Source organism: Triturus cristatus, chromosome 8 (assembly GCF_964204655.1).
Source record: "Triturus cristatus chromosome 8, aTriCri1.1, whole genome shotgun sequence".
Classification (NCBI taxonomy): Eukaryota; Metazoa; Chordata; class Amphibia; order Caudata; family Salamandridae; genus Triturus; species Triturus cristatus.
The window spans coordinates 420,929,788-421,001,876 of NC_140591.1; positions in this window are offsets into that span (position 1 = coordinate 420,929,788).

Genomic DNA, 72,089 nt, shown 5'->3' on the forward strand with positions numbered 1-72,089 from the left:
GCCAAATTTGACTTACAAGATTTTTACTGCTTCCGCTTGGGCTTTGGGCGGGGGTCCCCATCCGGCAGTAAGCTTGCAGGTTGAGAGTAAAGGTATGCTTGGAGTCCACTGCTGGAGTTATTACTCATGCTGTTGGCGCTACCTTACCCTTGTCCAAAATAGGTGAATACTACCAATTAACTTGACACATAGCAATAATATTGAGTTGCCAATTGTTGCCCACATATAACATGCTGTGTCTCCCATAGGTGTCGGACAGCTATAGGGTAGCAGTCCTAAGAAGTCAATTTGGACTTTCCAGTGCTTTTAGCTTCTCATATTCTTCTTCCCTGTTTCCCAAAATGTCTCATACGTAGTGATTGTTCTGTTGGAATACTCATGGTCATACTCATGGGTTGGCACAGAGTTGGCATCGGCATCCATACTATTAAATCCTGACAGACGCTTGGCATGATCCAACCAACAAAGTGTATGATGCATTTTGGCTAAATTGCCATTACACTCATATAAGGCATAGAACATAGTACGATGGAAACATTAAGAGCAGAGGTTGATTGGACATGAATGTCGCCAGCAATAATTTAGGATCATCAGATATCAGAAAAGGGAATAATTTGATCAGAGATAATTATGATTCAGTCCACGGGCTGTTCCATTATGAAACTCCATGAAAAAATGTTGCACAAAGGATCAGACACAGCAGCAAAAAAGAATAGCAACATGATCTGACTAATTAACAGAAAAGGGTGATATTTTGGTAGTCAACATGTTTAGTTCTTTACATTATATGAATTTAAAGCTCATATTTTTGTTGTCGGTATATTTTTGCAAGCAGCATTTTAACCACAGTATGTTTGTACCATAGTATTTTCATGATTGATATTTTGGCATACAACCACTTATGGAGCCTTAAAGATTAGTAGTAGCAGAGCACAGAGATCCCACAGAGATAAGCTTAGGGCTTACCTTTGCGGGATTCGTGTTTTTAATTCCTGACGTTTTCTAGGGTCTATCTCCTTAACTTTTCTTCTCTGTTAATCCTTTGCTGGTTTTCCCAATCACTGTATGGATGAACACATATATTGCTGCCATCCCAATGGGTTGAGTATCTGTGGGGGCCATAAGGTCCACTGTACTATGATACATGCAATAAGGGAATATAAAGAATTTGGCATTGAAACCCAATGAACATTTAGCTCATTATTATTAAAATTTTTGTCTTGAGGGTTGATAGTACAGAAGACATTTATCGTTATCAGACAGGAAGAAAAAGAAAAGAAAACAAGCCACAGGGTTAAAAAATTACAGAAATGCAATAACCACTGCTTAATTTGTAAACAAATAAGTGCCAGGTCCCTCATCAAGAGGCCAATGCAGCCTGCCCAATTCATTACCCATGCCAGCGCTGCCAGTGATCGACCCAAAACAACTACTAACCATCACACCCTACAAGTGTGACAATTCAGACAATTCCAGGCCCCCAAAGCTATAGGAATGGTTTGGGCTGCAAGTAGTAGTCATTTGAATGTATATTGAATAAATAAACAACTGTTGTTGTGTCAATCTCTAATTTAAACAAACAGTGCTACCATGTGGCAGACTTTCATGGGTACCAGTATGGACAATTAAGTGCCAGTGCCAGGCACCGGAAACCACAGTCTCAAATTAAGCACTGTACACAACCTCAGAAATGAATTTGGAATTATACATAGTGAGACATACTCAAGTGTCTTCCTTCCTTCCTTCCTTCCTTCCTTCCTTCCTTCCTTCCTTCCTTCCTTCCTTCCTTCCTTCCTTCCTTCCTTCCTTCCTTCCTTCCTTCCTTCCTTCCTCCCTCCCTCCCTCCCTCCCTTCCTTCCTTCCTTCCTTCCTGTCTTCCTCAACAAATTATATGTTTCAGTTATAGATTTGCACCAATCTGACACCTTTGGACATGGGCCCTCCCACCAGCATATAGCAACAAGTCTTTTCAGCAATATAATTGTTATGGCTGCCAGCTTACACACTGGGGGCCATATTTATGAGGTTTGTGGCGCAGGGCAGCACAGCAAGTCACCTTGCTGCGTTGCCCTGTTGCCCTGTGTCACAGGGAAAGGGTAGGAATATGCCATATTAATCCTATACAGCACATTCCTGTCCTTTTCCTTTGCGCTAGTGCTTTCTGGTAGCCTAGTGCCAACGCAGGCACCCTTGCACCATAGTGCAAGAGGCCCTATGTTGTAGGCAGTATTGTTTTTGTGTAGGAAGGGGCACCATCCTTCACAAAAACAATCCTAAGAGGCGATTTCCTCTTTCTATGTGCACTGCAAAATGCAAGGAGAAATAAACATATTCACTTCACTGGGAGGTATATCTTTTTGGCACATTCCCAAGTTTACAAGATCTTGTAAATCTAGGAATGCGTCAAAATCCATGGAACGCCTACCCAGGGCAGAGTAACGAAACGCAGTAATGTGCGCTGCGTTGTGTTAAGCCATAATTCTGGAGCCACTCAAAGCAAAGCAAAGTGGCTTTGCGTGGCTTCAGAAATATTACTTAAGGTTTGCGTCGGTCTTGCACCACATTGTTTGGTGCAAGAGCGATGCAAACCAGGTCATAAATACGGCCCTGGGGGGCGTGGATTGCACAACGAGAGTGATACTCTTTAGGCCAATATAAGTTTGTAGGATAAACATGTAAACTTAAGTTGAAATATAAAATGTCATCTGTTCTCATGGCTGCCCATTCAGTCATCAGAAGCCATGCCTTCAGCCATTCCCAAATTAAATACGACACTGAAGCCTCAACCAGCAGGTTCATTAAAGAGGTCTAAGTATGACCCTCCATTCCCAGACAAGAGTACTGCGCTTATATCCATGGAGACTTTTCTTGAAGAAATTTGCACTTTGCATCCATTTGTAGAGGAGAATAATACTAGAATTCAAGCCACTTTGGACCCAAAGTGGTCTGCTATGGACTCTCATCTCAAGGAGCCTGAGCAGCGCATTAGTGATCCTCATGATGATTCCTCAAAAATCCCTTCTAAACAAAAACAAATGTCCGCTCTTCAAAAACATGTTGAAGATTTGTAAAATCGAAATCGCTCTAACAACTTCCGCATTTACGGTCTCCCAGAAGAGGTTGAAGGCAGAGATACTTCTCTTTATTCTTCTTTCTTTATTAACTTTTTACGACAGCTTTTGGATTTACCCAAATCCGGTGCCCTCAATATCCAAAGGGCCCGTAGGCTGGGATGTCTACAACTACCTCTTTAAATAAATCCAGAGACATCATTATCCTATTCATGGAGTACACCAATCTTCTCAAAGTTCTACAAGCCAGCAAATCCAAGAGACAATTATTTAATTCTGGTTCCAAGCTTTTTTTTCACACAAGATGTTAAACCAACAGCAGATAGGCAAAAGGACTTTCTCTCTCTTCGTCTGGCACTTAAATCCACGAATGCTCGCATTGGCCTCCTTCATCCTTGTACATTTAAAGTTACTTATAAGGATCATTCATATACTTTTAAAGGTCCTTCAGACCTGAGTGAATTTCTGAGAGCAAACTCTGCAACTTCCATGGATGTTGCTAGTTCTTCTACTTGAAATGCTATATTTTTGTTGCATTTGCCTTGCTTCCTCCACCTTTCTAACCAAGATTCTGTTTTTTTCTTATTTCAGATATGTTTCACTTCATTATGCCCTATATCATTATCCCTTTACTGATGTTCTTGGCCTTGTATGCGGCGTGGTGCCCCTATCCTGTTATCATCGTGATGTGCTGTACCAATCCCTACCCATGTTTTAATACCCACAGGTAGACCTTTTCAGTCGCCACATCTATGGCTTGTACTGTATTTTGTTTCTATTTCCATTTATTCCTTCCCTTTTCCCCTTACCTTCTTTTACATTATTGACTCCTTCCTTTTCCCCTCTTTTTTTACCTTTTTTCATGTGCTTCTACTTTTCTTTTTGACTATCATTCCTAGTAAACGTGTATTTATTGGTGGTCAGTCTATTATCATATATTGCACAAATGTTTCCATTTAGAGTTGTAATTTGGAATGTTAGAAGTTTAAATCATCCTACTAAGAGACAAATAATTCCTTCATATCTAGTTAAATATAACCTGAATTTAGCACTTCTTCAAGAGACCTATATCATAGATTCAGAGGCATACAAGTTGAAGAGATCTTGGGTTGGTAAAGTCCTTGTTTCTCCCACACAGAACAAGAATAATGATGTTATTCTTTATAATAAGCATCTTGATGTGTCTATTCTCTCAAAGGAAATAGACTTCTGTTGTAGATGGATTGATGCTAAATTATATATCAACAAAATACCTATTACTGTTTTCAATGTCTATGTGCCAACCCAAAATAATTTTATGTTCTGGTCTTATTTAGAGAACACATGTATTCAGGTTACTGATGATTATTTTATTTTAGGTGAAGATCGCAACAAGGTGTGTCATCCAATTCTTAATAGACAATCCACTGTTAAATTTACCAAACATAAAATGCACAAACTTTTTTTTTTATCTCATAGAGCTTTAGTTGACATTGGGAGATTAGCCCACCCAAAAACTAGAGATTACACATTTGTCTCCCCTGCACAAAAGTCCCTCACCAGGCTTGACCACATATTTGGAAGTAAATCTTTGCCTCATACTTTTATTAAAGCGGAAATTTAACCCATCCTACTCTTAGATCATGCACCAGTTCTAGTCAATTTCAACTTATTACCCCCACAACCACCCCCCACCCGATGGAAGTTTAACAACTCCTTACTTTCCGAGACACAATTTTCTTCCTCATTTATATCCTTTACTAACATGTTTTTCTTCAGACATCAAATTTCTCCTCTACACACACAACTCCTGTGGGATTGTTTTAAAGCTACTGCGAGGGGTTTCATCATTGCTTATGTTGCACAGAAAAAGAAAACTTTCCTTACCCAACATACCACTTTGTTAGCTGATATTAAGAGATTGGAACATAAATACTACTCTTCACTCTAAAGATGTTCTCCAAGATTTAATTGCCACCAAGATACATTTTAATAAATTCTCATCTGATAATGCCTCTAATTAGTTATTAAAAATCAGCACCAGATATTATGGACTCCATATCAAAATGGGAACATTTCTATCTAATTGTCTTAAGGTGAGAAAAGAGCATCACAAAATTGATTCTTTACAGTCTTCCTCAGGTATGTCACTTTCTCAAGATTTAGATATTCTAGAGGAATTTGTAAAATTCTATAAATCACGTTCTACCCCAGAAACTATCTCAAATAAACCAGATATTGAGTCCTTCTTTTCCTCCATTCCCAAACAATTTAATCCTAATCTGGATTTCTCTGGTCTCAATCAAGATATTTCATTTTCAGAAATCAACATAGCTTTATCTTCACTAAAAAAGAAAAACACCTGGCCTATCTGGCTTCTCTGCTGAATTTTACTCACATTTCCCCCCTCTTTTACTACCTAAATTACTCAACCTATTCTCAGCCCTCTCTGCCCCTCATTCTACCAAAGTTATTTTCTTAGAAGCTATAATTTGCCTCATTCCTAAACACATCAAATATCTTTCCTAGTGTAAAAACTATAGACCCATCTCCTTGGTTAATGCAGATTATAACATTTTTACTAAACTCCTTGCTCTATGTAACAAATCTTTCTTACCTAAGTTAGTCTGACCAAAACAAGTAAGCTTCATCAAAGGTCGCATGGGCTCAGATAATATAAGATTGTTTTTTGACATCTTAATTAAAGCGTTTACCACAGAAAGCTGCTCCTAGTGAAAAATGACCCTAATACAGTTACAAAAGCATTGTGAGTGAGGGCATCTCACAAAAAGTGACGGACTGGTCTCACACACCAACTGGTGTCATGCTACATCATCGGCCAGTCCTCGCCCTCTAAAACCTTCGTTTGATAGAGGGCGGGCATACACCTGACGACAGGGATGCACTTCTAAGCTAAAGAGTGGGGGCCTGTGAGAAGATATGTGAGGTTAAAAATCATTATAGTTACCAGAAAATCAGTTTTAATGTGGCTAATAACTATATGATACTTACGAGACGGTTAGGGGACACTAAACACCCCACCCACCGTCCAATGCTTTTAATTCATTGTTTTCCAAAACGCCCCCACTCCTATTATACTCTCATCAGGATAGATGCTCCCACGTACCAGTTGGCCATAGCACGCCCCCTTCCGCAGCGGAACAGGAAGAATCCAAGGATGTAGCATGCCACCAAGGGGTAACCCTGGTGGGTGAGGGTTATTTAAAGACCTTCAAGTAGGTCGGTGTCTTTTGTACTAATCTTTTTTCCTCTCAAAAAATATCTGAAGGGCAAGAAGAAAGAACATAAATCTCTTTTGGCAGAGTGACTATCTTTGGTTTTGAGTACAACGTGTTGGAGGACGAGTCCTTGTGTCCCTCTCCTCTACCTCCTCCTTGTTGTTTTCATATATCTGATAAATTACCAGTCACCATAACCAGTGGGTAATGGGGTACCTCATAAGCCAGCGTTTTTTAAAGTTCTTCAGTTACTCCTCTCCAGTAACTGGCTATATCACAGCATTCCTATGCTACATGCATAAATCCTGCATAAGCTCTATTGACCCTTTGACTTGTATGATATCTATCTGGGCTCATCTTGTGCAACTGCCTCGGGGAATAGTTGGAAGACATTTGAGCAGTCTGTGTGCAGTAAAACATCTGGCCATTGTTCACAAACATTCAGAGCCCATTTTACCATGGCCAGAATCCTTACAATATTTAGCTCATTACAACCAGATCATCATGGCACAACTGAATATGAATTGGAATACATCTTGCACTTGGAGGGAAGTATCGAGTTTACATTAGCTATTCTGGGAGATTGGCCAACACTAACCAGGCATGCCAGGACTTACCCCTGGCTTTAGCCTATTAAGAATGCATATTTTATTGAATAGGGTGCCGTTTGCATCTAACTGGATTCAAAGCCAATTAACTGCATGAAGTATTTTAGAAAATATGGCCGATCTCATGGAATCGCCCATTTTGTCAACCCTTGGTATAGTATAGTATGACGACTGGTCCGCCATATCTAAGACAAGTCAAAAGCCCATTAGGCAGGAGTACAAAGCTCCCTGTGAAATGGACTTTCTTGCGAAAAGTGAAAGAGCAAATGTATGATGGTGAGTTCTCATCCTCTGGTGAGAGTCAATTTGCTCTGGCAGGATCAGTTTGCTATCATGCATCCATAACTCAAAGGAACTGGTGTAGAATTAAATTTGTTCAAAATCTTCAGCTGCTGTAAGTTGTAAGATGCTAGGTCAATGTGATGCACCTTTTTATGAAGCAGGTTTTTTATTTAACTTCTCCAAGGGGGAGGGATTGAGGAGTGCCCACCATTTCTCCAAATGTTTGAACAAACGTGTAGGGATCTGATCAACAACCTGAGTGCTACATATTTTAGGGACTCTGTTTTTCTGGTTACATTGTCTAGACTTATGTACTTTAAAACTTGAATTATCCTCCATTATATCTGTAGGGGAAGGTTATGGTAATATTTTACAAAACAACTAGTTGGGTTAGAAAACCTCAGTTTGTCTAATGCATGACAATTCAGAAAATAGTTGTGGTGCCCTTTACAAATAGAATTTCATAATCAAATGGGAATGGATCACTTGTACCTGCAACCAGAATCCAATGTGTTCTATCCATCAGTACTCAATATTGGTACTTAGAGAACCCTCATTCACGTAGGCAGGTCATTTGGCGGTTTATCTTGATTCTCCCCCTTCATTAAATACGTGACAGCATCATCATTGGGTCTCTTTTTTCCGTACACAGTCATTATGTTGCATCATGCGTCATGGAAATTGAGGAGAGACTTACGTGGATCTTTTTTCGGAAAGGAGACTTTTGGGGTGTATAGTTTCCTTTCAATGTGGTAACGCTGAAAAAGGTATATTTTATACACATGTTGGTAACCTCAAGCTACTGGAAAAGTGAGAGTTTATTTTTTAGAAAAAACCGTCAGGTAATATCTCCCGTCCTGTTGAGTTGGTTAAAACAGGGGAAAAGTATATTTCATACACACGTTGGTAATCTAAGGCTACTGAAAAAAATGAGGGGTTATTTTTAAGAGGGGTTTAAAAAAAGGGGGGGGGGTTTGGTAGCATCACCCGTCTTGTCGAGATAAACTAGTATTGTGACAGATGCCTTGGAGAGAGCCCTGGCTCTAAAGAGCTGTTTTCTTATAAGGCTAAACAGACTGTAAGATGTCCGGTGGTAATTTTATGTTGAGCCAAAGAATGTTATCATTGAGGCCCATTGTGTCTGTCTTGAGACGGTGCACCCATGTTTGCTCTTTTTCAAAGAGGATTTTCTCAGCGTTGTGGGTTGTCCCCGTCAATGTCTCAATGATGACCCAGTTGAGGTCGTTAATGGAGTGTTCATGTTCAATGTAATGTGTGCTCATTTTTGTCTTTTCATGTTTGCATTTAATGTTTCTCCTATGTTCACAGATCCTCTGCTTTACCTTATGGCATGTCATCCCAATATATCTGAGGTTGCAGGGACATGTGATCATGTAGACCACATGTGATGTGTTACAATTGGTGTGTTGTTTTATCGTCCATTTCAGTTCCGGTGTTAATTGTATGGTCTTGGTAGGGGTTGTCTGTTTGCATACTGAGCACTGCCCACAGGGATAGTGGCCTGTAACAGGTTGCATATTCTACAGTGTGTTGGTTGTTTTATTTTGTTGGGGTGCCAGGGGTCGTGTGTGCACCAGGATGTCTTTGATATTCCTTGTTCTTTTGTTAGCGAACCTTGGTTTCGGCCAGTTTAGTGTACCTGATATTAATATGCGCCAGTTTTTGTTGATTATCTTTTTTACGGCATTACTCGCGATGCTGTAAGTGGTGACGCAGGTAAGTGTGTCTTGTTCTGGACTTTTTGGTGCAGTTTCGAGTAGGTTTTCTCGTGGTTGGTTCCTAGCCCTCTTTTGGCATCTTGCTACTGTCTTTGCTGGGTAGTCTCTTCTAGACAGTTTAGAACACAGTTCTTTGGCTTGTGTCTTGTACTCTATTAGTTTGCTACAGTTTCTTTTAATGCGCAGGAACTGGCTGTAAGGTAGGTTGTCTCTAAGAGGGCGGGGGTGAAAGCTGTTGTATGAGAGCAGGCTGTTTTTTGCAGTTGGTTTAAAGAATGTCCTAGTCCTGATGGTGTTATCTTCAACATAGATTGTTAAGTCAAGGAAATCCAGTTGTTTCCTGTTTGCAGTGTAGGTGAATCTCAGACATTCATCTTGTTCATTCATCCATTCATGGAAGTGGCACAGACTCGATTGGTCGCCTTCCCAGATTACTATGACGTTGTCTATATATCGCTTCCAGAATCGGATCTTTGACAAGTATGGGTTAGTTACATTGTGTATAAAAGTTTTCTCAAAGTTGCTTACATAAAGTCCAGCCACACTTGGAGCAAATGTGCTTCCCATGGATGTACCATGACATTGTTGGTACATTGTTCCATCGCACTCAAAGTAGTTTTCAGTAAGGGCAAGTTTACAGCATTGTAGGATGAAGTGTCTTGGTGTTTGATGAGACCAGTTCTGTTCAAAAAGTATCTCCACAAATACAAAGAAATCCTAGGGTCTAATCATATACCAATAGTGTATATAAATTAATAATAGTCCTTCAAGAAGAATGTATTAGATAAACATGAGTGTTGTGCTCGTAAGATCATCCAAGGGCAGATCCCTTTCTAGGATGTAATCCCTCACTCACCAAAGGTGACATGCTTCATCATAGGGATTCTCCTCCCAAAGGAAACACCTAGTTCCTTTGAGGGCTACAACCCCCTCACTGTGAGGGAGGAGCTCTGGGATGTTTTATTGGAGTGTAAAGGGTATCCTAAACCCACCTATGATGAGCCAAGCTATGAGTGAGGTCACAGTCCAAAGTAATCAACAATGTGAGAGAGATGTGAAAAAGTGAGTGAAATCTAAAACTGGCTAGTGGGCACAGAACAACAATTTTAATAAAGATATGCCTACTGTCAGTAATAAAAAAGCAGTGCACCAGCGGTATGGATTTGAACCGCTATGGTGTGATGATTATTGGTCAATATGTTTCAGCCATAATGATCCATAATCGGATCGCGCTTTCGTCAAGACCTTAACAATTAACGCTGCTGCTGAGATACAGTGGGTGGAACTAAAAAAGGTTTAAACAAAAAAGGATATCTGACCAAAATATGATCTTTGGTCTGTCAATAACAAGGTGTCATGATACCGCTATTGCTGGGTACAAAACTTCACCTCTACCTGGCAACCGCTCAGGAAGGGAGCACTGTTCTATCCGTCGGTACTGCTTGGCAGGGAGAGCCTGCTGTCGGAGGTGTAAAAAAGTATCTCCTCCAAAGTTTCCATTGTTTTTTGGTGTGGCAGACTGGTGTACAAGCTTTCTACATCAAATCCGACTAGGAGCATGGTGTCGATGGAGAAGGTTTCTTCTTTAAGGAGGTTCAGTAGGTCACGAGTGTCCTTCAAGTAGGTCGGTGTCTTTTGTACTACTGTTCTTAAGTACTAGTCAGCAAATTGTGAGAGCGGTTCAAGGACCGACCCTATGCCTGATACAATAGGGCGGCCCGGTGGTGGTCTTCTCTCTTTGTGTATTTTTGGGAGGGAGTAGAAGTAAGGTACTTTGGGTGAATTTGTCCTTAGGAAATCGGCCTCATTCTTTGATATCCATCTATTGATTTCTGCCTCCTCCATCATGATTCTGATGAGTTTGTTGTAGTCTCGGTGTAGGATCAGTTTTGATGATTCTGTAGAATTTGACGATCATAGCCATCTTTGCTCAGAAGGACGATCCCACTGCCTTTATCGGCTGGTTTAATTATGATGTCTTTGTTTTGTCTTAGTTCTTCCAATGCTTGTTTTTCTGCTCTTGTGTTGTTCATGAAGGTTTTTTTTGTTTGTCTTTTGACCTCTCCAATTTCTTTCATTACTGCCTGTTCAAAGGTTTGGATTTCGATTGGAATTTGATGATTCAGTGGACAGAAGGTGGATTTTGGTTGTAGTGGTGTATCACCCTCAGTGCTGTTATTTTCTTTTCTTTTCCATTGAAGAAGGCTTTCAGTTTCAGCTTCCTGCAGAATTCTGCAACTTCACACAGTATTTTAAAAATGTCCAGTGTGGGCGTAGGTACGAAGCCTAATCTTTTGTTTAGTACATTCTCTTGCTCCTCTGTCAGGGTGATGTCCGTCAGGTTGATTACGAGCGGGTTGTGCTTGTTCCTGGTTTCTCTTTCGACATGCCTGACATACTCCTGGTTAGAACCTGTCTTTCCTGATCTGTCCAGGTGACTCCTTTTCTTCGTCCTCTTTGGTTCATTTGGCCTCTCCCTAAAAAAGGCGGTTGTTGCATATACGGTCCCATGAATGGCCCCATTGGTGGAGGTCCTGCGGTGTATGGGTTCATCCATCCAGTTTGGTGTGTACGGTTCAAAGGGGTAAGGTTGTTTATCTCCATATTGTGGATTGTACCATGTGTTCGGTCTGCGGCGTTGTTGGCGTCTATATGTTCCTCTATTTCTCCTTGGTCGCCTTGTACCTTCATTGCTCCAGTCTGAGTTGTCCGTTGAATTGTCATTGATATCGTCGTCTGATGAGTTCTCTGGTGCTTCATAGTCATCCCTGCTATAAGGGTGCATTTATTCCATGGAGAAGCGTTTGAGATCCTTTCCCAATTCTGTATCTTGTTTTGGGTTATGTATTCCTTTGTCTCATTCATTTCTCGGTTGATCTCTTCCAATCTTTTTTTATAGACGGTTATATGTATCATGTTTTTCAGCTTAGCCTCACTCAGTTGGATTTTAATAGCTTCTGTTAGTCTTGTTGCTGTTTTTATGATTAAAACTAGATAATCTCTAGTGCATTTCCAGGAGATGGCTGACCAGTCTTTCCAGAATGCTAGGTCTTTGAGGAAGATGCGTGGTGCATTGTGTACTCAGAGACCTCTAGGTGCTGCATTTGCGCGGAGATATTCAGTCATGATTACGCCATGAATAGCGGTTCTTACTTGCTCTTTTTTAGTTTCTTACAGATCTTCCCAGTAGGTGTTTTGTGCTATGGTTTGGGTAAGGTCGCTATCTTGTAGTAGCAAGGGTAAGGAAAGAATTGCATTAATCTCGTGTGCTGAGTAACTCAGACCTACATTTTCAGCCATTGTTGATCCTTTGTTGTCGGGTCGGTTTTAGGCTTATTTCTGAGCTGGTTTTAAAAAAAGAAAAAGGTATATCCAAATTCCGATTAGGAAAAGGAGGGTATCTAAATTCCAAAGTAGGACTGGGGACTCCCACAGCTGTGCACTGCTAAATCTGTTTCAATCAGGGAAAGGGGGAACTAGAAGGAGCTGTAATCCATTTGGCTTCCTGTCAGTAATTCATAATCAAATGGGAATGGATCACATGTGCTTGCAACCAGGGTCCAATGTGTTCTATCCGTCAGTACTCAATATTGGTACTTAGAGAACCCTCATTCACGTAGGCAGGTCGTTTGGCAGTTTATCTTGATTCTCTGCCTTCGTTAAATACATGACAGCATCATCATTGGGTCTCTTTTTTATGCTTCCTCCACCTGGAGGGAACCACTGGTTTTCGCAGTAGTGATCAGAGATCGGTGGTAGGTGAAAGGTGCTCAAGTGAGGTGTGGTGTTAAAAAGTGTTTCTCATACTACCTAAGAAATAACATTTTTATTCTTTCTGATGTATGGGAAGACTATTTAAAAGGTGAAGTTTGTGCAGGGATGAACTGGTTATGACAGGTGGAGGAAGCATAAAAAAGAGACCCAATGATGATGCTGTCATGTATTTAATGAAGGCAGAGAATCAAGATAAACCGCCATACGACCTGCCTACGTTAATGAGGGTTCTCTAAGTACCAATATTGAGTACTGACGGATAGAACACATTGGACCCTGGTTGCAGGTACAAGTGATCCATTCCCATTTGATTATGAATTACAGACAGGAAGCCGAATGGATTACATCTCCTTCTAGCTCCCCCCTTCCCTGATTGAAACACACTTTACAAATATTAACCAGAAACCACATGCATCATGCAACTGATTACTTCATCCATCTGTTGTTGCCAGCCTCGAAGAGAACATAGCTGCTTCTCAATTTTTATCAAAAATTTGAGGTCTACCAATTTAGATTTCAGGACTTCAAATGTTCCATTGAAATGGATTTTAAATATATATATATTTATTTTAACTTGTTTTTATTTCGGGACACATATAGCAGCTATATACAGTACAATCACATACAGAATACATACGGTGCATAGATCAAGTTGCAGGCATGGGGCAACTACTTGCAGCGACATGGAATGCAACCGAGATGCTAAAGGCGTTGCATATCCCTATTAAAGTGATCAAATAACAGTGATACAATGATCAAATAAAAACATAACCATTAAAAACTTTGCAGCGATTGACAGAGCAGGCTTCTCATACATCCTCGAACAGCATGGCTTGACATGGTCCTACATCTATGTCCATCCCATCTCCCGTATTTTAAATAACTATGGAGCCACTGATGTTAACTGTGCTTTGCCTTTGCACGGCCAGCATCAAACAAACAGGCTTGAAAAATATTTGTATATGTGTTGCAAATTATACTTATTTTAGAATGCACCTCATTAAAAGATCTTTAAAAGTACCTAAATAGTTACATGGTTGAGTTAACTTTTTCTCAATTCTTGCTATATTTTCCCTAAGTTTACTCTACCCTTTTTGCAAACAGATCCTGACCCTATCATGTCCTCATCCTCTACAAAAATGTTTATTTTTAAATAAATTTGATTAAAATGTATTCTTTCTTTTAGCTCTTGTTTTACCTTACTAGCAAAGGTGCAAGGGTCTAATGCCAAATAAAAAGGATAGTAAAATCCTCAGCACCATTCATTTTTTGAGTTACCACACAACCACCCAGTTAGAATGGTTCTGAAGAACTTTTAGTCCTAGGTTGTTTGGACGCTAGAGAGGAGAATAACTGCCAATTAATAGTGCCATTCCTTTAATTGTGATTATGTGAGGAGAAAGTACTTTTATAAGTTAAATAAAATTGTGAAGGGCGCGTCTTGTCACATCAGTAAAGTGGAATGTGGTGATGAGTTAAAGTTTGTGAAAGAGACCCATACTGTAGTTGCAGGCTCCTTTGAAGTAGAGTCAGATAGCCAAAACAAACAGGTTCACCTTATGGCAGAGTGAAATAGCACCTCCCATGAAGGGCCTGGCCTGCCTGTAAACTGAATGGAAATTTGCAACATAGAACATTGATGTATTTTGCTGTTTCCACCATTTTAGTGGTGCTTTTAGAGAGTAAAAATACATATTAATTTAAAAAACTTAGGGCCTCATGTAGGTAGCCCAATACCGGTCGGTAACGGCCGATTTTCGGTAAATATACCGTTACCGACCGGTATTTAGGCTTTTGATATGTAGGGGGATCATTTCTGTATTCGGTAATTTACCGAATCGGTAAAATTACCGAATCGGTAATTTTACCGATTCGGTAAATACCGAATACAGAAATGAGATGTAGGGGGAGTGTGTGGTGGGTGTGGGGATTCGTTATTTACCACCAACTAAAAGTTGGTGGTAAATGACGAATGTCTCAGTTAAGGCATTATTTGGCCCTTAGATGTGTGCAATGTGGCAGACACACATGCCCTCAGGGCATGTATGTGTGCCACATGTGCACACATGCAGGAATCAGGAGTGCAACAGGGTGTCAATGTGACACCCTGCCACCCTTGATTGAGCTCCCCCCATTACCGATTCGGTATTTACCGATTCGGTAATGGTAACTGGATTCCCATTGATTCCTATGGGCCTCCTGGCCCATAGGAATCAATGAGATACAGGTTACCATTACCGAATCGGTAAATACCGATTCTAAAATACCGACACTTACCGAATCGGTATTTTTTTACCTACATTACATTTACCGATTCATTAATACCGAATCGGTAAAATTCGGTATTTAAGAATCGGTAAATGTAATTTACCTACATATGGCCCAAAATGTGTTATATTTATTCTAACATATTTACATAAAATTTGAACCTACATTATAGATATTGTCTTCACTAGGCCTAGTGGTCATTTTAATTGCACTGGAGTAACCAGAGTGATTTTGGTAATTCCACATTAACCTTTGCTATGGAATTGCCCATAGTTAGTCTATTACGCCTGTTCACATAAGAGTAATTTGGGGGTAAAAGAAGCACAGAAACAACAAATGTAACAAGTGCTGCTATTCGTGTTGCTTTGCATTAGCATTATTTGTTAGAGTAAAATGCATCCTCTGGACCATTTTGGGCATGAGGGGGCATTTTGCCGTTAAGAAAATAGCACTGAATTCCGAATTGCTCTTCTTGTGTATTCACACAGAATCTTGCATAATTTTGCAGTAATTCTGGGTAATTAAAATAAAGCAAATTACATGAGTTATGCCCACCCCAAGTTTTTATTTCCTTATTAGTTGTAGATTTAAGCTCCGCAGGCCTATTTGGTTTTGTTTTGCCACAGTTTTCATTTGTTGCAGTCTATTGAGAAGAGATTTGTTAGTTCTTTATTTCATAATTTAAAATTTAGTTAGGATTTTGTTTGTTTTAGTTCATTTTTAAATATGTAAAAGCAACTTTTTTCCTATAAGTTTAGTTTTGTGGTTTAGTTACAATACTTACTTCGTATGTGGTGTTTTTCTGTATTTTGAGTAATTTCATGTTTTTGCCTTTGTTTCTTGTTCCTTCCAGTGTTTTATCTTTTTGCAGAGAAACTTGAATGATGGAGAAATAGATATACAGCATAGTTTACATTATTTATTATTTTAATATAGTTTTTGTTTTTCTATTACCTGTCATTTTTGTTAAACGTACTTTGGGCCTCATTTATGAAAAGTGTTGCATGACTGAGATGTGACACTTTTCACTGCACCCTCCTTGCAACACCATGGGTGCACCATTTTTCCTTTCGCCACTCAATGTCGCAAGGATTGACAGATGCGTCAGGAATCCTGATGTATCTGTCGGTGCAAAACTCATGAAGTGCTGGAGTTGTGTCCTAAGCATCACGCAACTCCAGCAATTCATGGGGGAGGCCCATACCTATTGCAATGCATGACCCTAACGCCTGCTATGAGGCTTAAGGTTTTGATGCACTGGCATCCTAGATCTAATAAGCCGCTTTGCTTGTAGTATTTATTGGTTCTTTGATGTGTTGAAATCTTCTTCTGTTCAGTTGCAGTCCGGCAGAGTGACACTGTCCTGCTGTGATTGTTTTTCAGAAAGCATTTTGTTGTACATTTTTGTGCTCCTTTTATTCTGTTTTTAATTTTAAAAGTGTTTTTGTATGTTAATTTTTTGATGTTTAATTTAATAGGTTGGCTGGAGACTAGTTTGATGTTTTAATTAGTGTTTTGTTGTATATTTAATACATTTATATTTTATTTTCACCGATTTTATATTTGTACAAATGTATTGCAATGTTGTTTGTTTAATTAAGAATGATGTTAATTTTCCACTGTTTTCTCAATATGTAAGTGATGTTTAGTATTTCTTTGTTTGTTTTCAGTATTGTTGTATTTGAGACATTTTCTTTTGTGAAGTTTTGTCAGTGATATTTGTGTCTTTATTGTTTAAGTTGTAATATTTAGTTTTCAATATTTTGGGGTGATATTTGTGTATATTGACATTGATTTTCTCGATGTAGTGTCATACAACCAGTTTGGTCCACATTTCACTTGTGTATTGAGCCATTCTTTGAAGGCCACCTTCACCCACTGCCATGCCCAGCAGCACTCTTTTCCCCTTTTCAGTGACTGTTTTCCTCTTGATAGCGATGCTTAGCAGTGGATCAAGGAAAGGATGGAGCTCTGTGACTGAGGTTAGACAATTATTATGCGATCCAGATTTTTGCATGCAGTAGCAAATAATTTCAATAAGTGCTAGGTCATGCCAGTGTTTAGAGATGCAGTGGCATACCTTATAGGAGCTTACCATATTTTGGTGTATTCACAATACATATAGGTGCCGATTACGATCCGGTAAAAACCGGGTACGAACCGTCGGTCGGAGAGTTTTCTCCGTCCGACTCGTACCCGGTCGGAAAACTTTACAAACATGGAATTACGATTCGCACGGAAACACCATTTCCGTACGAATCGTAAAAAAACACCGACCGACGAAAATATACGTACGAATGTGATCCGGGAATGCTGCGACGTGACGTCGGGACGCTTTCAGGCAGCGTTTCACGACCCAGGAAGTACGATACGAACCGACAGCAGTCCGGACAGCGATATTTTCACAGCACCCAAAAAGTGCCGGAAAAGCGAAGTACGGCGCGAAACGACCAGAGTAGGTGGCCCGGTAAGCGCCCCCCAGCCCCCGTACGTACGCGCCGACCCCCCCAGCCCCCGTACGTACGTGTCGAACCCCCCGTGTATGTATACACCCGTGTACGTGTCGTACCCCCGTGTATGTACACCCATGTACGTGTCGTACCCCCCGTGTATGTACACCGATGTACATGTCGTACCCCTGTGTATGTACACCCGTGTACGTTAGAGTCGTACCCCCACCCGTGTATGTACGGTGCGTACCCCCAGCTGGGGGGGTCGGCGCGTACATATGGGGGCTGGGGGGGGTCGGCGCATATGCGGGCACATGTCTCCATGGTTGCTATGGGTGTTCGGTGCGGACGGTGTTTTTTCCACACGGTTGTAACATCGGACGCACGGGATGGATCGTGATTCCGCGGTCAGACTTCACTTTTCACATTTGTACGGTAAATCGTCCGAGGACGTGTCGGACACATTTTCCGACCCGAGGACGTGTGGGGAATAATTCCCAATGCGGTTCGTATGGACTTTTTACCATGCGAATCGTGATTGCCAGTTTGTACGGCACTTGTACGATTCGTACGGTAAAAAGACCGGATACGAGTCGTACGGGGAATTTTTTTGCCGGATCGTAATCGGCACCTAACTGTCCACACCATAATGCTCGCAAACTTTAAGCTTGTCTTTGTCAATGTACAGTGCTCTGCTGCATTTAGGCTCATTTTGCACCATACAAATAGCATATAACTACATACAGACTTTTCTGTAGAAATTACAAAAGACTTTGGGGCATATTTACAAAGAAGTGACAGAGCGCAGCGTTAGCCTTCTTGGCTTAACGTTGTGCTCCGCCACTTCTGAAACGCAGAGCTGCACCGTATTTACAACAATACGGTGCAGCCCTGCGTTACCCCCTTGGTTGGCGCTAATTTCAGCTGCCTGGCACCAACGCAGTCACCCTTGCACAATAGTGCAAGGGTGCCTGAGTTGGGGGGAATGAATGTTTATATGCAGGAAGGGACACCTTAAATGCTTAATTGGCGATTTGCAACTTCTATGTGTGCTGCTTTGTGCAGCACACATACATGTTGCAACTCGTCATTTTTAAAATGATTGTTTATGTGCATGAAGGGACACCTTTGTGCACATAAACAATCATGCATGGCGTTTTGCTTTTTTAATGTGTGCTGCACATTGCAGCGCACATAAAAACAGCAGAAACGAGGAAAAATAAAGCATTTCTCCTTGTTGCGCTATGTTAAGACCAGGTTTTTATTGGTCTTAATTTTGGTGCTACCCCATATTTACGCCACTCTTGTAAACATGGGGCAGCGTAAAAGTCATTGGGTGTTGCGGCGGAATGTCCACGGCAACACCCACTGTCCACCACTTTCACACTCAGTATAGCTTGAAAGGTGCCTTATTTACAAGGAAGCATTAAGCCACGTTAAGTGGCTTAACACTGCCTTGTAAATAAGGCGAAACCTGTATCGCCAACACAATGTCACAATGTCTAAAAAGTGACGTTCTGGTGGAGATAGGGGCTTGTAAATATGCCCATTTGTCCCTTTCTAGCTCAGCCTGTATGGCAGAGTGCTAATCCTATGCTTAAAAACGTTGCTAGAAAAACAAACACTTGAAGTGAACAGACTCAGAGTGCCACTGGTGTTGCAGGGTGCTCTATACAGGAGCTGCTCTCGACCTAAACTTGGGGACTTCCCAGAGTTCTCTGCTTCGTTTTTGCATAACTAAATACATATGCACATACATATGAGCATTATTGTAAAGAATGATGGCATAATATATACAGTGAGTATCAGCAGGGAGGGTAAAAAGTGAAATAGTGAAACGGTGAAAAGCATAGTAATTGTGATTAAAAACTCTTAATTCGCAACAGCGAAAACCAACAATAGAAGCATTGGAATACTAACACTGAATCATTGTTTTTGCAATCTGTTGAGTGTAAATATGTAGATGTTTTAACCGTTTGGTCTGTAAATGGGCAACGATCAAACAGAAGATGATGGGTGGAAGGCTTGCAAATATTCTAACCACTGGCAACCGCTCGGGTATGATTCCAACCCATCATTTGTTGCTCATTGTGCCACTATATGCAAGGCTTGTCTTATGCAAATCAGTACTGACCCTGCTGCGCAAGTAAGGGAACACAAGCAACTCAAGACCTAATTCGACCACTTCAGTCATGTTCAGTTAAGTTCTGGTGGCACAGTGAGGAAGGGACTCATGACTGGGCATATCCTTCACCACTAAGAGCATTACATTAAACACACAAATGGTGATGGGAGTTATACTTGTAATTTATATACCCACTTACAATCAGGGAGCGTTCCAACCCAATGTTCTTTTACCTACCTCACCACCTCAGATTAGACCCAACCATATGCAAATTAGTCTTGGTCCTGCTCCAGTTGGAAGTCTTTTTCTTCCAGCAGGGCAAAGCAGCAGGCTGTATCCCATGAGGGGTCCATGAGGTCAGATACCTTCTCACCATGTGGAGAAGCTCCAGGTGGGACAAACCTGTTTCTGCAGCCCAGTGAGGTCACACTTTCACACCTTATTTTAAGGGAGTAACTGGCAAGCCAGCTCTCCCGACTAATGCTAATTTGCCTACTGGGGACCAGGTAGGAAACATTACTTTCTAACAGTTACTTTTCCTACATACTCAATAAAAATCTGACTTCAAGGAATTATAATGTTAATAAATATGAAAAATGATCTTTGAATAACCATTCTAGCTGTTTCCTGTCACACATTACAGATGAAAGTTTAGAACTTATACTTTAACTTTTTCCAGGATCCAGCTACAGCCCTGTAAGTGAAAATTACTTCTAGGGATTAGTCATTGGAAGAACATGTCAACAATTTCACACATATTTCACTTTCAAATATCAGGCACTCTACCTTTTGGGCAACATAGTGTACTTGGGAATTACTCATTAAACTTTAAAAACAGGATTCTCCATTTGTCAAAATTATTTTTTTGACCGTTTTGACAACAGGTTCTTAGGCGGCTGCAATCAGGCTACACATGGTAGGCCTCAAGCCATGTTTTATAAGCCAACTCTGTGCCTGGCACAATAGGTTCTGCAGCCAACAGATGGCCTTCCAGCACCTGGATGCATTTTCTTCACTAAATATGTCAACCTGGGGTAAGCAAATTTAACCATGTTTAAAGGGGGAGTACAGGTACTATGCTCCCATTTAGGAGGGGTAACGAGCATTGAGTTCTAAGTCCAGCAAAACAGAGAGAGGGAAATCATGTCAAATATGGTAATTACCAACAGAGTGCATGTTTACATGCTCTCTCCACAAGATATCACAGATAGATTCTTTGAAAATGTTTTTTTGCGCAAGGTGTCAGTATAAGAAAATGCCTTCATTAAAGGTTTTGAAGGTAGTCCATCCAGCATTGTTTATGAGGGTGAGTCTAGATGGGCAGGTGAGTGAGAACTTAAGGGAAGGGGAAAAGATAGCACTGGGAGAGAGAGTATGCTGCTCCAAAGTCCTCTGCAGGTCGGTCTTCATATTTTTCGTCTTCTCAAAAAAGGAGGCAAATTCGTCCCAACTAGGGGGCATATTATCAACGGCCAGCGATAATTATCGCTGGCCGTTCTGTGCGTGAGAATTGTCATCGGCCGCTATCGCAGATAATTATCGCCATGCTAGCGCTGTATTAAGAATACATAGCGCAATGGCGATAATTATTCCTGCGATAGCGTTGTTTTCCATGGAACATCGCTGGAAAACCAGCGATGTTCCATGGAAAATGGCAATAACCTTGCTCATACGACCCTGTGGTCGTATCAGCATAATCCTCCTCCAATATAAAGTATAGGTAAGTCAGCATTTTTGCAGACATTAGTTTTTGGCGAAAACCGCGGTTTTCGCCAAAAACTAACGTCTGCAAAAATGCCTGGGCCTCCTTGTAAATATCGCAATCTGCACATCAGCAATATTTACAAGGTTGTTCTGCCCAGCGACGCCCACTTTGCATCTCATTAGAGATGCAAAGGAAGGCGTCGGGTAAAAGGGTGCTAACATGCGCTAATGCATGTTATCACACTCTTGTTAATAGGGTGAAAATATTATCTCCACTTTTTTGGCTTTTAAAGCCAAAAAAGCGGAGATAAGGCCCTTGATAATATGCCCCTAGGTGACGAACTGGAAACATCTTGTGGGGAGTTGAGAAGGCCATTAGATTGTGACTTCTCAAGTTAAAATAGTTTTTTAGGTCGGTTTTTAGCTAGGTCTAGTTGGTTTCAAAAGAAATTAGCTTTCGACCTTCTGATATTTTTGTAGTAAGAATTCCTAGTTGTTCTTAAAAGCTTGTGGTGATCGAGGGATGCAGAGGATCTCCACTGACGTTCCACTAGTCTTAGTGTACGTCTTTCAGTATTAAGCCTCTCATTGAGCCATGGCTTGGAGTCTTTGCTGGAGGGTCTTTTTAGTTGTAACGGTACAATGGAATCTAGAATAGTCGTCATGGAGCTGAGGTAGTGGTGTGTGAGAACCTGTGCATCTGATGTGTCTTCAGGGGAAGGCCTGAGGTTGCCGCTCAGATATGTCAGCTGATCAATGTTGATATTTCTCAAACTCCTTTTCCAGGTTTTGGGTTTCATTGGTTGTGCTGTATTAACTCTTTCAGCTTCATTGATTAGGAATGTAATGTAGAAGTAGTCAGACCAATCACAAGGGAGGATCGATTCGAGTTGGATGGAGTTGGTCTTGGCAATACCAAGATCTAAGGTTGATCCCTTGTCATGTGTAGGGCTACTGTAGATTTAAATCAAGTCGAGGTTCAAAAGGAATGTTTTGAGGTTGCTTACTGCAGTGTCATTTAGATCATTCCAGTGTAGTTTGAGGTCCTCCGGGGAAGATGTGGATGCCATGTTGACTTGTGATAGTTGTGAGGATATCCATAAACTATTCAATGAAAGAAAGGTTGTCCCCTGGAGGGTGATAGACCGTGTGCAGTTTGTAAACTGGACTGTTATTGCATGAGATATCAAAGCATAGGTATTCACATGAGGATAACACCGGCGAGTGAGATTGTTTCACATAAAGGCTATTACGGTATATGCAGGCAATGCCTCCACCAGGTCTGTCGGATCTATCTAATCTAGTGATATCGTGGTTAGGGGAGACCAGTATGTCAAGAATAGGTGCAGATGAGTCATTTAGCCAAGTTTCAGTCAGGATTAGAAGGTCTGGATCGTGAGAGAGGATAAGATCAGTAATATCCGCTCTGTGTCTTGTGGCCGATCTACAATTGAGTAGTATGCATTTGAGATGGGGACTAGAAGTAACTGGGGTGTTCTGTGTGAGGGCAACTCACTTAAGGTTATGTTTATTTAATCCTCTGGGATTGGGTCTTAATTCCCTATGTGGAATCGGGGGGATAGATTGGATTAGGGCATGGTTGTGTTTGTTATCGGGGAAGGAATCGTTACCAGGATGTGGTAGATCATAGGAGCGGAGGAGAAGGTCAACAATTCTGAATGGCCTAATGGGCGCATTGGGGTAAGGTAAAGTTCTCCATCTCGGTAACATAGGCTTCGGTGAAGTTGAGGTCCCATTGTGTGGGAGGTGTGTGGATTGCAAGGTGGGGGGGAAGGGAGAATGATCATGGGTAAGGCTGCAAATATGCCAATCCCTATTAGGCCAGTTAGTCTTAGGTGACTGTAGGGAAAAAAACAAGCAGGCGTTGGAGGTCACACTGCTAAAACTGAACTGGGTGTGAGATGCAAGGTAATGTGTCACTGCATAGCAGGGGGCTCTGGTAATGGTGTTGAATTAGGTTGAGCTCTCCAAGAACTCTCCACATGAGATCTTAGGTTAGTAAAATCTCTTTCCTCTTTGGAGTGCATCTCTGCAGTTTCTACTTCTTCTGCGGAAACTTGCAATCAATGTGCTAAGTTTTTCTCTGAAAAAATAGAGAAGATCTATATTTCTTTTCTGAAAGAAGTTAGAGCGGCTTTGCCTTATGTCCAGTGGTCTCCTTCATTTGACTCTTTGGACAATCTCTCTCATATAAATGTTCTCTCATTTCCAGAACTCCAAACTCTTATTCTCAAAATCAAATCAGGTTCTCCTTTGGATCAGAATGGATTCAGGTATGGAGGACATCCGACCTGTTCTGTGTAAATTGCTTAATCAATCCTTTACAACTGGCCAGTTTCCCTCTCAGTGGAAACATGCAGAGGTGGTACCCCTCCTTAAAAAACCTTTCTTAGATCCAGCTAAACCCAAAAGTTTTAGACCACTATCTTTGCTTCTGTCTTTTGCTAAAATAGCCAAGAAGTGTGTTAATCAGCAATTGATGGATTATATGGGGAGGAAAAAGCTTTTGCACAAGAACCAATCTGATGTTTTACCCAATTACAGCACTGAATCCGCACTGCTGCTTGCTTCTAAGTCTATAAGACAGGATCGCTGGCTTGGTCTTGTTGCAATTGAGTGAAGCCTTGGACACCGTGTCTCACAGCCTTCTTCTTGATTGCTGGGGGGTTCTAGTGTAGGAGGTTTGGCCTTAAGCTGGATGGCCAGTTTTCTCCAGAATGGCACCTTTTTAGGGGATCCAACAGCCTTTTGCCTCAGAGATCTTCTCCTTAGAACAGGGGGTGCCATAGGGTTTTAGTCTGACCATGCAGTTCAATCTCTACATGCGCCCTCATGCGAATGCGGTGGAGTGTTTTGGTGTCAGAATAGTGTCTTATACTGATGACACCCAGTTAATCATCTCCCTAGCTCAGAATGAATGCCTCTCTGCAGCCAATTTTAGGAACTGTTTGGTAAGCTTAGCTGACTGGATGGACTGCAGCTGCCTTAAACTTAATGCTGTAAAAACAGAGGTGCTGATTGTGGGGAAACAGCCCTCCATCTGGTCCACCACATGGTGGCCGGATGTGCTGCGACCTATTCAAACTCTGAAATCTAAGATCAAAAACATAGGAATATGGTTTGACAATACTCTCACTTTTGATCATCAGATTGTCAACCTTGCAGGGGTCTGTTTTAGCATCTTAAAGATGCTCTGTAAGATCCTGGGGTCACCTCCAGAGGTGGCCAAAAAGATACCAGTCAGTGCTCTATTGTTCAGATTGGACTACTGCAACGTACTCTACCTGGGGGTTACCCAAGGTAGAATGAGAACTCTTCAACATGTTCAGAATGCTACAGCCAAAATGCTGCTTAACATCCCTAGATTGTCCTCTATGCATTTTGCCCTTAGACATCTACACTGGCTCCTGATGAGGGAAAGAATCTCTTTTAAAGCATAATGTTTTTGCCACAGAATTATGAACTCGAGAAGTCCTTGCTATCTATAGCCTCTGATCAAACCATACCATCCTAATCGTTGTCTGAAGACTTCTGGTGCTGCACTGGCCGCAGTCCCCAGCATAACTAGAGCACGTATGGGAGGTCGCTCCTTCAGTTATTGAGCCACAAAATTGTGGAACTCTCTCTCTGTCGATCTGAGGCAGGAACAGTCCGAAAAAACCTTCCAGAAGAAACTAAAACTTGTTTTTTTAGACAATCTTAATACCTTCTTTTCTTGAGGTAGCGCAGCTTAGGTTACTGTTGAAGTGTGGAATTTCAGTGTGGGGACACTCCATTTGGAGAAACCATTGCGCTCTTAAATGAGATAACATAACATAACAATGTATGCACTGTTACCATAAAAGTGCAACTTACAATGAAATGCTACCACATTTAAAACAAGAAACTAACTCACACCAATCATGGCCACAGAAACCAACCCAAGTATCACATTCTGTGGTGAGATATTTATGACAGCACCATGTCTCAAGAGGCAAGCAATGCAGTTAAAGGATGAACATAAAATTTGAAAAACACAAATAAATGCTCCAGAAAAACCAAACAATCAAGGAAAAAGTAAAAAAGTTAAATAAAAAAAATAAAAAATGGTTACAAAATAACTAACTTTCTATACTTGAAGAAACATATATTGCTTTCAGGTTAAAAATTAAGTTTGATGTCTGAATATAATAACCTGTAAAGGAAAAAGGCTAACTGCCCATTCAAATAACGCTTATAACACTTACTGCTGATAAAATTAACAGCTATCTGGCCTGCTTTCTGAGATACCAGAGATTTCTTACCTCTTTGTATTCCTTTTTGCTTCACGGTCTAGTACCTTGCATTGATTTCTCTCCTAGTCAACAGTCATCTTTTCTCCACGAATTTGTTCTCCTTTCATCTCTTTGGGTCCTTCACAGACCGCACTAATTCGGTCCTACCTAGAAGAGAATTGGGATGGCTGCTTCCTCTTTTGCTGCTTTCCCTCTCCCTTTGCTAGAGTTTATTTCCTCTTATTGACCCTTTTGGTTTCAAACTGTTTTCAACTGTAAAAGGTCGTATGGGCCTCCGTGCATAAAACTAGTTTCGCCTGCCATGAAGTGGGTCTTAACATTCCTCCATAAATATCTCGTAGAAATGCCACTTGATCAAATCACCATTACTATGGTTTTTATTGTTCTGGCGGTCGCCTTAAAAAAATCTCTATCAAAAAGTCTGAGTTCCTGCCCATTGGTCACTTTTTCATCCACAATAAATATCTAGCCTCTCTTTGACATTTTTTCATAGTGTTAACCTATGTCTTGTTGCTCATCTTGCTATGCTTGGAACTATTTTCCAGGCCAGTCCGTGGATATTCCCAGCTAGCTATCCTGCAGGTCTCTGCTATTGTCATGCCTTGTACACCCGCTATGCACTCTTGGAAGTTGTGCAATGGCACACAAAAGATCACATTTTACAGATTAGACTTGTAAGCCCGCTTGTGTTGGCTTCACAAGCTTCCCATATGCGGAGGGGGGATGTGGGAGGGCTGATAACTGATTCATCATAAAACCTAAGGGAGATATGAAGAGCAGTGAGAAGAGAGATACAAGCAACCATCTAGTGTAGAGAAGATGATACCAGAGCTGAGAAACGAGGGTGGCCTTCTGATTAACACGAGGGAGATAACTGCAGATAACAAGGAATGAATTCAGATACTGGAAAAGTAGGCTGCATTTAGGGAACTGACTGCTTTTCCTTTCCATACATCAATATGATATCTCCGAGGATGAGATTTCTGCAGCTTGTCCAGGTGTGGGTGAACATAATAAAAGGAGCATATATGGTTTTGAAATTGTAAAATCGAATAGCAATGCTAGTGGCATGAACACTCACTGTAGAGGTCTGTATGCAGCCTATTACTCACCTAAACAGATTATAACAATGAAAACTCTGCCTTCTGTTTAATTAATTTTATCCCATCTCATCCTTTGGACTACAGATTTTTATGTAAAATAGGGATATGGTTCTGAATAAACATACCGATTAACATAAATACATGAGGCCCAATTCACAGAGCAGCTTGTAGACATATGTTAGGTATGCAAGTAGATTGCTTTTATTATTCCCAATTCACATTGTGCATTCATAGAGCACACATTTAAATTCATAAAGGGAATGTCTTACAAGTACTATTACAACATTATGACGTAATACTATGTTTGAGTAAATAATAATACTGATATTTGTAAAGCGCGAACAGCTACCTCACGAGGAGGTGTCCCGGCGCTATAGACCGCTGGGGAACCCGTCCTGGCTATCCTTGTGAGATGGTCCCTTTCTGGGTATATCCAAGGTGAAACCAGGCATCCCCAGCATCTGTGGGGGGCCGTTGTAGAGATGAGGCAAGCTTAATGCCCAGAGTTGCCGAGTGTGTTCCTGGTTAGAGTAGGTACCGAGGCGAGAATTATCGAGTCCGTTTTGACCCTGGTCCGCAACCCTGCCGCGTCAGGAATTGAACCCTGGTCCCTGGCCAATTCTCTGCTTACGGGTCTGCCGCCTCTAACCAGTGAGCCACACCTCTCTACTGGTAAATCTGCTCTCCTACATGGGTAGGGTGCCTTGCAAATATGTAGATGTGCACCGACTGTCCCAGTTTGTGGACATTTAAAAGATTGTGCATGATACAGGTCCATCATGTCTACCGGCAGATACTTAATATTGTGCGGGAGTAAATTTGTATCCAGGGTGGGAATGCAGGGAGGACACCCCCATGATTCGGCGAAGAGTGTGGAGGGAGAGGTTTCTCCGTCCTGCAAAATATTTTCCCAGTGGAGGAGAAAAAAAGATATCACATGAATATGCACTTTGCTTGGGCACTAAAACGTGCACGACTGTACACCACGAGCATGTGTTGTCACTGTGACTGTTAATTATCGCTTGTATAGATCACAATCCGTCATTAGTAAGACATTTCCGCAATGTGAGCAGTCCTGGAAAGCCTCGGCGGCCACTGTTCGCCAGCATTAGTCACAGACCTTTTTATGAACTAATCAAGATGTGTAAATGCACTTCAAACACAGACGGGAACCTACAGGAGTGAATTAAAGTGCGAGTTCTAATTCTGGCTGCTAGCAGTGCAGAGTTTCTGCGACAAAGGACAGTACACTGTCTACTGCACGCCCCTTATATGACCACATCACATCTATCCCTAGACAAACCCAGTCATTCTGAAGTCGCTGTCTCTGGAGAGATCACATTTTGTTCACACCCCTCCATCTGAGTTGGGAAAATATTACAATTCACTAACATTATTCATATCAATAAAACCTTGCTCACTTCTTTCCTGTTTCAACTGGTGTTTGCAACCAGCGTGTTATTAATAATTAAAGAAATATTGAACTTCAGTTAATTCGCTTGGGTGAATAGTGAAAGGCGCCAGCTGTCTACCTAGGCAACATAGGGAGTGTGTACAGAGCTAATTTATAATAGAAAGGAAGCTAAAACATCAAAAATGCAGGTGATTTGCTCAGCTTTATTGTTTTATGGTTCTCTAGTAAGTTGAAACAAACAGAGCAAGTCCGATGCAAAGTCCTGACATATTTGTTGACTAACCTACCAGGCGAAGCATGTGCCAGGGGATAAAGAACAGTCAACAATGACTGAGCTAATATAATAATGACCGTACAGACAGAAATGTTGCAAGTGAGATACTGGGGAACATGATGGAGAGAATCAAAACAACTTGTGTTGCAACGAATGTTTCGTGCGTGAGTGACCTTTTTGTGAACAGACAGGGTATAATTATCCAACTGACTGCAGCGAGGGTGTGTGCAGTGGGCGTTGGACGAGTAATAAACTTATCTCTTCCTCCTGGCATTTATTTTTATGTCACTCTAAAAATATTTGGGCCAAGATATTGCCAATCTGCTACAGAAATTGCCTCAACCATCTAATGAACCATTAGCCACCTCATGTGCTTCGGCTATCCTCAGCTGCGTTACTAAATCCGTTGCAACCTTTTTTGTGCAGCTATTTCTTTCTGTGAGAAACAGTTCTATTGTTGAGAACAGTTGGGAAAATATAATGAAGATGTGTGTTACCTGACTTCCTTCGGGTGGTGTTCCCCCAAACGTTTAGCCTCTCCCGCTGAACCTATTTTTGTTGGCCTTCTAACAAGGGCTGAAGAGCTTTTGCTTCCTACCCTAAAACATTGCTAAATTGGCTTACACCTAATTGGAATATTTAATTTACAAGTCCCTCTTAGAGTGGCATATCATATACCCCGGACCTGTAAATGAAATGCTACCAGTGGCCTGCAGCACCTATTGGGGGATATGTACAATGAAGTGGCAGAGCGTGTTGTTAGCCTCCTAGAGTGCAAGGGTGTCTGCGTGCACGGGTGGATTGGTTATGTGTAGGAAGGTATCCCTTCCTGCACATAAACAATCCTACAATGCCATTTTGTAACTTTTATGTGTGCTGCTTCATGTAGCACACATGAAAGTTACAAAATGGAATTTTTAAAAAAGGTTTCTTCATGTACAGGAAGGGTCACCTTCCTGTACATAAACAAACAGTGGCATTTTGCTTTTTCCATGTGTGTGCATAAGGCAGCACACATGGAAAAAGCAATAACGAGGAGAAATAATGCGTTTCTCCTCATTTCGCCAACTTCTGGTCTTAATTTTGGTGCTGCCTCCTATGTACTCCACCCTTGTACATTGGGGGCAGCGTCAAATACAATGGGTGTTGCGGTGCAACGCCCACCGCAATACCCACTGCACGCCCCTTTCACGCTAAACAGAGCGTGAAAGGGTGCCTTAAGTACAAGGCAGCGTCTAACAACAGTAAGTGGCTTAACGCTGCCTTATACATAAGGCAAGGACCCTATCGCCACGGGAATGTCACAAAAAGTGACGTTCATGTGGCGATAGGGGCTTGTACATATGCCCCATTGTGTCACTCACTTATGCAGCACTGTCAAGCATTTCCCAGGCCTGCCATTGCATCCCTGAATCCGGCCATTTCCACCTCGCAAGGTAAACATTTGTCAGGCCCAAACCTTCCTCTTTACGTGTAAGTCACCCCTAGGAAGGCCCTGGACAGCCCAGAGGGCAGGGTGCAATGTATTTAAAAAGCAGGACATATACTGTACATATACATGTTCTGGTAGTGAAAAACTCTTAAATCCATTTTCAATACAGTAAGGCCTATCTCTTCAATATGTTAACACCGAGTTGCCTTCTTACATTTTATAAGTGTAATTTTCAAATGGGAAGAGATAACCAGGTCATTACCTTCAAACAAAGGGCCTAACAACCCTGCATTGTAACCTTAGCCAGCTTGGAGTCAGGGCAGGGGAGGCTAGAAATTCCATTCATGAAATTCAATCAATCATGAAATTTGTATTGCGCACTACTCACCCGGGAGGGTCTCAAGGCGCATGAGGGAGGGGGTCTGCTACTGCTCGAACAGCCAGGTCTTGAGCTGTCTCCTGAAGGCGAGGTGGTCCGGGGTCAGTCACAGGTGGACGGGCAGGGAGTTCCATGTCTTAGCCGCCAGGTAGGAGAAGGATCTTCCTCCGGCGGTGGTTCTCTGGATGCGAGGGACGACGGCGAGGGCGAGGTTTGCGGATCGTAGCTGGCGGGTGGGCGTGTAGAAGGTCAGGCGGTCGTTGAGGTATCTTGGGCCAAGGTCGTGGAGGGATTTGTGTGCGTGGGTGAGGAGTCTGAACGTGATCCTCTTGTTGACGGGGAGCCAGTGCAGGTCTCTCAGATGGCTCGAGATGTGGCTGCGTCGGGGGACGTCCAGGATGAGTCGGGCGGAGGCGTTCTGGATACGTTGAAGTCTTTTCTGAAGCTTGGCTGTTGTACCGGCGTAGAGGGTGTTCCGTAGTCTAGTCTGCTGGTGACGAGGGCCTGGGTGACCGTCTTCCTGGTCTCGGTCGGGATCCAGCGGAAGATCTTACGGAGCATGCAAAGGTTGTGGAAGCAGGCTGAGGATACGGCGTTGACTTGTCTGGTCATAGATAGGGAGGAGTCCAGGATGACGCCCAAGTTGCGTGCGTGGTCCGTAGGCTTGGGTGCAGTGCCTAGGGCCGGGGGCCACCAGGAGTCGTCCCATGCGGAGGGCGATGGTCCCAGGATGAGGACTTCTGTCTTGTCCGTGTTCAATTTCAGGCGGCTGATGTCCATCCATTTGGCGACTTCTTTCATCCCTTCATGTAGGCTGGTTTTGGCGGTGTCTGGGTCGCTGGTGAGGGAGAGAATCAGCTGGGTGTCATCGGCGTAGGAGATGATGTTGAGGTTGTGTTGGCGTGCGATGGCAGCGAGGGGTTTCATGTAGATGTTGAAGAGAGTGGGGCTGAGCGATGATCCTTGCGGGACGCCGCAGATGACTCCGGTGGCCTCAGAGAGGAAAGGAGGGAGGCGTACTCTCTGTGTTCTGCCGGAGAGGTATGAGATGATCCATTCCAGGGCCGTCCCTTGGATGCCGGTGTCGTTGAGGCGTTGGACTAGGGTGCGGTGGCAGACAGTGTCAAATGCTGCGGAGAGGTCTAGGAGGATGAGTGCCGCTGTTTCACCGTTGTCAAGCAGGGCTCGGATGTCGTCGGTGGCTGCGATGAGGGCGGTCTCGGTGCAGTGGTTGGTTCTGAATCCGGACTGTGATGGATCGAGGGATCCGTTCGACTCGAGGAAGGCGGCCAGTTGCTTGTTGACGACCTTCTCGATGACTTTGGTGGGGAAGGGAAGGAGCGAGATGGGGCGGAAGTTCTTGAGGTTGGTCGGGTCCGCTGTTGGTTTCTTCAGCAGAGCGCTGAGCTCGGCGTGCTTCCAGCTTTCCGGGAAGGTGGCTGTGTCGAAGGAGGTGTTGATGATGTCTCGGAGGTGGGGTGCGATGGTAGAGGCGGCCTTGTTGAAGACATGGTGGGGGCACGGGTCTGTCGGCCATCCGGAGTGGATGGTGTTCATCATGCGTGTTGTGTCTTCGGGGGTCACCTTGGTCCATGTCTGGAGGATGGCGGCGGGGTGCGTAGGTTCGACCGATGGGTGCGGGGGTGAAACGCCGAAGCTGTTGTGGATGTTGGCGATCTTGCAGTGGAAGTACGAGGCGAGGGAGTCGCAGAGCTCCTGTGAGGGAGTGATGTCGTTGTTGCCGGTGCTGGGGTTAGAGAACTCCTTGACGATGTTGAAGAACTCCTTGCTGTCATGGGCGTTCTTGTCCAGTCGTTCCTTCAGAGCTTTCTTCTTGGTGGTGCGGATGAGCTGGTGGTGTCTGCGGGTAGCGAGTTTGAGGGCGGTCATGTTGTCGGCGGTCTTGTCGAGGAGCCAGGCCTTCTCGAGGGTGCGGCAGGCCTTCTTGGAGTTCTTGAGTTCGTCGGTGAACCAGGGGGCCTTCTTGCTTCTGTGCCTGGTGAGTGGGTTCTTCAGTGGGGCGAGGTCGTCGGCACAGGAGGTCAGCCACTGAGTGAGGTTGAGGGCTGCTGTGTTAGGGTCCGTTGTCCTGACAGGTGGGTTCTGGCTGAGGGAGGTGGCGAGCTGGTCGACGGTGATCTTGCTCCAGTTCCTGTGGGGAACCTGCTTCGGGTGGTGGTGGACCGTGTTCTTTTTGAAGCTGAAGTGGACGCAGCTGTGGTCAGTCCAGTGAAGTCCGGTGGAGTGGCTGAAGGTGACGTGCTTGCTGGATGAGAAGACGGGGTCGAGCGTGTGGCCGGCGTAGTGGGTGGGGGTGTTGACCAGTTGCTTCAGCCCGAGGTTGGCCAGGTTGTCCAGCAGGGTGGTGGTGTTGCGGTCGTTGTTGTTCTCCAGGTGGAAGTTGAGGTCCTCGAAGAGAATGTAGTCGGCGGAGGGGCGGGCGTGCGGGCTGATGAAGTCGGCGATGTCTTCGCTGAATTGTGTGCGTGGTCCCGGGGGTCTGTAGATGAGGGTGCCTCTGAGGGTGGTCTTGGGGTTGAGGTGGATCTGGAAATGCAGGTATTCGGCGGCGTTGAGAGCGTCGGTGGAGTCAGTCGAGATGCGAATGGTGCTTTTGTGGACGATGGCGATGCCTCCTCCGGTCTGGTTGATGCGATCTTTCCTGATGATCTTGTAGCCGTCCGGGATGGCGATGGCGATGTCGGGGGCTGAGGAGGCGTTCATCCAGGTTTCCGTGAGGAAGGCAACGTCAGGAGATGCGGTGTCGAGGAGGTCCCAGAGTTCCACGGCGTGTCTGTGGACGGAGCGGGTGTTGAGCAGGATGCACTTCAGGTAGTTGCTGTTGTCCGTCTTGGTGGGTGCGGTGCCGGTGCGGAGGCAGGAGAATTTGCAGGATCGGCAGGCGAAGGGTCCATGGGTGTGTCGCGGGGATGCTTGGTGGCACCCGGGGGTTCGGGCGGTGTTGAGTGCGATGAGTGTGGCGGCATCGTAGGTCCTGTGGGGGGGTGGCGGACGTGGGAGCCAGGGGGTCTGGCGCTGGGCGCGGGCCAGGCGCGGACGTGCGCAGACGGGCTTACCTTTGGCGCACCTTCGGCGCTCAATCGGCGCTCCCGCTGCGCGCGTCTGCTGCGAGGTCGCTGAGGGGGCGTCATAAGTAGTGAGCCGGGAGGGAGGGTCAGCTGGGAGGCGGGAGGCTGGGTGGCCAATGGGAAGGAAGGGGAGGCAGGACTGCGGGGTCAGTGGCGGGAAACCGGAACTGGGAAGCGGGAGAAGTAAGGCGAGTGACCGGGGCAGCGGTGGCGGTGAGCTGGCGCGAAGATGGGCAGCAGAGCAGGCAGCGAGCGGAGGGCAGTACCTGGAAGTGGCGGGGCAGAGGTCAGCGGCGGCGGATGAGGTAAGTGGCGTCAGGGGTGTCAGCGGTGACAGCAGGCAGGCAGGCAGGCGTCAGGTAGCAGCAGTGGAAGGGGAGCGACCGCCTGTGAGGTACAGGGGGTCACAGTGACCAGCGTGGAGTGGACCCCTTAAGTAGTGAGCCGGGAGGGAGGGTCAGCTGGGAGGCGGGAGGCTGGGTGGCCAATGGGAAGGAAGGGGAGGCATTCACTTCAAAGCTACTGTCTAGAAGCTTCTCCCACCTTCCAGAACCAGGGTATAAAAGAAGGACTTAAGTTACCAACTCTTCTGGACCTTCTGATACCCTGCCAGGAAGAATGACTTCTGGGCTGCTACAAGGACTGCCACTCTGCTGGAGTGCTGCTCTAGAGGAGCTGCTGCCATGCTGTCCTGCTGCCCTCTTGCATGGGGAATAACTGGACCTATAACTTCATCTTGAACCCAGGACCCCATAGTGACTCCAAGGGCTAGTCTGCTGGCCTCCTGATCAGAGCCTCAGGGACGTAAAAGGCTCCCCAACCAGCTCTTGGACCCAGCTACAGTGTGTTATGGACCTCAAAGTGATGCCTCTCAGGTCTGGAACCCTTGGTGTGGCTCTCAGGCTCCTATATTAAGCTTTGGGCTCTTCAGTCTGGGGAGGACCTGGCTTGGCAGTTAGGGCTCGACTGTTACCATGAGGAACAGGGTCAAGACTGATTTGCATATGGCTGGGTCTAAACTGGGGTGACATGGAGAGCAAATGAACAATGACTTTAACCCAGATCCCTTGACTGGGGATGAATGTTTTGATTTGTTCTGCATTCCGTCCATCATTTGTGTGTCTTCTGGTCACTTTGCACAGCAGCATCGACAGCCTGCAGGGGACAGCCAGCACAAAGCTACAGCTCGCCAGGCGCAACACCGGGCCTGCTCTTCGTGCCAGTCATACAACCGCCTGCCAGTGGCGGCTCCTCTTTTATGGCGGAGGAGCATCTCCCCCCACTGCTGAGAGACAGCTGAGGGAAACGGGGAAAATAAAATGATAATAAATTGGCTTTATTGTCATTTTATTTTTCCAGTTTCCCTTTAGAGCCAGCCAAGTCTGGGCGGGGCGGGGTTTGGCTGTCGTCACAGCCAGTAGGGGAGGAGTAGTGAACAACCTAAGTGCGAATGACGATTTGACCTGCAGTCTTAGGCCGGGCAAATTGTCATGAGCGTTTAGGTTTCTCCAACCCAGATGTATTGCTCAGCTGGTTTGGAGAAACAGCACAGATTCTAAAGCACTGTCCGAGCGTCAAAACAAATCGCTCCGACTAATCTTGGTGCTGCTGTCATGCTATAGAGTGCAGCACCAGGATTGGGTGGGGATCCTATGCTGGTGTCCCAGGGACTGCTGGGACACCATCAGGAGAGAAGAGGAGCACAGAGGCGGCCTGCAGCGTCGGAACAAGAAAGGTTTGTTTAATTTTATTATAATTATTCCCTTTGTCTAGCTCTCCTTCCCCAGCCCCCCCGCCTGAATTGGGTGGCAGCGGCCACTGCTGCCCAGGATGCCCTCTTTGCTCCTTGCGACCTTTCCAATGCGAATGGGACTCTCGGCACAAAAAGTGAGTAGGTAAACTCTAGTAAGACTCATATGGGACTGTATCCGACCTGCGCTCCATTGTGGTGAGCCTGAACTTCGCGGGCAGCCTGAAGTTTTGACTTTGATTCACTCCAGCGTGACCAGATAGATTCGGTTTTTGTTGTTTTGGTCTTGTTTTATTTATTAAGTTCAGATCTATTTTTCTAACCTGGTGTGGGATCTTTTGGTGTGGTGTTGTCATTGTTTTACTGTCTCAAGTTTTGTTCAAATACTTACATATTGCCTCTGAATTAAGCCTGATTGCTCTATGCCAAACTACCAGGGGGTTTTCTTGTCCTTTACCCTGACAAGGATTGTGGTTGCTGCTTGACCAGGGCTACCACCTCAGTCAACCAGTAACCAAATCTCTCCTAATGTGACTATATGAAAACAAGCCTTCCAAGTTCTGTTTGAGCAATGCTATTCTTAAAATAACAAGTGCCATGAACAGCACAATGTCATCATAATAGTAATTATTCAGGTTATAAAATCACATCACACGTTATAATAAGGTAAGAGCGCTAAACTATGCTATGTCAACATTTCAAGATTTCACAATCCATCAGTGGATCGATATACACATTTTTGCTTCATTTCCAAGTGTTACAAAACAGTAGGCCAGATTTAAAAAATATTTTCCACACCAAAGATCAACATAGGTGCAGTAAAAATGTTGGGACAATGTCATGATCTGTTTGATAGAATCATTTATCTCGAAAATGTGATTAGTCCATCCAGAAGTCCAATCACTCTCTTGAAATTTGAGCGTTCACCAATCCAGTGTTGGGGGAAATTTGCGGGCCCTTCGAGAGGGTAACCCAGCAAAAACAGGTGACTATCCAAAAATGTGTAGACTTGTAAGTATTCACCTACAATTTTCATGTACTTTCCCATCCTGGAAACGCACACTGATTTATTACCAACAAAGGCAGGAGTAAGCGCGTTACCAGAATAGGAATATGGGTGGAATTGCACATTCAATGGCCATTTTGCATGTGGAACTATACAGTTGGGTGCTGCAGGAGATCTAACAAAATCATCGATTCAACAAGGTCACTTTCAGGATTATTTGCAAATAACCCCCCTACGCCCCCGCCCCCCCAAAAAAAATCAGTAGTCCTGCAGGAGCAAGTTTATAACTTTTCCCTGGGGCCCTCAGACTTGGTGAAGGGTTCTCCACCAAGAGACTAATTAAAAAAAAGTGTGCAAATTGGTGCACGTAGCAGTCCAATTTGCCAAAAAAAATCTAAAAAGCCAATTGTTTTTGCAGTAAGTTCGAAAGTGGAGTTTTTGAAAAACTCCAAAAATTCCATATGAAATTGTCTTAAGTCATACTCTTTACATGTAGTTCAAATGATTCAGACATGTCATTTTAGTGCATCCATCCCTATTGTTTTGAGGGAGCATAAATCATATGTCTGGATTAAACTTCCAATCATTTTATGATCCTTCCTCTTTAAGGTTAATTAGTCATATGATATAACTGAAAATATACTTGGCAGGAAAAACGGGGAGATACAATGTCACACAGATCTTACAACCTTAAGCTATTGATAGAAGGAAGATCTAGATAGGACAGTTTGTGGGGGGGTTAAACATTTTAAGGGCTCAGACAGAAAAAAATTGTCATAATGAAATCATGACATGCTTTACGTGTAGGTTGTGGTGGCCTCCATGAGCTAGAAATTTCCATTTCCCACAAAGGAAATAATGTCATTAGATCATCAATAACAGTCCTAAAATCGGAATGAATTCTCTTTCAAACATCATTTTGAAATATTTTGCAAATACACTCGATTTCCATCAAAATCATGTCAGTTTCAAATAAGTACACTCAATCAGTTTTTTCCTGAACAAAGCCTTGTCTTTTTCCAACAAAAAACAGACTGTAATTGAAGTAAACTCACTTAATTTGCCCCAAATCTGATTTTCCACTTTCAGAACATGAAATATCTGCGTGCCATTGATGGAGCATGATTTTGCTTGATCAAATCCTGCTCGTTATTGTGTGAAATTACTAACGTACTTAAAAAAAAACATGACTGACATTGTATCTCATTGAACACAGAGTTCTAAAACTGTATCGTAAAAGCATGCAGAACGGCCACAAACTGGTGAAGCTGAGAGATTACGAGAGGGAAAGAAAAACTACACATTATTGAAAACAATGTGAAAAATAATAATGCAATGATTGATTACTAGTAAAATATGACTTGAAAAGATTTCTCTTTTGAAGTGTCACTTGGCATGTTTCTTTCAGACTGTAAAACTAAAACTTCAATGAAAAACTGTTGGAAAATTAATGGAATATGATGAGACTATGCATGAAAATAGTGTAAAGGTAGTTATATTAGATTTCTTATGCATTTATGTTTTCTTCAAGTCTTTTACGATAATGCTCTTTTGATTTTCTATGTAGGCCTAAAAAATGTATTATGTCTTCCTACTGCAGGCCTTTGTGAGATGTATTTTGTCCTTCATTATTTCCTTCGAAACAGGGTAAAATGTTGATTTAGCTTGCTTTAGCTACAAATATAATCACTAAAGTTCCTTCTTACAGTCTGAATATTATCTCTTTATGAGTAAATGTGATAAAATTTGTTGCAAGTCAGTTCGGGAGCGAGAACATGAACATGTTGAGTTCCAGATGTATTTCCTACTTCCGAGGTGAAATAAATATTGTATTTTCTTAGAAACAGGAGAGACAGTGAATGAGTGTATTATATGTAAGTCCCGGATGATTTGGGCTGGAAAATTATCATTCCACGATCACACCATGGATCCCAACTGATAGAATATTGAAAACTGTGCAAATGGCTACATTTGTGCCCTGGAGTTATGAAAATTTCGAGGTATAAAAACGTTGTGGTAAAAAGTATGTGCAGCGGCTACATCTTTCCAAACCTTGGGCGAAACATGCTGTCGGTCCAAACACTGACTATCCTGAACTAAACTCTCCTGATTCCCCCTGCACTTCATTGGTTGGTGAAGTTGAGCAGGATTAACCTTTCAGCGGAAGGGTTAATTATTCCGGACTTTTGCACACTGTGCATTAGTCCAATTTGGGTCTCGGTTCTGATCATCCACATCTGAACTTCACTTTGTTTTATTCCTGAAATTGCATACTGTTTTGCAATCAATGTTTATTTTTATTTTTATCCCCTCATGCCAGGTATTTGATTTGATGTATTTTGCTCTGTACTGTGATTACATTGTGTAATTACCTGTATCTCAATGAAACCTATGTACTAAAAGTTCTAATGTATTGTTGTGTTTTCACCATTCATATTTCAGGTTTAGATAAAAGTGCCATGATAAATCTACTGAGTGTGCTTGCTTATTGATGAATATTATCGACAAGTATTGATTATTGATTTATTGTTGTTAGATAGGCATTTCTTCATTACAGGTCCTCAAGAAGGAAAGGCTTCTGTCTCTATTATCTGAGTCCCTATTAGCTCTTATAAAGATCTATAGGAGGACCTCAGGTTTGTAAGCGGTTGTAGAGTTTCTATGGGCCCGAACTCTATTGTTGTTGTGTATTATATTTCTGAGGTTGGAGTTTATGGTCTGGTGGGTAATCTGTGTCTGTGTCAATAAAATTTACAACGCTTCCACTGGATCACCATTGTCATGGTACAGCATTTGCCAGCCATTGTTTTCATGTCCTCAGGTACCCCATCACGTTTCAGCCAAGTGTCATGCGCATGCATGTGCCGTCTTGTTATGTAATGTTATCTACGTTTAACTAAATAGTCATTTGCTCATAGTGCTCTTGCATCAGAGAACACATGAGAGTGTAATCATGGAATAATTATTGAGTTTTGGACGACAAACTAGATAGTTTTTTCCTAAATTAGTCTTTGACTCAAATATTTCTTAAGTGAAATGGTACAAAGTTCTGCGTGCATCATAAACGAGATCGTATCCTGGATAACTTCTTGGAAATAGTCTAAGATCAGATGACTGATCTGCTGAGCTCTCTGTGAGCCCTGCTTAACAGTAGGTGAGGTGGTCCTTCCTTGTGCTTTTAATAGCAATGGATCAAGAGAAGCCCCATCGAAGTGGTCAATGCGACATAGAAATGTAGACTCTTTTGCGACCCTAAGATGAAAGGACAATTATTGAATGATGTGCTTTAGGAAGAGGAAAAAAAGAACTTTAGCCAAGGGATCCAACTAGTATTCCTCAGCTAGATCTTGTATTTTTATTTTATTGGGGCTGTTTATTGACCAAATCAACATGTTATATATCCAGCATGTGAGGACATATAAGTATGTTTGCAATGAAAACCAAGGAAAATAAGTGTGTACAAGTGGAGCAGAGATCAATACGACTGCAGCACAGTGGGTTGACGAGATGTAGCGAGATAAGTGATAACGCCTGGGATTGTAAAAGATTTGGAAAATATGGGTTTTGAGGAATTTCCTGAATTGCACAAATGAAACAGCAACTCTGAGGTGGACAGGGAGGTCGTTCCAGGCAAACGGTCCATATGGAAAGAACCATTACTGGTGAGTGCTTTCTTTGTAAGCCTGGGCCCTAGATCAGAGGTTTATAGGAGGCAGTTTGGCTTAGTTTACGCAACAACATGAGCTGAAACCATACTGTCTGCACTTGAAATACACAGAGGTGTCAAGCCAAGGGATTAGCACAGATAATGAAAGCAGTTGCCTGCTCCTCTGAATCACTACACAAGCTCTCTGGTCTGTAGTGTGATATTTCCTGGCCTTCATGGGTGCCTCCTCCAAACAAGTTGACAGCATGTTTCATGCCTGGATCTGATAATACATCATGATGACCCCTGCTCCATCTACATGTCAGATGTTTAGAGGATCTATGGATACTTATGGCTCACTGAGAGAGTTGTTGCAAAAGATGTATTGTTCTATTACAAAACATATTGCTTTTTCCCAATAGACACTGGTAAATCTTTTAAACTGCTTTCTCCAGCAGCCTTCTTCTCTCACTCTGTGAGGAGTACTGTAGGAGAATCGCAATTTAATATGAAACATGCAATTTTAAGATCTGGCCTGTACTAAGGTGGAATGTTCAGCTTACTTTAGTTTTTTCCAAAAAGGCAGAGAATGAAAGTTTATTGGCTGAACTTTGTGACATTTGTAGCTTGCTCCAGAGATACAAGGGGGTTATTTATTTTATTTTTTTAAATAATTCGCGTGAATTTGATGTAGACCGTATTCCAAAGTCCTGTGCATAGTTGTTGTTTCTGAACCAACCAGTGTAATTTCTTATTACAAAGAACAATCACAATCTATGTCTATCACAGACATTCTTAAAGATGCATCATTTTACTATGTTCCTCTATTATGGTTGGTCACAAGGATTGGCTCTGTCTCCACCATCCATGGGCCAATCCCCACTATGTAATGGTCAGGCACAGGCCCAGTTCCTCGGTAAGGCATGTCAGTCCTGGATTGGAAAAAAATCAGCAAAGTCCATCACACACTGGGTAATTGTTTTTGAAAAACAAATAAAAATGCTGCCATTATATGGTGGACCAGTAAGCCTTGGGTTTATTTTGCCAAATATGCTTACGCCATGTTGGAGGCTGAATTTTGGTGAGAAATCCCCATGTACCAGTATGACAGTGCCTCTGCTGCCTTAGCGCCTTTCCTGCGTAGTGTCCAACTCTATCTCAGAGTCCATCTGGCTCTGATCTGGGATTAGCAGAAGAGATGGAAGTACAGGAGAAGAGTAAGAGAAAAGATTATGACATTGAGGCAGTAGCCAAGTAATGGACACAAAGGAATATGAAAAACCAAACAACACATCATGCAGAAAGTGATACCCCAATACACAATTTCCTTCATATAATATTGAAGGACTTTCAGGAAATGAGATGATCACAGAATGTTGCATTCATATATTTAAATCAGAAAGGGGATCGGTCAAATTAGACATTTGCTTAATTGTATATGTGGTCATTTGAAGAAACAGCCAATGCACTGAAGAGATCCACTGCCTTTAACCCCTTCAGCGCTGCGGGAATTCCCCCGCGGTGCTGAAGGGTTCGAGCGCGGGCGGGCCCATGACGGAACGGTTCCGTCATGAGCACAGCGCAACCGATGCTCATGACGGAACCGTTCCGTCATGGGCATGGAAGGGGTTAAAGCTTAAAACAGAAATTTGGCAATGCATACAAACAACAAGAATCTATAAAACAGATCTAGTTACTGATATTTGTAAACTGAGGTCAAAGCAGGGTCCAAAGAGTCACTTTGTAAGGATGTATTTTCAAAGAGAGAGAAGACTCCAACTCCTCCATTGAACAAGCTGATCATATTCCACGGAATTCCATGAAGCCTTAATGGAGGCAACAAACAACTTTAACCATTTTCCATTTCTTTCGGAAGATTAAGTTAATTACATTTAAGAAATGAAAAAAAACTTGAAAATAAAGAAGTGGGAGGGAAAGAGGAGCAGACAATGGGCAAAACACTGCAGGAGGAGATGAAAGAAGAAGGAGTGGAAAGAAAAGAGAATACTGAAGGTGGGTGAGGAGGGTTGAGTTGCAAAGCAAGAGGAGTAAACAAGAAAAAGGAAAGTAAAGTCATACATTTTTTTAAAAGGCCATGTCTTCAGCCCTGCAGCAACTGCTTCCGAAGCTCCAATGATAGTAGGGAGTATTTTTCCCATCCCATTATTTTTGATTCAAGCTGTGTGGTTTTTAATTCCAAAACTTAAACTCATAACTATTTAATATCAAGTCTTCTTCCAAATACATTTCAACCTCTGATCATGTTTTCTACACCTTTTAATACATCTGGAAATTCTGCATTTCGTCCTTCATTTTAAGTATCTTTGGGTCTCTGCATTCATCATGATAATCAAACTTGCAAATTTGATTCATAACATAGGCTGAAAGTTTGGAACTTTTAATCTGAAATATATTCAGTTCAAAAGAATAGCGAAAAGCCTGCATTTCAAAACACACTGGTATGAATGAAAAAGAGATTTAGCTCGAAAGCAATTACGTGTGAAATGTTTTGGGTTTAAATACGAATAGGAACCTGTTTTGATTAAAGAGGGCAGTCACATATTCATGTTAAAACCTTTATAAAAATATCATAACAAATTTAAGAAAAAAACTTTAAAAAATGCCTTGTTACAACCTTGATATGACATAACTTTGACCATTATCTGGATTTGCTATTCATTCAAAAGGGTGGATCTGCTACTATGATTTCATTCTTTGCCAACTTGGGTGCTAGATGAAAATTGTTATAATGGTAAGTTGTGGTAATGGTTAAAGTTTGGATTTCAAACTTTTTACCAAAGGAAGTGTTTATTTAACTAAGTTTCAAACTCTATAGTTTTAAAGCTATCTGCCTTGATCCAAATGCTGAATACTGTTGTCGCCTTCACAGATAGATGTCATAGTGGCATAAAAAAACATTTATTCATTTGTAGTTTGTGTTTCATTTCCTAGAATTACAAATATTCCTTCCAAATACCATTACATTTTGGAATGTGTGACAATGGTGTGCCTGAATTCTCCCTTCTCTGAACATTTAAACATCTAACAACTTCTTTAACTGGAAATGTAGGTATTGTATGTGGGATCTGTTACAACTACTCATAATAGAAAACTTTATTAGTTGTTCATTAGCAGCTATCAATATTCCTTAGAGTAGGATGAATAAACAAGGGAATTGCTAAGTATCAATATTCATATAAAAAAATTCTTCAGTCCATTTAGGCACCTCTTATGCTAAAAAAACAGTAACTGGGCAACTGTTACCATAATTGTACAGAGTCATTGCTATAGTGGAAAATATATCCTGCCACTCTAAATATATGACTCTCCCATACCAATATATAAAAAGTGATTGCTGCTGTTTGACATTTCCTGACTGTTTAGCTGCCAAAATTCAGTTTCTTGAGAAATAGCTTCAGTAATGACAGTATCCTATATATTTTTGATCTTCAGTCTCATTTCCCTAAAGCTTTTGTAAGGGAAGAGTTATTCCAAAGGAGTGCAACATAGCTTCTTTCAGGACATTTAAATACATGTAATTGTAGGCAAAGTTATACCTTAAATTCATTTTTAATCTTAAAATAATCTAGACCTAGAGAGTCTAGAGATTGATTTCAGCATTTGTTTGAAAATCGCATGACTTCTGACACTGGTGTCAATTCACCTAAATGCCACAGGATGAGGAAGTGACATCACATACCCTTTGCTCTGATGACATTACAGTTTGTGACATCATATGACTGTTGACTCTGGTGACTCGACCCCAATCCCATTATAGGAAATGTTCTCTCAGCTAGAGTGTATGGTTAGCAAAATAGCAAAATATTACTAAAGCAAGTAAAAACAAGCATTATTAACTACAGTATGGCCATGATATAGGCAGTTGCACAAGTATCAAATGGTCACAGCAATAATAAGCAGCCATGGTAACGCAGAGGTGCAACCTTAACAGACCCAATTGCAATCCTCAAATGGCTACGCTCAACATTAATTAACCCAGAATCAACCATCATTTGACCATACTCAGCCATAATTTGCTCAGGATTGCACCTCTTTTGTCCATGCTTATCCGGCATTAGGTCTAGTTAAACCATTGTTAAATCGGACTAAACCATCAGAAGCCCAAGCTCAACCATTTTACAACAAATGCAAACTCATTTGTAGAGGTCTAGTCCCACGTTCTTCATTTGGCAGTAGGTCTGCTACCATTTTGAGACAATTAAGCATGCCCACAGGAGAGGGAATAACTGCCTGACCATCTGGACACAGATGAACATTATCTCTAATAAAGGTTATCTTGTGCATGCTTTGGGCACAAAAGGAGGTCAGACCCAAACAAATTGCCAAATTATTTTTGCATTCAAATTCAAATTTATGTTTTCATTGTTTCAAATTAAGATCATGTAAACGTAATTTGAAAACATTGATCAAGATGGGGAAAAAAAGAAACATGAGCCAAATCTACACATAATTAAACCCAAATAAAGCATCCTTAAAATCATAGAATATAGTGGTAATTTATTGTAACTTTTTTATGTGAATTTACCTGTCCTATGTTCGTTCATTGCAGCCTCGTTGCTGGAAAACTCTTGAGAAGGGAGTGTGTCTAAGCCCTACATTCCACTTGATATTTTGCAAACAGTTTGAATCATATTATAACAATTACATCATTATTCCTAAGCCCTGTCTCCCCAGGCACACACATGTATGCACTGTAGGAAATTGAGTTACTGGTTGAATAGTTGAAACTTTACTCAAGCAGCAACCTCAATTCTTGTCATGGTGAAATACAAGCCAGACGCAAATTAACCTGTGCTCAATCCTCTTGTAGCTTGGCACAAAAGCAGTCATGCTTAACATAGAGGCATTGTGTAAAGAATATATGCAGCACACAAACAGTAATAAAGTGAAAACACAGCACAAGAAAAATCCCACACAATTTAGAAAAATAGATTAAAATTAATAAACTATTTGACACAAATACAACAAAAATTCAATTAGTAGAACTGAAGATATGGAATTCTAAAGATTTAGGTGTGTTTCACCCTGACAAGAATTAGGGTTACTGCTTGAGTAGGGCTTCACCCCTTCAACCAGTAAGCCAATTTGCTATACCCAGTGTCCTTCAAAGCAGTGACAGGGATCCCATTCACCTTCACTCGGTGGAAGGGATGACTTCCACCCTCAAGGATAACAAGCTCACCCTCTGAATCTATATCACAGCATGGAAGATCAATGCATGGCCTATGACCTGCCCCTGGGGGCAACTTCCTCCTAAGGCACACATTGGCCACTCCAGTAGAATTCCCACCACTGTTTTCTTAGGACAGACAGAGTAACCCTACTTGTGCACTAATTGGGATTTCTTAAAGCAGCAGGGTTGGAAATGTGGCACCCTCGCACACCACTTACCAGAATCTCACCCCTGCTTCTCAGAAGGGGGTGGGGAACCCTTTCTCCCCACCTTACTCTAGGACCTGTCTGGGTCACCTTTGACGTCCCGGTCACTCTGTTGAGGGAACCTGGTCAACCCTTCTTGGAGTCACTCCCAGGTACCTTTTATGGACCCTGGTGCTGAACCAGAGGTCCGTCTCCTTAGTAAGCTCCCTGTGGTCAGAGAGCTTCCTATCAACCAGGTGTTGGCGCAGCTCTGTAAAATAAATACTGAACATGTGTTCACTTGCAAACAAATTGTACAGCCCCTTGTAATCATTCACATCACTGTCCTTCACCTAACCATCTAGTCCCTTGCAAAGGGAATCCACAAAGTCCACCTAGGACTGCTGGGGCAGCTTCTGGCTATCCCTAAACTTCTTTCTGTACTTTCTGGGGTAAGGCCATACTTTCTAATAAGAGCATCCTTCACAGGTGGGGGTACCTCACACTGTCCTCCTTTCCAAGGACCATCATGGCATCCCTCACCTCACTAGGCATGTACCTTCAGAGACTGGATGCCCCCAATCCTCCTCAAGGACCTCATACATCTCCAGGGGAGCCTCATAGGCTCCAAACCACTTCTTGATGTCATCTAACACACCAAAGTTAGACATCAGATCCATGGGAATGTGGACCCCCTTATCTCCAGAAGGCACTGCGGGTATGCTGCCACCATTGCTGATGGACTGTCTGGCTCTGATATCCATCTCTTTGAGGCTCCTCTCATGAGCCAGTTGCTCTAGGGCCAGTTTCTCCTCCATGGCTAGTTTGTTTCCCTCCATCTTAGGGTTGACCATTTCACATTAAACTTGCTTTCACCTTCCTGTCCGCCAGCTCCTGTGGGGAGAGGCATTGGAAGTCACTCTGCTTTCTGCTCTGGAAAGGAGCTCCAATTCAGGGGATAAGTTTCCCCCTCCCCTGTGTGCTGCACTCCAAGACCTACACCCAGGTCTCCCTTTTGCTCCTCCACATCATCCTCCCCATCCTGGTCCACTGCTATTGCCAGTGATTGATGAACTCCCACCTAGGCCCTTTGAGTCTTCAGGAGCTCCAGCCACCTGGTGTTCCTCTTGGGTGGAAGTCCCTTCTCCTTGCAGAACTCTTTGAGCTCAACCACAGCGTAGTAATTGAGGTTGGTAAGCTCAGACTCCATCCTTGCAAGTGTACCCACAGGCACAGAGAGTAAGATAGAATGAGGGTGACTTTGGAAAAAGCAAAAGAGGCAATCAAGGAGAATTTAAAAGAAAATTGAAATGGTATCAAATTATTTATCTGGGATTTTAGTGTTACACAAAATCACTGTATGGCACTGCACAAACACAAGTACTAAATCGCACAGCCGAACACCAATGTAGGAAACTAAGTTACTGGTTGAGTGGGTTGAAAACCTACTCAAGCAGCAAACACAATTCTTGTCAGAGTGAAATGCAAGCAAACTCCAAATAAACCTGTGCTCAACTCTCTGGTAGCTTGGCACAAGAGCAGTAGAGCTTAACTTGGAGGCAATGTGTAAAGTATTTATGGAGCGCACAAACAGTAATAAAGTGAACACACAACACAATAAAAATCCCACAACAATTTACTAAAATATAGTAAAATGTATTCAATTATTTGACACCAAAATGACAAAATTTCAATTAGTAGAATTAGAGATATGCAATTTTAAAGATTTAGGTAAAAATAGTGCTTAAAGCACAAAGCCCCAACTGTGGTAATCTGGTCCTACTGGACCGGTACAAACTCACAAGTTCAGGCCGACCACAATGAAGCGCAGGTCAGATACAGGGACCAAATTGGGTCAAATATTAATTAGTACCTTAAATCCTGGCTGCGAAGTGTTGCGCGGTCCCACGTTGAGGATGTATCACACAGGGGCAGGTCTGAGAAGCTGGGGGGCAGCAATGTGAGGTCCTGCATTGAGGATGCAATGCATTGCAAATCGGCGGTTTCCAAGGAGCTTGCAAGGTCCTGCAGCGAGGATGAGTTGCTCAGCAGTGTTCCCAATGAGTTGTGAGGTGATGTGTCATGGTGCATCAGTTCTGCTAGGACCATAGTTGGGCTGTCAGAGCACCTTCAGGCCCACTCCCAAGGGCCCAAGACTGAGGTGGCAACAATTGGGGAGCAGGATTCACAGCAGGCAGAGTACAAGTGTAGGGTTCAGGGTGGTGGGAGCCTTTTCTGTCCCCAAGGCTTGGATCAGGGGGCAGCCAACTAGCCCTTGGAGTCACCCTGATGGTCCTAGGTTCAAGATGCAGTTCCAGTCCTTCTCACTCAGGCAGCAGAGCATTAGAGCAGTGGAGTGGCAGTTCTTCATGCAGCACAACAGTCCTTCTTCTGAGTCTTCCACAGGTCCAGATATGTCCTGCTGAGTTGGGTCTGAGGGTCCACTATTTATACCTGGTTCCCACTTTGAAGTGGGAGAAGCTTCTAGAGTCCTTCCCCTAAAGAGGTGTCTGGAATTTCCTTCCTCCCTGCCCTGGCCCAAGATAGTCTGGGAGCACAAAAAACTAGTGTGAAACCCTTTGTGAGTGTGCTGAGGCAGAGTCTTTGTGATGTGCAAGTGTGGTAGGTGACTGCTCCGTCCCCATCATGTCAGAGATGGCCTATCCTGCCAACACTGATTGCCCCTTTGTCTCACTGTTTGGAAGTAAATCACAAAAACCAACTGGCAGCTACTCCTTGTCAGGTAACCGAGGAACAAGCTGCAAGCTCCAAATTGTTGGAGCAAGAAAATGTAAACTTTCTAAAAGCGACATCTTTGAGAATTGGAGCTTAAAATCCGACTTTTAAATTACAATTCTTTAGACACCAAACATGTCTTTCTTACAAACTCCCAATCAAAATGTATCACTTATTAAATTTAATAAAGTAACCCAATGTTATCCTATGGGAGAGGTAGGCCTTGCAGTAGTGACAAACTAATTTAAAAATAATTTTACTACCGGGACATGCCAAAGTTAAAAGTGCATGTTGGACTGTTAAAATAAACTGCACCCTGCTCAATGGGATGTTCCGGGCCTACTCTAGGAATGACTTATATGTATTGAAAATGAAGAAATGAAGGTTTAGGCCTGGCAAACGATTATTTTGCCAGGCTCAAAATGCCAGTTGAAAACTGCACACACTGGCAGGCCTGAGGTTGCAATGGCAGGCCTGAGACATGTGTAAAAGGCTACTTAAGTGCATGGCACAATGAGTGCTACAGGCACACTAGTAGCAATTAATTTATAGACCCTCTGAGTACCATTCAACTAGTGCCTTACAAGTAAAATAAATGTGGCATTTGGGTGTAAGCCAATTTCAGCATGTTTAAGGGAGAGAGCACTAGTACTTTAGCATTGACTTGTGGTGGTGAAGTGCACAGAGACCTAAATCCCAACAAAAATGGGTTCATAAAACAGGAGGCTGAAGGAAAACAGTTTGAGGATGACACTGCAGAAAGGCCAAGACCAACACATACCATTGTTGTAGTTACTAGAAGAGGCCCTATGACAAAATGAACCTACTAAAACCAACTTCACATTCTGTACATATTGCTATCCTTATAATAGTCCTCTATGATTTAAGATGTACGCTTATATGAGACAGACTTTCGGACAATATGCAATGTTTGCTGGTATTCAAGTAACAAACTACAACCTGCCCCAGTCAGAATAAACTGCTTGTGTTTTATGTCTTTAGTTCATGAAATACCTTAAGGAAAGAGTGTTTGTTTTGGTCTGTAGTGTGATTTCGATTATTTCTAGGGTTGGGCGGTAACCTCCTCTCCACAGGTGGAGTTCGGCAAAAACTCCACCTAGTGGCGGTCCGTCCATTGGGGGCATTGGGGCGTTGCCCCACTAAGCACAGTCACTAGTCTCACAGTCATCATCATGCTTAAATAAATATTTTGGAAATCGATCGCACGCACTGTGCCACTGACTCGCGCACTCCGGGAATCCGGGATAAGCCCGACTCAATGTGGACGGCACTGGGGGCGGGGCTGCTGCAGTGAGTGACTGACACAGCGCGAATAGTGCAGCAGGCAGCAGCAGCAGTGTGCGCATGTCAATTTTTGGGCTAGTCATGACTGGCCCGAACATGCGCACATGCACACAATACCTGACCTTCCCTCCTCCCCTAGCGACTCATTCTCAGACAGTGTGTGGGTGTGGCGAGGCGAGGGACCCTTCATACCGCAGCCCCCGGGTCTCATTATGGGCAGGGAGTAACCCTGCTCTTGGCCCAATCCTGTTGCAGTGCGCTGCTAATGCAGCGCCATGATTGGCTAAGACACCGCGCAGCCTGCATGGTGCCGCGCGTGGGTGGTGGCTGCACTTGTATGGCCAATCACAGTGTGGGTGGCTTATGTGAAGCCAAGCCATGCAGTAGTGATTGGCCATTGATTTCCCGACGCGTACGCTGATACGCTCGCTGACTCGGCAGTCGGCACGTGTCGCTCGTCCCCGCGCCAGTGCTGCCACATGACTCGAGTCACTCACGGACACGGAGTCAGTCACGAGTCGCATTGTCGCAGTCGTCGTTACGTTATTCACCTGGCCTGGCAGAAAGGTATTTTGTTTGCTTTTGAGTTTTGAAACATGCACAATTGCCTCCATTGCCTCATGTAACGTAACGTTTAGCGAGTATCTTTGCACAGATATCTTTCCAACCTAAAAGTTGACTTTTAATGAAATGTATGTTGCCCTTTTAAAAACTTTGCCTAGAGGAACTACAGGACGAGTAAGGCTCTAGACGAGGAATATTTTCTGCAAGACGAATTAATTTCAGCTACCTGAGTGTTACGTTTGTTAGTGTCTGCCAAACGGCCCAAACCTACGTAGTACGCGGCCGCGGCCTAGTTAATCTCTCCCTCACTCCCACGGTTTTTTTCATCTCTCACAACCGGTTATTTCTTCCCCTTTGACCTTTCTCGACGCTCCCCACACCAGACATAGGGCCAGATAACAACTATGATCACAGCAGATATATATATTTATTTGTGAAATCTGCCTGATATTAAAAAGTTCAGGGTTCAAATCCCATTAGGCCTTTCATTCTTCTAATGTCAGAATACTAACATTGCCTCGTGTTTGGTACAAGTATCTCAATTAGCCTCTGCATTATGGAACTTGTAGTTGTGTTCTTCTATTTACAAATATACGTGACAGCATACAAAGATGCACCAAAAACTCCTAACATGTATGTATGTGAAAAAAGTTCTGAGATAGGTAATTGTAAATCGTGTTACTGTTATTTATGGTGAGATAACTCTGTGATAGTAAGTGATGTACACATAGAGGTGGGCGGATTTTTAACCCCTTCCATGCTCATGACGGAACGATTCCGTCATGAGCATCGGTTGAGCTGTGCTCATGACGGAACCGTTCCGTCATGGCCCCGCCCGCGCTCGAACCCTTCAGCACCGCGGGGGAATCCGCGCAGCGCTGAAGGGGTTAAAGAAAGCTGCCCCACCAACATCATGTTTTTTAAATGCTCGACCAGCTTTGCAAGGCAGACGAAATATTTAAAAATGGGCCTACTATTGGGGTATTAGCCCCAATTGTTTCTAATTCTTCCCGCGCAGCAGACACTTTCCCACTGCTGCACAGGGCTGTCAGAAGCAGCCGCTTACCGTCGTTGTCAGAAGCACCGGGCAGGACTTCTGGACAGAGGAAAAGATCATGCCACTGTGTTTGCTCCTAACCCAAGGTTGCAATATATTCAAACACATCTCCGCAGCCTGGTGTTTAGCCCATGTTGAGCAGGGCATCTGGCCGCAGAGATTTGTGAAGTTAAAATTACGTCACCTTCGAGGAACTTCGTACTTATTGCGCAGTTCAAAAATGCCTAAATTCATCCAACTAATTAAAAACGAAACCTAATCCTAGCGAACGCAGTTACGTACTTAATAATGTCATTGTTATTATAATCTGTACCAAATGTGTAATTTTGCTCCATGTTGGCCCAACACCACGTTTCGAGTCACGGACATTTCATTTAACAAATCAAAGCATTGTGAGAGTTGTAGTCTTAGTTTGTTTCTATTGAATAAATTGTACCAATACACCAATGATTTGTTGTTAATGAAAAACATAATACTAAGAAAACGGGCGGCAAAAAAGGAGAGGTCTTTGAAAGTTATGCTGTTTGGGACGGTGGGACCTGATAAGATAGGTGCATCGCTCATTCCCTACACAGGGCTCTGCTGTCGGACGCACTCAGGTTATAGATTCATGAATGCAGCGCTGTCATATTTTTTCCAATGCTTGACAAACGAGCGAGTCACATATTGTGCTTGTTCTGCTTAAAATCAACACTTGCTGCGCCCGCCATCTTGAAGAATGAGGACCACCTGTCAGGGTCCGTGACTCACCACCCACACGTCCCCCTCGCGCCTCAGTCCTTTGTGCCCCCCTCCCCCGGCCCTTTCCATCACCTTAGTACGTTCACGGCCTGTCACAACAGTTTTCTGAGCGGTGTCAGCGCTCGAGGCCCTGCTCGCATTATAAAGTTTCAGGACAGCCGTCTTGCGAGGCCGAAGTGAGCTGGAAGGTGGTACCTTTTCAGTCTGTTTATTCCCCCCTCGGCCCTCGCATTATCGCATACCCTTTCCTCAAAAAAAACCTACAAAATATGTGGTTTTGTGCTGCTGAGTTACGCGTTGTAGTGTCATAGATTTGTGTCCAGCGCCTAGAATTTATGCCATTTAGTGCAGTATACCTTCTACTTGTACTTTGTACTCTTTTGTAACATGCACACGTCACCTTTCCTTTTGTAACGTATCGTTTGCTACCTCTTGTATTTTGTTTGCTTTTGAAACTTGCACAATTGCCTCCATTGCCTCATGTAACGTAACGTTTGTTTTAGTGTTTTGAGTGTCTGCCAATTATTGCAATATTTTACCTCTACTCTACTTGTACTTTGTATGCTTTTGTAACATGCACACATATCACTTTTTCCTTTCGTAACGTATCGTTTGCTCCCTCTTGTATTTTGTTTCCTCTTGATACTTGCACAATTGTCACTATTGCCTTTGCAACATGCTCACTTGTACTTTTCTCCTCATGCATCATGTTCCTATTGTGAAGCGCGCTGCTGACACCTTCAGGTAAAGTCCGGGCTATATAAAAACGCATTAAATAAAATACAATAAAGGGGGAGCTTCGGCGCCTATCAAAGGACTGACACTAGGCTTTGTTTTTCGTAGGATTTTGGTTATTTTGGTGTCCATTGTAATTGTGAGTCTTCTCTGAGTAGACCCTTGAGCTTATTGTGCGACATTACACATGTACGCTTGTGTTATGTCGTAGAAAATGGTTAAAAGGATGCTACTACTGATAACGAGACTTATGACTTCCAAAGATGTGACAGACGGTCACTACAGGGCAATGACGTCACACAATCCCATGTCGACGAGTACCGATTACCTCTGCCAATATAACCCACAATACCTTTTCTCTTACACAAGGACCTATTTGGAGATGGGAATTGATAACAGTAAAAGAGTTAATCTAGTTTGGGGCTTCTCACACCTATGAGCCGTTAACAGACGGAGACTAGAATGGAGAATTTCCATGGTTTTATAATCTGACAACAAGGCACAATGCCATAACACGTGTACTTCAAGCAGAACGCGCTGTGTTTGCTTTGGGAGCTGCTCTTGTTCTCAATCTCAACTGCGGTCCAAGCCAAGGTCCCCAAATGGCCAAAGTGTTCCGACCCTACTACTCGACTCTCTATAGTGCTGCAGCTGCTGGCTGCTAGTGGTAAGTGAGGGTGTGAGAGTCACGAGTCGCACTGTCGCAGTCGTCGTTATTCACCTGGCCTGGCAGAAAGGTAAGGCGGCACTGTGACTGATGTTCTATGCATTGATTTTTGAACCTGGATCACCATAGATGGCGGCGCGCCCGCAAGGTCTGATTAACGGTTAATCAGACCTTGCGGGCGCGCCGCCATCTATGGTGATTCAGGTTCAAAAAACGAGAGACTCACCACTAAACTGGATCTTGCCCTGACTTAACCTACGTAGTACGCGGCCGCGGCCTACCCCTCTATATACTGGCCCATCATCACTGACCTTTTCAGTCTGTTTATTCCCCTCTGAGCTGGAAACCCCCAGTGTTAGCATTAGGCTTCAGGAGAGTTCATGTACCTGATGCAGGTCACAAAATGCACATGAGGTCAGTGAGTCACTGCATTTGTCAGAGAGATCATTTTGTTAATTGAAGTTTGTAAGTAAAAATCCTAACATACAACAGTGAGCTATGAACTGTCATCTAAGAGCTGCATGCAAACTGCAAGGTAAAAATTGTAGCGTTATGTTTTTTTCCCCCAGTCTTTGTTTGATTACCCTAATCTTTCAAAAATAAATTGTTATATTTTTATTTTCAGCACCTGGTAAAGCCTGACCAGTTGCAACTGGAACCTTTACCTAATTTTTGGGCAATTTTTGGACAAAGAACAAGAGGCCCCAACCTCCTTTGCTGCTCTTTCATCCCAGCTACGACCCAGCAAACACCAGCGTTAAAGGTAAGGAAACTGATGATATTTTTATTCAGATTGGAGTTAGGGCTATGTTTCTGGTCACTCTACATGGTGGTTGGGGTGGGTGCACATTCTGTACATTGTACCCTCCCTCAGTGGATGGAATTTACTAATACTGAGCCTTAGCCCTGTGGTTTGGGCAATAACGGTTGTGAAAGGCACTATCTATTCCTTGCCTTCTTCAAGGCCCTCAAACAGTGTCTGTTTCAGTGCCTTCAGCAACCACTATGGCACACAGAGGCAGCGAGCAGCGGTAAGGCTGTATTTTTAGCAGTCCTGTTGCGCAAAGGGGAGCTGTTGGATTGGAGATATATTGCGAAAATGCACAAGATAGATGTATTTATACTGAAATTTGCTATTATTGCACCAAATCTTATACGTTGTACTTTGACTATTGACAGGCTTCTTTCATATTGGTAAGGACAACATCGACATGATGAATACGGTAGAACAATTAATTACACGGTCATTCCATGCACGGCAACTAGAAGAGAAACTACAGATAAAGAGATTAGGACCTGATCGGCCAGACCTACAACACAACAAGTTACCCAGGACAGAGGAAAATCTTACACACGTACATTCTCAAACACCTGGTACACAAAAGCTGAATGGCTTACAGGGTGTCCGACAAGAAACAAACTGTTCTGCTTCCCCTGCTTGCTGTTTAATGGTGATTTTCCTTGGACAAGAGAAGGAGTGATAGACTTGAAGCATCTGTCTGAAAAAATCAAGAAGCATGCACACACAAAAAAGCATATGGAAAACGTAACAAGACTGGGAATGTTGGGAGACACACCGATTGAGCAGCACATAAGCAGTGCATACCGCCAAACAATACAGAAACACAATGAAACAGTTGATAGGAATAGGCACATACTATCAAAATTAATTGATTGCATTCGTTTCTGTGGTGCTTTCGAACTGGCATTGCGAGGCCATGATGAATCAGAAGATTCCACAAATCCAGGAATATTCAAAGGCCTTGTGGATTTAATAGCAAGCATAGACAAAGAAATGGAAGTACATTTAGCAACTGCTACAGTCTTTAAGGGCACCTCTAAAACTATCCAAAATGAACTCCTTGAGTGTATGCTCGAAATTCTGAGAAGCCATATTGTCCAAGAGTTGCAAAACACAGACTTTGTGGCTATTCAGGCTGATGACACCACTGATGTGCCACACAAACACAGTCCGTATTAGTCTTTCGGTACCTGGACAATGACAATAATGTTGTGGAGAGGTTCTATGGTTTCACTCATTTAAGAGACTCAACTGCAGAAACCATTACTGCAGCTATACTGCGTCAACTGAACTTCATTTTTCCAGAGGTGCACCAAAAAAAAAAACTTATTGCACAAAACAAAGCTATGATGGTGCGTCCGTAATGAGTGGAAGCCTTGGTGGAGTACAGAAAAGAATTAGAGATGTGTACCCTTATGCTCATTACGTGCACTGTTACGCCCACCAACTTAATCTTATTATGCAGCAGGCAGTATCAAAGATCTCCGAGACACAAATTTTCTTTCTGGATGTAGGAGGCATGGCAGCATTCTTCTCACGTTCCCCAAAAAGAACGGAAGCACTTCAGGAGATTGTGGACAAAAGGGTTCCAAGGGGATCCTCAACTCGTTGGAACTTTAACATACGTACAGTCCAACTAATATATCAATATAGGGAGGACCTTGTGAAATGTTTTCATAATATAGAAGTCAATGACACCTTTGATTTCAAAACTCAAAGTGAAGCCCGTGGCTTTGCTAGAACACTAGAAGATAGAGAGTTTCAGTTCTTTCTGTTTTTATTTCAAGACATAATGTCAGCTGTCGAAAATTTATACAATCAGTTACAAGCACGAGAGATCGATACTGTCTCTGTGAAAAGAAATACCGCTATGTTTGTCGAGCGCATAAGCATAGTGAGAAATGAGGTTGACAATTTAGACAGCAAACTGCCAGAGGCTTCAATTTTTGGAAACCACAGGAAAAACATCACCACTCTGGTCCGAAATGCAAAGGAGATATGTGACATTGTAATTGTGCATGCACAAGAACGGTTTGCTTTCACAAAACATTTGGTGAGTGCCGCATTATTGGAAAGTCAAAACTTTGCAAAATATGGTGAATCCTTCCCTCAGCATGCTCTGCATGAGGCTGTGGAAGCTTATCCCATGCTCAACCAAGAGGACCTCAAAAGTGAGCTGACTGTACTGTACTCAATGCCTGTGTACCGAAATGCCAGAGATGCCAGGGCTTTGCTGACTTTAATTCATAAACTTAATATGGAAAAGACATTTACAGAGACAGTGACTTTACTTAAAATTGTCATAACCACTCCTTTGACAACAGCAGAGGCAGAACGATCTTTTTCCGCCTTAAAGAGGATTAAGACATTCCTAAGAAACACCATGCTTCAGGAAAGACTGAATGCTTTGGCAATGCTTTCTATAGAGAGCAAGTTAGTTCAAAATATCTCTGATTTTAACGTTCAAGTAATTGAAAAGTTTGCTGCTCTTAAAGACAGACGTGCTGAGTTTAGATACAAAAAGTAAACATATGTATGTTCAATGCTGCTAGTTTCCGACCACCTGTTTAGTTGTTTGTTAAATAAAAAACACCTGTGAGGTACTCAGAAATGCATTATATCTCAAAGTCTGTTATGAAGCTCTGTGGTTATACTGAATAAGCAGCTACCTATGTTATATGACATGATCTCTTTATTACTGTAATAACTGCACTTTCTTCATTGCTTTATTAACCTTTCTGCTTTCTCAAATTTGCTTGCAAATGCACCATTTTTCCACTCTTTTTTCAAAATTTTCTCGGGGGGAGAACACCCCCGAACCCCCCTTAGGTTGTTCGGGCACGCTCGCTACGCTCGCTCGCTATGCTGAAGTATGCCAAACATTTTACGCCCCACCACTTTCAAATGTCACCGTCCGCCACTGACTCCACCCACTGCCACAAAGAGTTTACCGGAGCCCACCCCTCAAGCACGCGTGTACCACGGTCATCAGGGCACAAGTCCTAAAAAAAGAAGTGGGGGGACGCTCCAAGTTAGGTGGTGTCACCGGAAGTGACCTCACAGCCGGAAGTGACGTCACGAGATGGAGTCCCCACTAATTAACAAAGGTTAGAAGGCGATGGGGGCAGGTTCAAAGGGCAAAGGAGAATGTTTACGTTGGAATTAGTCACCGTATTGACACTCAAAGGAGCGGGGAAATTAAAGATGCGCTTGTTCGGTGCGTATTTATTGCCCACAGTAAATTTGCCGGTCTCCGTCTGAAATGCATAAACACATACTGACCTTTTCTAATATACGGCCACGAGCGCCCGTCTGTCATACTGAACGGCTCCATCAACGTGAAACAACTTAAAGAGCTCTTTTCGCCCTCTCTCGACAATAGAAGGTGGGGTTTGGTGAGTGCTGAGCGCGCGCGCAGGTGCAGGCTCGGGTACCGGCTCCATCTTTTGGGCAGGGTGGACGGCGTCCACCCGGTAAAAACCCGGTAAAATAAGTGGGGGGACGCCGTCCACCCGCGTGGTCCCCCGACTCGAGCCCTGACGGTCATGATGGAAATGGAATGCGATCTGTCTGGACAGTCCCAGCACAGAGCATGCGTAGTACATCTTTGTGCAGTGAGATTTAGCGATCAAGGAATGTGTGTGTTCGGATCAAAGCCAACGTACACAGCTTTGCAGAGCATAACCGGATATTACACAACAACGAGACTCTACACCGCCTGAGAGACTTGGTGTAATTTGAGCCTTTTGAGCATGTCCTGGTGAGTAGTGCATGGCTTCAGCGCAAGCCCGTCACACCAGACAGTTACCTTTGCTGCTTTAAGAGAAACCCGAGGTGCTGCTTAAGCTATGTCCACGCCTTATATACAAAATGAGTTCACTGACGTAACATTTACCTCATACCTGAAAAGTATACTACCAGGCTACAGAGGAATATCTGGGTGGGATTCAGATAAGGTGATTGAGACCCTACCTGGAGCGAGCAGTTGTCGTTATTCTGCACCTTGTCTGGTTCACGCAGCAGCACTCATTGCACAAAGTAGCTTTTTAAAGGCACATACCCTCTTTCATTGAATAACAGAGCTGCAACATAATTTCAAGTTAATTTGAGTTAAATGCTGAACACCGCAGAAAATACAAAGCGTGCTTGCTTACTTATATTGATAGTTTTCAAAATCCACCCCACAGACCCACCATGACCGGGGAGACAGTCTGAAGAAGATTTTTCCACATTTTACTTAGTCTTACAATTCAGTTCCTAAAACAAAGCTGGTGAGGCAAGAGCTTTGGATCAAGTGCACCCCAGAGGTCCTGGTCCCTGTCCTAATCAGCCTGGCAGAGCCCATTGTTTAACAGCTGGAATACAGAGCGTGCACACTCCTTTTCACAATCGCAGGAATCCAGGCTGCTTTCCCCCCTTCAAGCAGTGGCGTAACGAAACTTGAGGGGGCCCCCCTGCAAAGTACATGGAGGGGGCCCCCATGCTCTGGACCCAGTCAAGGCTCTCAGGCCAGGGCCGGACGGGGAACCCAAAGCAGCCCTGGCATATTTTGTAAGACCAGTCCCTCTATGGTACGTAGCGAGCCAGCATGACTCTTGCAAGTGGACTTTTAAAACATAGTAAATGATGACCTTACAGTGCACAGGGATACCCAGTCATACCCATGTTCTTACAGAGAACATAGAAAATAGACCAGAGAAGCACCACTAAATCTGTATCTCTTTCTTTTGCATGTTTTCCATCAAAGGTCACTGCTTTGTCTGTAATGTTTGGTATCTGAGGGTGGAGCTTGGGTGGCAGACAGAAGCCACATGGTCTGAACGGAGGGTCTGATATAGCTGCTGTGCCGGAGCTGGTCAAGGGCCAACACCCCTCTGGAAGCAGGATACCAGGAGAGAGGAAAAATGCCAGGCGGAGCCTAGCTCCCATCAAGCCTCATTTGGAAAGCGGCCTGCGCAACTGGGGTCTGCCAGACACTGAAAACATCCCAATAGAAGCAACGCTTTCCCACCACCTCTCACTGAGAAGATAAATACAGGACCCCCAAAGAGGAAGAATGCAAAGAGGTTCTAGGTCCACTTCCTGCTCAAGTGGAAATATGCCTCACAGGTGCGGGCACTGCCCACAAAGACTGAGGCGATGCAGCTGGAAAACTGCCGGATGGTGCCCTTCACCCACGCAAGGGAGCTGGCTGTATAAACCTTCTTGTGCCCACCCCCTTCCCTCGTGTGTCTTAGCACACTTAAGTAGACCTCTATCTGCCTACAGCACTCTTTAAATCAGCAATGGTATGTAGTATCACAGCCCGGTTACATAACACAATATAAAAGCATAACAACGTAACGCATAGAAAAACTTGGCACACCATACTATTGAACAACGTAACATATCATGCAATTTCATTATACCATAACCCAACATACATGACATAGCAGCTCTTATAAGGTGGTCCGATTCTTACAGTGTTGCTCTCATAGTTTTATGTTTAATATAACCTTTCATTTAAAGCAGCAGGATCACAGAATTTTTACATTTTCAAAATAATCTTTAGAGTCGCACTTTCATCAAACAATCTACTACACTCTGTCTCGGGTTAAAAACAACAATGGTGCAACCTCAAACAGGGCTGGTCTGAGGCATGCACTCAAAATATTGAGTCCTGCCCCTTATAGGGTCATTCAAGAAATCAGGCATCCGAAAGCCATGCCAAGCTAACTGACACATAAGGTAGCCTCACCCATGCACCCCAGGGCCTTACAGTCAGGATTTTGAAAAAACAGCTTTTCTGAAAACATTTTTTTTTTTTTTTAAATCTAATCTGATGTCAATAAAATTCACCTTACTAATATGCTTCTTACTATTATGACCACATTATCAATACTTTCAGCCACTGTAAAACTATATCATAAATATGCCCACCCACACTTCCTGTCAATGGCATGGGCTGCACTGGCAATGTGGTGTCAAGAACACACACATGCTGGAGAAAGTATCTCTTTGTAATAAATATTACAGTCAATGGTGGCGGCATATTACCAACTTGGTAGCAAAACATAGCATCCTTAGTCAGTTGTTCTCAAAATAGCTACATTGGGTATTTTTTAATCCTTTGCACCTTAGCAATGACAAGGACCACTTCAAGACTGCGTTATGACGGAAAGGCAGACATTGCGCTGTAGAAAATACAGGGGCATCCAAGGTAGGTCCAGGAGGGCCAGACCCTTGCCAAATATTTAGGATATCCAAATAGACGACATCCACATAAAATGACTCTAAATTGCATTTGTTTGCATAGTGCGTGAAAAGCTGAATATCTTGCATAGATCCGGTTCTCCTAGACCTATGTTGGACACCCCTGAGAGACTCAACGTTTGCATTTCTTTCAGAGGAGGCACACAAAGAAAAAGTAGCAAGAGAAACTTTGTATTTCAAGTGGCTGCTGAATTTTAACAACTGTTGATTTTAGAGCTGACAGTTCTAAAGGCAAATCAGCTATAGTGCCAAATGATCAACCATGGACAGACGCACAGATAACGCAGGCTAAAAAGAAGATGCATGGACATTTGAAAAACCAGTCTGCACCAGGGGAGTGCAGCCCGAGTCGATAAAAAAAAGTAATTAGTGGAGGTGGCAGCCTACAGAAAATTTAGTGGAAAGACCTGTACGCCGACTGAGCTACGGTACAAAGGGCAAGCTGAGTTATTTGCATGATTATGAGTCATGCTGTTAATTGCAACATTATAATAGTAAATCAGAAATTCTCTGCATCGGCTCTCCAACACCTTCCTTTCTGTCTCTGCATAAGCTACTCTTAGCGCCAAAAGGAGCAGGCTAGAAGGCCTCGCTGTTACCTCCGCACCTTATCAGAACAACAGAGGTTTTGTTCCGTAAGATGAGAGCTGTCTTTTTCTGTCTGTGCTTTCAGAAGCTATGGCATCTCCAAGCTGGACGATTAACCCGTCTAGCGCATGGTGTGTCTTCCTTTTGCCTTCAGAAAGAAAAAGATGTCTACAGCTTTCGTCTGCAAGACCCTGGAATCGAAGAGTCCTCTCTCTTCCTATAAGATTCTAATGCAGATTATATGCACTACTTAGACGTTATTGAATGTTATTGAAACAAACAAACCAATATAGGAGTCCTAATGCCCTTCACCTACTTATGGTCCAGTGAAACCGTGTGTACTCTCTTCCTTTAGCACAACGCAGCAGCTCTACTGCTTGCTGTGCTTGTTTACATGAAAAGTTCGTAAATCTGCCCCTGACTCTTGTGAATTCTACAGGTTATGCATGTGCTGTAGTAGGGGACACATATCTCCTCATCATATAGCTGTCCTCATCCGTCTGTATACGAATCAATGAATGAATAAACAGCCTGGCCACCCTGCAGTGCCGCGCCCACACACCATTCCTCTGGCTGCAGTTACAGCCTCTTCCATGCGTGCACACCAAGGCACCATTTAATTTATAAAGTGCCTCTAAGGCCAGGCCGGGGCCCAGCGTGCGTGCTCACCATTTAATTTATTATAAGAGGTCGGGTCACGGGTGGCGGGCGTGCGCACCATTTAATTCATAATGAACAGCAGCACAAGAGGCTTGCTGAGCCAGGGGGCCCCTGGAGTGCAGGGGGCCCCCTCGCATGCCTAGGACAGACTCACCTGACCAGACGACTTGAGGGCTGTCCTGCAGCTTCAGACTCAGAGGCAGGCGCGAGCGGGGCTGGGCAGCACAAAAGGCAGGGCAAAGGCAAGCTAGTCAGGCAGCAGAGGCTAGTAATAATTTAAATTATGGCCCGGTGACGGTCCTTTTCAGTCTCTGACCAGGGCGTTAGTTATAGCGTGGTGGTGTCACGATGCCTCGCCATCGCTCACCTCAGGCTCACAAGTCTCACCATCACGCGCACTTTTAATTGCGGGGCTCCGCAATGCGCATGTCTGACAACAAATTCAAAATAAATGGCATTGGTCGGTCATCAGCCCCGGCCCCACCCGCGCAGACAACTGCGCGCCGCACGCACGCGCACCCAGCACAATTTAATAAATTAATAAAGAGCCTCAGTGTAGTCAGAGGCCCGGCCCTGGCTGGGGCCCGCACACCATTTAGAGTATGTGTGTGACGGTGCAAATCACTTAATTGCCCCGTTCACTATTTGCACATCGCATCACCGGAGGCCGCAGCCCAGGCGTGTGTGCACACGAGGTCCAGCGGCATCACTATGGGGGTGCGGGGGGGTGCGGACCGCACCGGGTGACACCCTCAAGTGGGGTGACACCAACAGGGCCCGTCAGGGGCCGGCTTTAGGGTGGTGCGACCGGGTGCTGGCTTCCTGGGGGCGCCGTGTTTGAAAGTTTATTAAGCTTTTGAAGCACCTGCTGCAGCGTTTCTTTCCGCCAGCAATTACCAGGCCTCACATAAATGTCAAGATAACTGGTGTGATTAATTATCTTCCTGGAGAGAGATCAGTGTTTTGTAAAGTTGAGGTTTTGACTTAGGTGAAGTTAGTGCAGAGGGTTAATATGCCTGCTGCAAAGAACGTGTGTGCCAAGTCGATTACAGAGTGCAGATCAGCAGGTTACTGCTTTCAAAAGAGACATCCTTTTGTTACTTGCAATTTATAACTCCTAATATAGAATAGTGAACTATTAACTTTCATCATAGAACTGCATACACACCTCAAAATATACATTATTAGAACATTGATTAATGTTGCAAAAAGGGTTAATTTGGCTAGAAATAGATTCTTATTATTAAAGAAAACTCCCAACTATGCTGTTTCTTTTTCGACTCTGCGTTTGTGCTTCTCCACACCAAGCACTATACTGCCTACCAGTATGGATGACATGTGACTCCTACACTTTCAGTCCTTTGGTTTATGTATCATTTCCTATACACGGATTTACACACCTATGATTGATTGTCTCTGTGTAATGTGTGTGTGATGCAAAGTGCTCGGACACCCTACACTGGTATGAGAGGCGCTATATAACTAATTCAATGCATCTGAGAGAGTGTGGTTATGGTGACTTGGTCACTGTTAAAGGGTGCTAGTGAGAGAATCCGTGGTGGAGGTGGTCATTGGGGGGGCGCCAACAAACATTGTCGCACAGGGCGCCACCAGCGCTAAAGCCGGCCCTGGGGCCCGTGTGCGCAGAGCAACCTAACCTTTTAGGAAGAGGACGTGCCTGTGCGCAGTGCACACTGTCTCCTCTCCTTTCTTTTATTTGCTTCCCTGTGAAATGGATCCAAAAAAGAAAATCACTTTTGCTGGAAATCAATGTCGTATTTTTCTGACATTTAATTCCAAAATGCAGCATCAGGAATAAAAGTTTAAAAATATGAAAAATAAATAACTAAATAAAGTAAGACAGAGTGGTAGCAAACTGTCCAGATTGATTTTTATTCACACCCAAACACATTAGCGCCACTTTTACAGAGTTTGCCAGTGAAGCGCTATTTTTGTTGTCTTGGCTTTGTTTTCCCTGGGCTTGGAGCTAGTGCACCAATCCTGGAGGTACTGCAATGTGAGGATTGAAAAACAAAATTTGTACTGCTGCTCTGTATCTAGGGATGTTGTCTTTTTTTACCATACTGCTTACGTTTTGTAAGGATATAAGCAATGGCCATTGAAATGGGTCCATTCAGGGCCCTGTTGTCATGTCCTTAACTTTTCAGGAAAAAGCACTCACTGATTTCTGAACAGTGAGTGTAAAAGCGTTAAGGTAACCATGTTGTTCCTGCTTACATTTCACATGGTTTGCAAAATGTTGCATTCCCTATGATTGTTTGCTTTTTCCAGGATGCTGTCACTTTTTTTTGTAGGCCACATATTGCTCTTGCCCAGTGCGTAATTTAAATTGAGCCGCATCCAGGTGTTTATAGCTGGCAACAATTGGGTTGTAGTTGAAGGCAGTCTAAGTTTTTCTCAGTGGGGCAGTATGGTGTTCAGTGGGGGAGAGGATGTGACACTATGGCCAGAGCTGCTGAATTTGGAACTGGGGAACCAGGTTCAGCCTTAATAACCAGTCCGCCAGACCACTCTCCTGAGAGAGCACTATCTCATGCTAGACCTTAGAAGGCTTCGCAAGACATTAGAAGCCCCGGTGTCGTAGCACCAGCAGGTGGACCCTAGCATGACAAGTGTAGGTTAACCTTCAAGGCTTGTCCACCACTATTCATACTGAAGTTCACCTCCAGTTTTGCGGCAGGCCTATGAAGCAGTACACCCTAGAACAGTGACCCTGTCACTGAGATCACAGGACCCTTGAGAAGGGCCAGCTCTAGGGCGGTGCAACCGGTGTGACCGCACCAGGTGCTCACTTTCGGTGGAGGCATCATTTTTGCAAGTATATTATGGTTTTAAAAGCGCTTGCTGCCTCTTTCCTGGCCTCCAGTAATTTTCGGTAACAATAAAAATGTCATGATGACTCTGGTGATTAATGTTCTTCCTAGAGAGAGATCCGAATTTTGTCTAATGGAAGATTTGACTCATGGAAAGGTAGCTCAGAGGGTTAATGTACCTGCTGCAAAGAACATGTACCATGCAGATCACAAAGTGCACATAATGTAAATAGGCCAGTGGGCTACTGCTTTTGTCAGAGAGATCCTTTTGTTACTTGCAGTTTATAAGTTAAAATCCTAACATAGAACAGTGAGCTATTAACTGTCATCTATTCCGCAGCAACACAAGTCAAATTTTTTATTAACTTTTGATACGTTTGAGCAACAAACAATTTATTAGTTTAAATGGTGAGATCATGCTGCAGATCTTGCATTATGAGGCAAATATGGCAGAGCCATTATTATTTAGAAAACATTTACAAACTAGGATTTTTAGCCATTCATGTTTGAACTGCTGTTTTGGTAAAGGGAGAAGTGCTGATGACAGAAACTCCATGGCTCGGAGACAAATGGCTTGTGCTTCCACATTTTATCGTATTTGGGGACATTCTGTGATTAGAAGCATATCCCACTTTGTGAACACATTTTACTGTCAATAACTCATTATAACCTTAAATAATCATGTCTATCCATTGTTTGATAAAACTGGGCAGTGAAACCAAACAAATACAAAAAATTGGGATGTTTGCGCATTCTGGCCACGCCTCTGACTCTGCCCACTGATCCAATCCTTGGGTTATTCCCGCCCTTTGATTCTCTGCCCACAGTTCCCCTACTATTTTTCCCCCACTTCGACCACTGATATATCGTGTTTCTGGATAGTGGGAACACCACACCAGTAAAAAGTACCATACCTATGATATTATAAATTCCAATAAACTGTTGACTAGCAGGTAGCCCACTGTACAACCTGATTAACGAATCATTATCACACTGTTGTTAACAGGCACATTTTGTAAATATAGGACCTACATTTACAAACGTTACTAAGGATTCTGTATGGTCCCGTTATTTGCCAACTGTGTCCACTGGCGGACTCGGGGCGGAGGAGGTCCATGCGGTAAGTCGTGAGGGGGTGACACCATGAGTTACCCGCACCGGGTGACACCAACCCTAGTGACGCCACTGAAGAGGTCGCCAGCCGGCCGGGCCATTTAATTCATGAAAGTCTTGCTGAGTCAGTCTGAGGGGGCCCCTGGAGCGCGAGGGCCCCTGAGGCGTGCATGCGGCGCGCACCATTTTATTAACCCCTTCGGCGCTCATGACGGAACGGTTCCGTCATGAGCGTCGGTTGAGCTGTGCTCATGACGGAACCGTTCCGTCATGACCACGCCCGCGCAAGCAGCGCTCAGCACAGCGGGGGAATCCGCCCCGCATGGAAGGGGTTAAGGGGCCACCAGCGGCCATTTAATTCATGAAGAGGGCAGAGGCTTGCTTGCTGAGTGTGAGGGGGCCCCCTGGAGCGCGGGGTCCCCTGGTGTGCGTGCGTACCATTTTATGAAGAGGCCGCCAGCCGGCCATTTAAGAGTCAGTGTGTGGGGGCCCCTGGAGTGCGGGGCTCCGCACCCCCCCCCCCCCAGGCGGGCGTGCGGCGCGCATCATTTTATTAAGAGGCCGTGTGCGGGGGCTGCGGGGGCCTTTGTTACGCCCCTGCCTTCAAGGGGGAAATGGCCACTACAACGTTGCCATTTCCACGCATAACCATAACCACGCATGCATTACAACGCATGCATGGTTACCACGAATAGCCTTTACCACGCATACCTTTACTACAAGATACGTAGTAAAGGCATGTGTGATAAAGGGGAAAAAAAAGGGGGGGCTGTGGGGGGTCTCTCCCCCCCAAAAAAGCGTGGGTTTAAAAAAGGGGGCTTGGGGGTCTCCCCCACCCCCAAAAAAAAGAAAAAAAACGCACCTGTTTCCATCGTTTTCAGTTAAAGAAGAAAAAAGATGTGGAGGCAATCAGCGGTGTCAGAGGAAACGGAAAGACACTTCCGCTTCCTCTTAACGACGTAAAACGCAAATCGGAAGTGCTTGGAGTGGAGAGGTAAGGGGGAATGAGGGGGTGGTGTCGCGCAGTGGTAAATTTTAAGGGTACATGTTTAGGGTTAATTTGTAGGGATCGGAGATATCCTTTAACATGAAAATGCCATTAACATGCCTAGTTTAACAACGAAAATCGTAAAAATATGCGTGTTAAAGGCATTTTCGTGTTAAAAGATATGCGTGGTGATGGCATTCGCGTTGCAACGCATGCATGGTAAAGGCATGCGTTGCAACGGAATGCGTTGTAACATCATACAACCCTTCAAGGAGGGTGCTGGAACAGGAGAAAAAGAGATCAAATCCCAAGCAAGGCTCTCTGGAATGGGCAATCAGAGAGTTGTTGATCAAACTTGATGTGACATAGAATTAAAGCTGCATCCCTCCTTAGTGTCGCAGTGGGACTGCAGCCCCTACTGGCAAAGAAGCACAAGCTCTGCATTTGTCAATAGCGAGGGGCAATGTGTAGGAACACACCTTACTGTATGATAGCAGCTACGAGGGGTGGGGGTTATTCCACAAAGTTTTTATGCAACTCCATGGAATTCCACAAAGGAAAACTCTGCAAGTTCTGCCCACCTATAAATATGTCCATCTTTAGGTAAAAACTGAAACATTTCTGGTTTACAATGTTTGTACTGGATGTAATTGTCTCAAACCCCATAGCTCAGCTCTGAAAACATTCTGCCCCAGAATTTAGTGTCTCATGGTGTTTATTTAGTCCTGGTAGCATAACGAGATGGTGTCTGAATATGCTGCTGCTTTTAACCCCTTCCACGCGGGGGTAATTCCCCTGCGGCGCGGGGGGGCGGCGGCAGTGGCGCTGTGCTTGTGACGAGCCCAGCTCATCATGAGGCACAGTGGAGCTGTGCTCATGACGAGCTGAGCTCGTCACGACCCCGCCCACTGATTGATTCTTCCGCACAGGCGGGAATCAATCCCGCGTGGGCGGGCCGCGACGGTTATAACGAGCCCAGCTCGTCATGAGCACAGCTCCACTGTGCCTCATGAAGAGCTGGGCTCGTCATGAGCACCGAAGCGGTTAAGGATATGGCCCAACGTTTTAAACATTTCCAAATAAAAAGGAACATCAAGTCTATTGTGCACCGTTTTGGAAGACCTGTCACAGTTTATTGTACATAAATTCATACATTTTTGGCAAGTTTGATTTCAGTGTGGTGCATTATGATGCAGATACATGCTTGACAATTTGCAAATGTTTCTCTGCTCTGCAGTTCTTTGGATTTCTATTGGTGTTCTATGTTACCCTGCAACTTGATTATTTGTTTGCGTTTTTATATCTTAGATGGGATAGGTATAATTCCTAGAATAAGGTCTAGTACAAGCACCTCTAACCTCTTTTTAGTTTTAAACCATTTTTTTTTTAAAATGTTGATGTTCTAACATAGTTGAGGTAAATACAATGTACTATTGGAGTGCGTGCTAGGAAACTGTCCAGGGAAGCCTAAGGGCCTCATTTATGAGGTTTTGCTGTAGGGCAGCACTGCAGGCCTTCCCGCTGCGCTTCACTAGGGCAAAAGAAAAGGGCAGGGATGCGTCATATCTATAAGATAAGGCGCATTCCTGTCCTTTTCCCCTGCGCCTGATCACAATGGGTTGCTGTGCGCCAACGCAGGCCCCTTTGCACCATGGTGCAAGGGTGCCTGTGTTGCGGGGATGATTATTTTTGTACCGGAAGGGAAACCTTTCTGTACAAAAATAATCACAAGAGGCTTTTTCTTCTTTCTATGTGTGCTGCAGAATGCAGCTCACATAGGAAAAGGAAAAACGAGGAGAAAAAAAGATATTTCTCCTCGTTGTGCCTCCCTTACGGCTCCCCTGGGGAGGTGTAAACTTTTGGCGCTGCCTCAGATTTACGATTTCTCGTAAATCTGGGGCAGTGTCAAAAGGCCATGGATGTTACAGGAAACGCCCCCAGCAACACCCATTGCACGCCCCTTTAAAGCAGAATACTGCGTTAAAGGGCCTGAAATTTATCAGGCAGCATTAGGCCAAAAAAAGTGGCTTAGAGCTGCCTGATAAATATCAATCAGGCTTCTGCGCAATGGAACGTCACAAAAAGTGACGCTCCGGAGGCGCAAGGAGTCTCATAAATGTGGCCCATAGTTTCGGAGGGATTACGAAAGCATAATATCTCACCTTGGACCCTTGTCCCCTCTAATGTTAGGGGTCACAAGGACAGTGTCAGGGATCGCAAATGGCACACCGAGGTCGCAAAGTGCCCCTGGTGATTCCAAACGTGCGTCCAGGACTACCGCCCTTATAACTAGGCTCTTGTCCTCATATACAACAACTAAAGGCTTTCCACAAAGCTATAGGGCAAGGCATTATAGGAGCACAGAATCCATGCAGTGTAGGCGTTCATTAGAGATTCATCTTAATTGAGAACTGAAAGCACCTGCTCTTTGTTCCGGTTACTTGCATGAAATCATTGTTTTATCCTGCCACCTTTTTCCCATTCATGCTCTTTGTTCAAAAATACCTAAAAATAGTGAAAGGATGTGCAGTGCTCCAGGTAAAATGCCCTTTCATGTATTTTTGCAGTAATTTGCTCCACCAGTAGGTCTCATCATAACAAGAGCACCTTCCCAGAACTTACCATGCTGCAGTAGTTGGGAAGATGGCAAGCACTTTACTATTTTTGGAAACAAAACTATACTTTTATTCGATGTCGGCCTTCTTTTTGTGGCCTCTGCAGCTGCAGACTTGCGTTTTGTTGCTTACGCGCGGCAGCATGTGGCAGCTCCTGTCCAGTCGGTATGCGTTTGTCACCCAGTGGTATTTGGCACTCGCCCTATCAGTGGCAAAGAAAACCCAGCACAGGCAAGTAGGACGAAAACCCTACAACCATTAGGGAACAATGGCATGACTCACAAGCATCATGGAGTCAAATATCCCTGCCCCAAGGGGCCAAACAATGTGCAGAGTAAGGAAAACAAATCAGGATGTGAAAAAACATGCGAGGGGCACTCGGCAAGACTATGATGAAATAGAGAGGAGGAGAAGCGCTGGACACAGAAAGGTATCAAAAGGTCTGCCTTTCAGAAACCTTGAGCAGAGTGTGCTAGGGAGGACGAGAGGTGTTTAACCACGACAGGAACTGATAAAATCCGATAATCTAGGTGTCGGAATTTATCAGGATCAATACATTTCAGAACTTAATGGGAATAACATGTAGATTTTGGTACTTAATGTACCAAAATTCCCATGTCTGCGTAAACACTGAACCCATTTCCATTCGAGTAAATCTGGCCCGCTGAAACATATCAGGGGCCAACGTTTTGATCACACAGAATAATTATTGAGTGTGATGAACTCTGCACTACTAGGAATTATTACCCATGTGCAAAAAGGTGTTGCGCAAGCGTCAGAACTTTCTGGCCTACTTGTAATGAGTCCCATAGAGGGGTAGCTGCAGAGCACTCTGCTACTTATTGCTACACAACAGAAAAGACCTGGGGGCATATTATCAAGAAACGGCGTTACAATTATCGGCGCTTTAGCGGCAGAAAACTGCCGCTAAAGTGGCGATAATGGGCTTGATAATATGCCCTTGTGAATTCCCATAGAAGCCCATGTTCTGGTGTGAACCTGGGCTTATATTGGAATTCTCGGCGTCATATTATCAAGCCCATTATCGCCGCTTTAGCGGCAGTTTTTCTCCCGCTAAAGCGGCTATAATTTTAACGCCGTTCTTGATAATATGCCCCTAGTCCCTATCACAAGTTCGAAACCACAAGATGTTTCCAAGATGTGATGTCTACAGTTCATGAATCAATTCGGAAAAATTCCGAGCTGCATGTTTGCACTTTGGACATTACAAACAACAGGTGCTGGGTAGGGCACCTAGTCAGCACAGCTGTTCATGAGGCTGCATCTTGTTCTGGATCACATACTTACATTGGCATGTTCTGGCAGGGCCTGTATGAGGGGCCACAGGGCAGGCTGGAGCTATGGGGCCCAAACCATGGTAGTTGGAGTCATTTGCATCAGTCATGGGGTCCATCCTACTGTGGCTCTTCAAACTCGGCAAAGTACATTGTATTTGCACTTGACTCTCAGAATAGGGACGGTGAGCAGTCGAAGGTTTCTCAGTGAAGTAGTGTGTGGGGACAGAGCTCAGAACTCAACAGTCAACCAACTGGCACAATAACTTAATGTTCAGCCGCGAACTTTAGTTAAAGAGGAATGTACTTTAATCTCACAGGAAACCAAAATACCACAATAAAGGAACATTTAGAGAGTTGTAATCTCATAAACGATCCACAGTAAGGCACTGCACCCCCTTTGGTGCCTTCTCCCCACTCTAGTAGCTCTATTGTCCATGGGCCCTGGTAAACCTTATGGGCACAGATATTAATCAAGCACAGGCGCATGTTGCTCTGGATTACCCTACTGGCTAATGCGTAGATCAGTTCAATGGGTTTTGCCACAAACAGATCATGTGAGAAAAAAAGATTTCTCTGTGAGCTGTCTTCCATTGTATGTGCTGTTAGGCCCCACTTTACCTGCTCAGTGGAAATGTGAATCTGGTTGCACTGATGGGCATGCTTAGTGAACCCATTCTTGCAGCAACGGCTTCAGTGGTATGGAGCTTCAGCAGCAGCCTTAGTGGAGTAACAGAACAACTGGTCTGGGTCAGTGCTCATCTTTGAAATTTGCAGCCACTCAGGCCAGCTGCAGACATATACTCACTCACTGCAGTGGCAGTCTCTGGGCCAGGTTGCAGTGGGTGGTCATCTTTGGCAATTGCAGCCTCATAGTTGAAACACGGCTTCCATATCAACAAATTTGGTGGCTTTCCTTGGGTAGCCTCCATGTCAGGCAGTGGCAACACCAGTCTCTTAGGCACACGACAGGCAGACAGATGACACAAATTTGCTTCTCACTTCAGGGACTTGTATAGTGCACAATGGGAACTAATCAGAGGGACCGGGAGACTACTCCCACGAACAGTTAGTTTTTACTTAGTGTTTCTCCTACCAGGAACAAGCTGGGTTTCTCCTACTGGACAGTCTATCCTCTTGCCCACCTAGTCATCTTGTTCCCTTTCCCAGGAGGCAGGCATGTTTCTAGGTGCTAAGCAGACCATCAGCTCCTCCAGATTCAATCTTCAGTTGATGTCCCCTCACTTCTGGGTGACAAGCACCAGTCCTGGTCACACAGCAGTCCTGCTAGTACTCTGAAGAGCACTCCCTTACTTTGTCAAAAAAAACATAGAAAATTAACAAAGTGGGGTAGTTTTGGACCAACATTGATACTCATTTTCCAGTCAGCAGATGGATGTGGACCCACTATCTGAGGTTTTGGAGCCGGTTTGGGGGAGTTCTCTTTCAAATGTCCGTTTCTGGCTGCCTCTCAGGCACAGCATTTGCACAAAGTGAGAGCTTCCACAGCAGGTAGAAATGATGCTGATCCAAGGAGGACCATCCAAAACCAGGGCACAATGAAGTGTGAGATCACCAAACCTGGCTGTCATCAGCCTTCATTAACTAGAAATCAGGAACAGACAAAAGGGCAGGTCCTGCCTAGAAACTTCCTCAATGCAGTCAATGCACTTCCTCTACTGGGGGACGCTATATCCACTCTTGAACGTGTGCCTTGCTAAACCAGAGCTATCCAAAATGGATCCCACTGGTTCCAGTACTCAGACTCCGACCACACACAAGACCTACTACATCACATATACTACACTTCCACTGCAATTATACATGCTCTGTATGCACATGGAATGTCAGTCCAACCATCTGCAATTCATACTAAAGCTGAACGTTACCATATATACCATATAAACCAGGACATAAACAGTAGCCTTGTGCTAGCTATGAGACACGCTTGGTGCAAACATCTTGATCAAAGAACAGCTTCTGGACCTTGCATTAGCAGACAGGTACAGGCCTCTGCACAAACACACTAGATTAGTGTGGTTACCAGTAGCAGCTGGCAGGAAATGAGGATGGAGGGAGGGGTGCTGGAGGGGGGTGTGGGGTGGTGGAGGGGCGAGGGGGGTTGTCAGGG